This window comes from Chrysemys picta, chromosome 8 (genome assembly GCF_011386835.1).
Source record: "Chrysemys picta bellii isolate R12L10 chromosome 8, ASM1138683v2, whole genome shotgun sequence".
Lineage (NCBI taxonomy): Eukaryota > Metazoa > Chordata > Testudines > Emydidae > Chrysemys > Chrysemys picta.
Window position 1 is genome coordinate 65485804 of NC_088798.1, and position 68483 is coordinate 65554286.

General features: G+C 49.0%; 2 protein-coding genes across 7 annotated transcripts; both read left to right on the forward strand.

Moving 5' to 3' along the window:
• The first annotated feature begins 508 nt into the window (after nt 1–508).
• Nucleotides 509–5598, forward strand: PLPP6 (phospholipid phosphatase 6). The gene is made up of 2 exons (XM_005311523.4): nt 509–937; nt 3587–5598. Exons 1-2 carry the CDS (start codon nt 628–630, stop codon nt 3955–3957), a joined length of 681 nt encoding a protein of 226 aa, XP_005311580.1. The 5' UTR covers nt 509–627; the 3' UTR covers nt 3958–5598.
• A 6080-nt stretch (nt 5599–11678) lies between these two features.
• Nucleotides 11679–48639, forward strand: LOC101940259 (flavin-containing monooxygenase 5-like). Of its 6 annotated transcripts, XM_065554692.1 has the most exons (10): nt 30506–30571; nt 31282–31379; nt 34438–34616; nt 40361–40549; nt 41006–41168; nt 43540–43682; nt 45371–45570; nt 46086–46438; nt 47356–47428; nt 48242–48639. In XM_065554692.1, exons 3-10 carry the CDS (start codon nt 34476–34478, stop codon nt 48585–48587), a joined length of 1608 nt encoding a protein of 535 aa, XP_065410764.1. In that variant the 5' UTR covers nt 30506–30571; nt 31282–31379; nt 34438–34475; the 3' UTR covers nt 48588–48639. The 6 variants fall into 6 exon arrangements, with proteins under 6 accessions (XP_023956897.1, XP_023956896.1, XP_023956898.1 ...); XM_024101129.3 differs by lacking the exons at nt 30506–30571; nt 31282–31379 and adding an exon at nt 11679–11881; XM_024101128.3 differs by lacking the exons at nt 30506–30571; nt 31282–31379 and adding an exon at nt 19357–19501.
• Nucleotides 48640–68483: the final 19844 nt, after the last annotated feature.

Genomic DNA, 68483 nt, shown 5'->3' on the forward strand with positions numbered 1-68483 from the left:
GATAGCTCAGTGGTTTGAGCATTGGCCTGCTAAACCCAATTGTGAGTTCAATTCTTAAAGGGGCTATTTAGGGATCTGTGGGGAAAAATCCATCTGGGGATTGGTCTTGTTTTGAGCAGGGGGTTGGACTAGATGACCTCCTGAGGTCCTGTCCAACCCTGATATTCTCTGATGCGATTGGCTTAAAATCATGAGATTACAAAAACAATATATTTGAGGTTCTTTTTGTCTTCTGGTTTCTGATTCTTTAGAGGGCTTGACCTTTTCTAGCTTTCCTCTACAACCCCCTGCCCCACCCCAGAGGGTAGGACCCCCATCAATCCTGCCCTGCAGCATGAGAGTCCCCCGGGCCCATCCAATCTCACCCCACCCTGCTCTGCCTCAGTTGGTAGGATGGAGCCGTCCTCCAATCCCAGCCCATCCTGCCCCACCCCATGGGGAAGGACTGGGCGGAGTCCCCGTGGCCCGCCCATTCCGCACCGCAGGTCCGGGCCCCTCCTGGTTTCCATGGTGACCGGAGGGGGACGCGTGGAGTCACGTGAGGCAGGCGGAAGCGGAAGCAGGCGGCCGGGCGAGGGCCACCGGGCGGGCGCTGAGGAGAACAGAGCGGGTCGGTGCCCGGTCGCCATGCCCAGTCCCCGGAGCAGCCCGTCCCGCCGCGCCGCGCCCGTCCCCAGCCCGTCCCGCCGCGCCGCGCCTGTCCCCAGCCCGTCCTGCGCGGCCGTGGCGCTGCGCTCCCTGCTGGCCGCCGACCTGCGGTTCTCCCGGCAGCTGGGCGTGTGCGCCGGGGAGCGCTCGGCCTGGGGCAGCGCCAGGCCCCTCCTGCGGCTCCTCGAGGTGTCCGGCCATGGCGTGCCCTGGCTGGCGGGCACCCTGTATGGGCTGGGCCGCAGCGAAAGCCCGGCGGGCCGCGAGGTGCTGCTCAACCTGCTCTTCGGTGAGGGGCCGGGGGTGGGGGCGCCTCTCCCCTCTCATCACGGCTGGCTCGGGGCCCAGGCTCATCAGAGCAGCGGGCAGGGGAGAGGTTGAGTCACACACCCCTGTCACCCGCCCTGAGAGCTGCTTCCCAAGAGCCCAGGCCGGGCCAGCGCTGCCAAGCTGGTGCAAGTCACCCAGCGGGGCAAATCCCAGCCAGCGCTGATCTGTGCTGGGATCCTAGCCATGCCACTCTTCTGCCAGCTTCCCAGGGCCCTGCCTCTCTGTGCCCCAGTGCAGGGGCTGTGCTCAGCACGGCGCAACCAGTGTGCCATGCAACCGCAGCCCCACGGGGATCTGCCAAAGCTGCTGCCACAGTGACCACTTCAGCAAGCTGGCTGCCAGCTCTTCCTGCATCTACACAGTTCCCTCGCCATGGCAGAGTCCTATCAGAGGGGCCAGTCTAGGGATTCTGACTCATGATCAGTTCAGGCAAATGTCCCTTCAGTCATCCTAGGGACACAGCACTTTTGGGGCGATCCTGGACATGCTTGGGATGAGATGTCAGTTTTCTGCAGAGGTGGCACATGCTTTCTTCTGTTTCTATGAAACACTTCTGCCATATCGTGGCAGGTTCTGATCATTTAGATTTATATGGCCATAGTGCTGTGAGCTAAGGTACACCTGAATCCCCCAGCTGGAAATCCTAACCTTCAATCGGGAGTCCAGCTTGCAGGGTTTCTGGAAGAGGCTTAAGTGGATGAATTTAGTATTTATGAAAGTAATTGAAGCACTAATAGTGCAGCTGCCTACAGCTCAGCATGTAATCATAGACTTGGTTGAGTCACTCAGTTGTGCCAATGCACCTGAATCCTAGCCTTCAGCATGCCCTGGTATTACCGCTTCCAGACCCTCCCAGTTGGAGACTGTCTTTCATCCCAAACTATGTGGTGTTTTTACAATGCCTGCAAACCACTTTCATCATCACTTTATTGCCAATTTCGTTTTTAGTAGCAGCAGCCCAGGAGCTGATGCCAGCTGCCTATAGCTCAGCATGTAATCACAGTTAAGGGAAGGCTATGTTTTCGTCACGGATATTTTTAGTGAAAGTCATGGAGAGGTCACGGGCAGTAAACAGAAATTCACGGCCCATGACCTGTCCATGACTTGTACTGTATACCCCTAACTAAAACTTGGGCTGATGGAGTTCGGGGGAGGGGGGGCAGGCCGGGGATGCTGTGGGTGCTGGGACGGTTGTCTGGGACCCCCACTATTGCTGGGCAGGAGGCGGGTGGCAGCACGTAGCATGGGACCCGTGCTGGTGCTGGAGAGTTGGCGGGGCTGGCAGGCTCCCTACCCACCTCCACGCAGCTCCCTGGAAGTGGCTGGCATGTCCCTGCAGCTCCTAGAGGGAGGGAAGGCCAGGGGGGGCTCAGCGCATTGCTCCCACCACTAGTGCTGGCTCCACCACTCCCATTGGCCAGGAACCTCCATCAATGGGAGTTGTGGGGATGATACCTGCAGGCAGGGGCAGTGCACAGAACTGGCCTCTCTGTCTAGGAGCTGCAGGGAAATGGGGGGAGGGATAGCTCAGTGGTTACCATATCTTGTGTTACCGTATCCTCTGATTCAGAGTTGGGGGGAGGGATAGCTCAGTGGTTTGAGCATTGGCCTGTTAAACCCAGCATTGTGAGTTTAATCCTTGAGGGGGCCACTTAGGGATCTGGGGCAAAATCAGTACTTGGTCCTGCTAGTGAAGGCAGAGGGCTGGACTTAATGGCCTTTTGGGGTCCCTTCCAGTTCTATGAGAGAGGTATATTTCCATATATTATTATTAGAGTTCCAGAATACAGGTCACAAGGTCATTCTCTTGCTTTCACGCTAGCAGGGACACAGAGGCTCATGCTGGCTGAAGAAGCCAGAAGGTCAAGCTCTCCATGGAATAGCCCAGGTTCTCTGATGGTATCTGTGGTGGGACTTCTGAAGGAGGGAAGGAAGAGCAGGAATGAAAAGGATTTCAGGGTGGGAGAAGAGGTGTTCTCTACATATAAACCATCCTATCCTGGCAACTCCTGGCCTGCCAAAGATTGATATTGAAAATGAGCTGTTTTCTGTTGGTCTTAAATGTGCATTGTAATGTGTAAGTATGAATCTAGAGCTAGGAAAGGAGGTAACAGTTTAGAACGGGAATCCTTTCATCCCTTCTGAAAAAGGGATTTGTGGAAGCCCAGAGTAGAATGGTGAGCGGAAATGTTCCACAGAGGAGAAAAGCACTGGGGCACAATGAGCCAGATCTTCAGCTGGTGTAAATTGATGACACTCCCTTGACTTTGAAGGAGCTAGGCTGACTTACACCTGCTGACAACCTGGCCCAGTGAGTTTGGAGGCTACCTGTGGAAAAGCAAAGGGCATGGTACTGCAGCAAGCCCTAGGTGGCACTAGGATAGCCATAGGTACACACAGATATACGCATAGCCAGGAAACCTACGCTATATTCTGCCCACATATGTGTTTTCGTCATGAGATGGAGTTGGTGCTCATCCTAAATATTTTGTTTGCTTATTACTTTGACTCTCGGTTTCAGTAGCAGCATTATTTATCCCTGGGTTATTTTTGGTTAACTTCTATGACACATGACATGGAAAATGACCCCTTTGTATTTGTCTCCTAGCTTTGTTGCTGGATTTAGTCCTGGTGGCGGTGGTGAAAGGGCTCGTGAGGAGAAGACGTCCCACTCACAACAAGATGGACATGTTTGTCACTATCTCAGTGGACAAATATTCCTTCCCATCAGGCCATGCTACCAGAGCTGCCATGGTGTGCAGATTTGTCCTGCACCACCTGGTGCTCGCCATTCCTCTGCGGGTCCTGGTGGTTCTATGGGCCATCATTGTGGGCATCTCCAGAGTCATGCTGGGCAGACACAACGTGACAGATGTGGCCTTTGGTTTCATCATGGGCTACATGCAGTACAATGTGGTGAAATACTTCTGGCTGTCACCCCTTAGTGCACCTGCTCTCTTTGCAGTGTGGAATCAGTGATGGCCATCATGAAAGGAAGAGGCACACATTGCAGTGTCTTATGCTGCGTAGAGAGCGTGAACCGGGACTGGATGAAAGAATCATCATAAGCCTCATCTGACAAGCAAGACTGACGATATCAGCAACATCATGCTTCATTCTGTGGGATATGTGGACTCAGGTGGGACAAAACGAGATCTGTTGGAAAGCTATTCTTAGTGCCATCTTGCTCTCAATGTGCTGCTGGGCCAAAGCATGTACCAGCCCATACGGTTGCACTGACCATCCCAGGATACGATCACTCCACATCTCCTGGTGCTGTAGACGTTGGACGGAGATCTGCACACTAGCCAAGCAGCTAATTCTTATTTCCTTCGTATTTAAGAACATGCATCAGTAAGATTTGTGGTTAGTAGAAATACTGTAAATCAGCACACAGCAGAGGATGCCTGTAGTATAACCTGCTTACTATCTCATATAGCATAAATAGTAGATGTAACTTCTTACAAATATTGTTAGATAGGGACAGTTTTCAGCAAGTAACTATGTGCTGTAAATATACTAATTGGTGCTGTTGTGGCTGATTAATAGTGGGTGTGCCCCCTAGTGGCTTTAGTACATTATTCTGACTCGTGGAGTGGATGCACTTCCTCTGCTGCCTCTTCTATAATGTTGAGCTTACCAAGGTTTTGTAAATCGATTCTTTCTCCTTCTGAAGCAGCCTGCCCCGCGCTTGCCAGCCACATTCCAGTTACAGAGCCTCACTTTGTCAAATGGGTGGCTTGTTGGAAAGGTGAAGGCATCTGGTTTTGAATACCCTGGGAATTGGCAATTTTGGGAGTGGAAATGCACAAATAGGGTTTTATTAAAGTGTGGAATGAATACCCTGGGCTCTGGGGTGTCTGTTCCAGCTCTCCTTTAGGCAGGATGCAGTTTGTCACTGCTCTCCTAGCAGTTGGGTAAGCAGAGTTCCCTTTCATGTATTCTTCTGTCATCAGAGCAGGGCGTTCAAGCAGTTACTCCCCCTTACCTCTCAGTTAAAAGGCAGACAACATGCAAACAGTTAATGCCATATGAGAACATGTATTGTAGAGTTTTTAGGTCTTTAAAAATAAATAAGCTCCATGGAGATCCTGATCTGGGGTATGTAGGCCCCAATTCAGCAAGAGGCTTCAACACGTGAGCCTGTGACTAGTCCCACTGATTTTCATGGGATTATTCATGTTCTAAAACTTCGGCACATTGGTTATAGCACTGCTGTCCACTATAGAAAAAAAAATCAAAATTACAGTAGAAATGACATACGCCAAACTATATTTTGTTATTTTTCTCCATTGTATGAAGCTGATTGTAGCTGAGCAAAATCAGTTCTATAATAAATGGAGCTCTACACTTGGTGAGACAAATAGGAAAGAACATAAATGTTGTCATGTAGAATGGCGATGAAAAAGCAATCAACAAAGTAGCCAAAGAGGCAGAAAATAAATTCTTTAGCTAGAGCACTAGCACTGGGTGGAAGTCCCTCTGGGTCTGCTGGCCTCCAACAAGGAAAAGCTATTCAAATAGTTTCTTTGCATAGCCAATGAGGAGGAAATACCCACTAGATAGTTATTCTTTTGGGGTTGTGGAGGGAAGGCACTGTGTCTGAATTGAAAAAAGAAATTGCAGAACTACTTGAGAAATTAAATTCCTATGGGCATATTGTATTCACGCAGGAGGTCTGGTGGAAAGAAAAAACTAAGGTCACTTTAAAAAAAAAAAAAGTGCCATGCAGTGTCATGTATGCTTAAAACCAATTACTACACCAGGAGTACTAATGATCTATTCCAGTATGGCAATTCCTGTTTTCCTAAGCAGCTGAGAGATGTACAGATGAAGGGTGTGTGTGGGTGGGGGGGGCGGGGGGGGGGATATTAAAGTAAAAATAACAAATCTGTGATCTAGCTCTTCATTCTTCCAGTACATCAGTCATATGGCCTTGAAGATGTACATGTGTAGGAATGTGTGGAGAAGTGTCTTGTCATTATAAATCTAATATAAAGGATGTGTGACCACAAGGGTGTATTATCCCACAGAGTTACCTCAAGAGAGGAGCCAGTAAAGCATTCTAATATCTCAGAATGCATCAAACGTTAAACATATTTTGCAATATAAACAAGACTTCTGAGCTTTGGGAGTTAGTCTCTAGCCTGATGACTTTGTGGTGTTAGGTTGTGTAAAAAGTCTGCAGGTTGAAGGTGAGCAACAGTGCTCTTGCCTAAAAGGTAAAGATTGTGACAGGGGAGAGGATATGGGTGCTATTGCCCTTGTTCAAGAAGGATGAATTCAGACTGGAGTAGGTGCACAGAAGGGCTACTAGGATAATCAGGGGAATGGAGAGCCTGTCTTAGATGAGGAGACTAATAGCACATCTTCACTACGGACCTAAATCAGCGCTGCTGCAATCGACGCAGCGGCATCAATTTAGCGGGTCTGGTGAAGACGTGTTAAATCGATGGGAGAGTGCTCTTCCATTGATTTCTGTGCTTCACCTCACCAAGAAGCGTAAGGTAAGTTGGCGGGAGACCATCTCCCGTCGACACAGCGTGGTATAGATACCGCAGTATGTGGATCTAGCTACGTCGACTTCAGTTACATTATTCACATAACTGAAGTATCAGAGCTTAGATTGATTTACCACGGTACTGCAGACCAAGCCTAAAAGAGCCTGGTTTGTTTAGCCTAGCAAAAGGCATGCTGAGAGGAGATCTAATTGCTCTCTATAAACACTTTAGGGGTAAACACCAGGGAGAGAGAAAAGCTGTTTAAGCTAAAGGACAGTGTTGACACAAGAAAAAATGGGGATGAACTGGCCATGAATTAGTTTAGGCTGGAAATTAGAAGAAAGTTTCCTACCATTAGAGGAGGGAGGTTCTGGAGCAACCTCACAATAGCAGCAGTGGGGCAAACAACCTAACTACTTTTAAGATGGACCTTGATAAGGTTATAAACAAGATGATCTCATGGGGTTGCCTGTGATAGCATGGGACTGGACTCAGTGACCCAGGAGGTCTCTTCCAGTCCCATGTTACAGATGTAATTAGCTCTCCAATTTTAAGGCATTTGGGCAATAACTGACCTCGCTGAGAAAATACAGAGATATTAGAGCAGCTGATTTCCTGTCAATGGTCACATCCCAACCTCCATCCAAAGAGGTTGAAAGTAATTCATTCCGAACTCTGGTTTTGATGCTCTCATAACTGAGGCATTAAATTGCTGTGTTTCAGCTCAGCTGAAAGTGAAGTCACTCAGAAAGCTTCAACAAGATGATTTTAAGTGAGCCTTGGAGTGTGCACATGTCCCTTTTAGACAAATACTAGATGCTGTTTTCATTCTTATGGCTGTGCAGGCCCATTTTTCTTAAAATGTTTTTTGCTCCCCCAGTTGTCATGTGAAAGGATCCTGCAGGGGTCCAAAACAAGTCAACAGAACCTTGTGGTCCAGGTTACACAATGCTACTTATGATGTAAAAATCAGTGTGGACATCTTACCCTTGTCCATCACTAGTGCGAACACAGATATGAACACAACCTCCATCCCCTGCCCAAATTGAAAAGCAGAGAAGTGGGGTCAAAAAATCAATAGAATTCAGATCTAGTTGGACTTGTCCTCATTTCCATCTTTTAAAAAGAAAGGAAGTTCTAGCAGTGATAGCAATTGCCATAGTTGGTAGCTAATATCTAGAGATGGTTTACTGAGCAGGTTTATACTCTCAGCTTGTTCAGAGCTGCCCATCAACCCCTCTAAAAGGAAGACAGCTATAAAGAGATTGTCAGGGTGAAAAAATGAATTAAAGGTAGTTTTGGGTGCCATTCCTGCCAATCTTTATGACTTTATGACTTTCAAATCAGTTTTCTATATCTTAAAATGCTGTGCTTTGCTCCCTCCCCTCCCCCGTTGTGTGAAAGAGCCACACAAATTGAAGGGAAATGGACTCTACCCAAAGTGCTGGTATGTGCTCAGAATGCAGGTAGAGTACACAAACAGAGAAATGTTTGTCTCTGATGCTTCAATGGCAGTAATCTTAGATATTACTGGCTGTTTCCAGAGAGGGGTGAATTTTTGTTTTAAATTGAAGTTGTCCCTTTAGCAATCCCCGTCAATAGCTTGTCTGATGTTCATTCCAGGTTTGTCCTTCAGTCATTCTGTAAAAAGTTTGGTATGAACTTTACAAGTTCTCCCCTGTGCCTTCACCAGCTGGGTGACTCTTAGGGGTGCAGCGTCAGTAGCGAGAGAGTAACTATCTTGCCAGAAGATATGGGACAGAATAGGAACTGATTCTCCATCCTGCTGAGGTCCCTTTACAACACTCTAGTGGCATAAAAGGGGCAGAATCAGACACTGGGAAGTAGTTCCCTCCATAAGGGGGTGTCCCCACTATTGCAGCCCTACACCTCTCCACTCCAACAGGCTGTAGACATATGGGACGGTGTCAACTCCAGAATATGGGGAGTGCAAAGCTGGCTAAAGCTACTTTCTCCCCCTCCCTCCCTCCCTGTTCCTGCACTCAGCTGTGGGGAATGAGGGACTTAGTGCATTCGCATTTCTAGATATGCTGGAGTAGAATGTGGCCTAAATGGTTGAAGAATTCTAAGATGTTTACATTAAATTCCTTTGAGTGGTTTTTTTAAGTATGTATTAACTCTGGAAGCCTAAAGGCCAATATCACACACTATCTTACATTTTTATACTTATCATCATTTGTAATATTGTCAGAGCTTAAAAATAAAATGTCACAGCCAAGGCTAACACTACTAGCTTAGCAAATTAAGCGCTTGTCTTTTATTGGAGCTTGAAATGCACCTAGTGTTCTTATTTACTTCATGGACTGTGTGTTGTACAATGTGTGACGGCTACAGCTCTGGGAGTTGGGTTTGTAAACCTCAAGCCCACTCTGCTAGATACATTTCTGTTTACTTCCTATATAAGCAATGTCCATTTCTCCAGCTGTATGTTAATGTTTTTAGTGTGTTGTATGTTAGCATGCTCCACCTTGTGGCCACCAGTTTTCAATGTGGTCAGACTTCAGGGCTGATTAGGCTGAGAGTGGTCAAAACCACTTTGAACCATACTGAAATCTTTGAGAAATGTAACTTTTCACAAAGGCCTTGGCCTGGAAACGGCATGACCCTTCATATCTTAGTTCCTCTCTGCTTATCCACTGGCTCATCCCCCTGTCGCCCACCCCCTTCACTCTGGCAACAATGGCAGCTTCTTTCACCCACTTCTCCCACAAGGCCATTCACACCTCTTCCATGCTGCCCCTGGTGTGTAGAATGCTCAACTCAAATCAATTCACAACCACTACCAGCTCCTGCACATCCCTGCATAAGCGCTCCCTGTTCTGTCGCACCCAGGGTAACCTGCTTACAGATAATGGCTGGACACTTGGAAACCTCCAGATGGTGCACTTAGTTAGAACTACAGGCAGCTCTTTGTGTTCCTGTTACTGTAATCCTTGCCTTCCTCTCCTTCCCCTGATGTGTTCTACACCCCTTGCTGTATCTCGTCCCTCTCTAGACTGTAAGTTCCTTGGAACAGAGACTGTTTATAATTGTACATCTGTACAGTGCCTAGCACAATGGGACCCTGCCTGGATTGAGGTCTGGGTCTTACTGAACTACATAAATAATGATGCATGCAGCCCTTTTGCCAGCTGATGTCCCAAATTGCATAATTTAGCAAAACTGTCGTCTTCATCCAATATGCCACTAGATTTCTGTGCTAGAACAGAATTTGAAATGTTCTCATTTGAAACGTATTGTCGCAGCTCACTTAACTGCAAGAGTTCTTGTCTGTCAGACCATCCATGCAAGGAATTAGTTACCCAAGTGTTTAAATAAAGTGGATTATTTACTGTGGTGTATAGCTCTTGTGTATATTATTGTGCACTTATTTTGAGAGTGGAGAGCTCTCATCCCCTCTCCAGGCCTGCAGAGAAATGTAGGCAGCACTTAGCCCTCAGCACAGTGATTTATAGCAATATAGTCAATCTGAATGTAGTGACCTCAGGTTGTATTTTTCAGCTTTTCTCTGGTTTTCAGTCTTCCAGTGAGTTCTAATAAGGTGGGAATGTGTATTCATGCATAGCTGTGACATATATTTTTCTGTGTATTGTGACAACTACAGTGGAATCAAAGATGCCTTGTTTAGATTAAAGGATTTATCATTCCAACTCACCGTGGCTCATGTGAGCTGATGTTTCACGTTCCTCTTTCCTGGTTTGCACAGCTGCCACTTATAAAACAAGGTAAATGGGTTGTCAGTCCCCTCATGCACGCCATACTTTAAAGCAGTCACTCCCCATGTTTCCTCTTCCCAGTGATCCCTGTCCCCATGCGCCTTCACTGCCTCCTCACATTCCCTCGCTCCTTCCCCGTCTCATGCAGGAGGGAAGAGTTGGCACCAGACCTGGAACCTGTTGTCAAGGTAGCCGTCTCCTCTTCGATGCCTGGGGTCCTCTCACCCAGGCCAGAGAGGGGACTGCCAGAATGGGTGGCTCAGGCTGCCTGGGTCCAGCTCCTCTGTGGGTGGCCAGAGGGCAGAAGGAGCAGCAGATTTTTTGTGCTGGTGTGGAGGACCTTTTTAGACATGGAGCAAGCAAGCAGTGGCAGCATTTATTACACATCTGCTCTTGTCCCCAGATGCCCCTGCAAGAGGGGCGCTGCTCTACCCTGTGCTGGTGTGCGGAAAATGTCTCCCTCCCCAGAGCATCAAACATTCCCAAACCTAACCCTCTCCTGAGATTCAAAATATTCCCAGCGGGAGCCAGGAGAGGCCAGCCATTCTTCCACACACCTTCCTTGCTTTTGACCCCATGTCCTTGTCCACCATGGGCTTCTCTCCACTCCCCTCTTCTCAGGGCAGCGCAGCCGGGCCAGCCCTCCATTCATACCTCACTGTGGGCTGGGTTCCCTCAGGAACTGGATCCAGAAGCTGTTTGGCTGTGTCCAGCTGTGTGGCCTTTTAAAGGATGTGTGGGAACTATGAGACTAGCCCACAGGGAATCTGGGGGAATGGGACCACCAGGCTATGCCCTGGAGATATTGGGGGGGATTAACAAGCTGCTGCTTCTCCCAAGGGATGTTACCACAGTACAGTAGGTAAAGGGTATGAGGGAGGAGGGTCCATAGGGATGGCTAGATGGCTGTAGGGACAAATAAAGATCAAGGGTGGGAGAGTCATACGTTTGGCTAATTCAGCAAAGCTTTCTAACCACACCTGCCCCTTTGGATGCTTAGATGGATGCTGAGCCTGTGCAGCATGGCTAGCTGTGCTCATTAGCTGTCCTTCTCCCCCAGGAGAGCCGGCTGAGTCATCCGTAAGCAACAGAGTGGTGAGTTTGGCCTCTGTTTGCATATTGCCTTCAAACTTGCCAGCATTTCTCAGATCCATTGCTTCAAAACTATTTGCTGAATAACATCTGCAAATCATTCTTTGCCTGCCTTTAATGAGTGAAACATTAACTGCTTGTGGCCCTGGCTGGATTCGTCAGGAGAGCTGGGTTCTGTTCCCAGCTGAGCCCCAACCTGCTGGGTCACTGGCACAAGGTCACATCCCCTCTCTGTGCCTCAGTTTCCTCTCACACACTTTGTCTGTTTCGAGTGTAGACTTTCCCTGTTGTGATTGTGCAGCACCCAGCGCAATGGAGCCGTGAGCTGTACTCTGCTAATACAGGTAATACTAACGATCAACCCCCATCTGACAGAGGAGAGATGGATGAGCCAGAGAGGCACTTTCTACCCCAGCTAGAGAGACTTCCTCAAACAATCAGAAATCAGAAAAGGCATCTGATCAAAAAGGACAAGGAAAAACTGTGCCCAGGAGAAAGGAGAGAGAGGGCGTCCTGCTACGTAGCAACCTTCCACTTGGTCAGACACGGACACAGGATCAAACAGCAGGCACGGTGAGTTGCTAATGGTGAACAGATCTTACTTGAGGGATCGGTCTCTTTCTTATGGTTTGACAACACATAGTGTAGCTTGTCTCACCAATAAAGTCCCAATTAAGGGAGCTGACGGAGTGCGACATGTTAGAAAATATCATCGAAGAAAGAAGACTCAGGTGGCTGGGACGTGTACATTGTATGGAAGACGGGTGGGCTGTTCTGTGGGGGGTGTTGGCCATAGGTGCAGCAGGTGCCGTAGCTCCCTGGGCTCTGCCCAGCTTCCCCCAAGGCTCCACGCATACCACTCCAGAGGCTAGTCTAACCCTCTGCTCAAAGCAGGACCAATCCCCAGACAGATTTTTGCCCCAGATCCCTAAATGGCCCCCTCAAGGATTGAACTCACAACCCTGGGTTTAGCAGGCCAATACTCAAACCATTGAGCTATCCCTCCCCCCGTGGGGTAATAGGCCTGGCTGGTCTCCCTTGCACTGATCAGAACATCGGCGAAGACTCGTCATATAGGCCCGCCTTGCAGGCCACAAGCCTGAACTAGGCTAAGTGACACAGCCTCCTGCCAAACTTGGTCAAGGGTCATGACCAGAGGAGGGAGGGGGGGCCAAAGAGGGAAAGAATAAAAAGCCACAGCAGCAGCACTAATGAAATATGTTCATGGCTGATAAAATATAATAACCGCTTGTGTGAAACAATAGGTAACTTTAGCTAAATGCAAACTGACTAAATGCAGCTTCTTCTTTGGGTGATCTATGACACCCCCCCCCCCCCCCCCGTGATTCCAGCTAACTGCCAAACTAGCCAATCATATATCTTCTTTGGGCGTCCTGTTATAAACCCCTACGCCATTAACCATAAAACCCCGGAAAAACAATATGTACCCTGACGAGAAAAACACTCCAACTAGGTGCCAAGTACCACCCATGGCGGAAACCACCAAGAAATCCCTCACCCAATAGGCACCCAATTCTCATAAAATAATGAGGAAGGTACCAGGGAAAAAGGGACAGACCCCAACTCTTATTTCACGCAAATGACGTATTATTTATACTATGCTTGCGGTTTGAAGGAATAAAAGCCGCCTGTGTGCTGTGCTGGGTATGGTAGTTTTCGGACTGCTACCCCAACGCATTGGTATGTTTTGCAATAAATTGGCCTCAGGCTTGAGTCTGTGAACTAAAATCAATGCGTGGGTGACTTTTTCCACGACACCCCCATGGGATATTGTCTTTTAAAACCACATGAAAAACCCATTGGACACAAAAGCCAGACTCCGCCATTTGATGCTTTGGTGTCAAATCATCTGTAGGATTGATGGGGAGGCTCAGACACTTCCCTAGGGTGGTTACTCTTAGAGTTAGTCTCCTGCAGAGCATGCAGCTCTTCAGGTCCCATCCAGATGCATCCACTGGCAGCTGGGGAGAGAGGTAGTGGTATGGTTGATCCCTCCCTGTTGGCAGCTCCTGAGGTCTGGCCCTTTAAGGCATATGCGCAGGACAGTCCGATTTTGTCAGAGGAAATTGATTTGTATCATGTCCCCTTTGCCAATGGCCACAGATATGGGGGCTTAGCAGGTCAGCTTCCTGTTTGAAGCAGGGATCAGTGACACAGCCTACTGTTTTCTTAGTGTGATTTGTGTATTTACAGAGCATGTTGCAAGGGTGGCTGCAGCTGCACCTCTGTCCCTCCCTGATCTCTCTGCGTGCACCCCTAAGGTACCAGGCCTTGTGCCTTTACCTCTCCTGGGGTGGGATTTTGCAGTTCTCCCATGCTTAGACCGGGACCTGGGCTACAGCCTCCTGTGTACCAACTGTGCTCACCCCATAGGTCCAAGTGGGTGTGGCACCCACAGCTCTTCTCATAGGGAGTGTGTGTCCAAAGGGGAACAGAGCGACCAAACAACCTGCCTGAAACCCAAAGTTGTGGTCATGTAACAGTAAAGCAAAGCATTCAGAGAGAGGAATTTAAACCAAATCTGCCCACATCTCTCTCACCTCACAGCTTGCCGTCCCATGAGGGCAGCCTACGCTGGCCTCTCTTCTTCAGCACCCCAGAAGATGTCTGGGTTCCCCCAAAGAATGCCTGAACAGCTCTTCCACCCCCCACCCCCCCGCCAGACAGGGAGTCCCTTTGTAAACAGCTGGAGCTCCCAGACCTATTTCTGGCCTGCCATTATCTCTGAACAGCTCACAAGTGTTTGCACCAATGTAGATTATCGTGAGCCATTCTGAGTCCTTCCTGCATGTTTTCCTTACAGCCCCCCTGTTAAACTAAATTAATATAGCCATACACTAAACATCAGCTAACTAGTGCTTCTCAAAGCTGGTCTGCTGCTTGTTCAGGGGAAGCCCCTGGCGGTCCGGGCCGGTTTGTTTACTTGCCGCGTCCGCAGGTTCGGCCGATCGCGGCTCCCACTGGCCGCAGTGCACCTCTCCAGGCCAATGGGGGCTGCGGGAAGTGGCGCAGGCCGAGGGATGTGCTGGCCGCCCTTCCCGCAGTCCCCATTGACTAGAGCAGCGAACCGTGGCCAGTGGGAGCCATGATCGACTGAACCTGCGGATGCAGCAGGTAAACAAACTGTCCAGGACCGCCAGGGGCTTTCCCTGAACAAGCGGCAGACCGGCTTTGAGAAGCACTGAGCTAGACCACATCAGGGGACAGGCCCACAGATCCCAGCTCACATGGGGGTCTCCACCCTCACTGCTATGCCACTCCCTTCTTTGTAGGAGGCACATCCCCCTCTGGCCCACAGCCAGTGCCCTGAGAGATGGGGATGTGAATGGGAAGCTCCTCTGCCTATTGCCCTGCCCAGTCAGGACAAGAGGGCATAGGAGTGGGTGGTGGCTTCAACCAGGAGGGGAAAATGTGGGGCTGACAGAGTAGTTTGCTCTCATGGTCAAAGATGAGAGGAAGGCAGAAAGGAAAATAATAATCATCCCTAGCTCTTATCTAACACTTTCCATCATCAGATCTCAATGGAGTCAATGTCATTATCCCCATTTAACAGTGCAGGAAACTGAGGCGCAGAGGAATGAAGTGACTTGCCCAAGGTCACCCAGCAGGACAGTGGCAGATCCAGCATTGATTGTAACGGGTACCTCAGTGACCAGGGGACCAGCCCAGAATCCTCTCCACTGGGGACTCTGTTAATAGACAGGACGCGATCAGTCTGCAGGTTCTTGAGAAGTCCTCTGGAAATGGAGACTTGAGGGATGAAAAGCTGGCTCCAAACCTCCCACTGACTTCAGTGGAGCCAGGATGTTACCTGCGGCCCCAATCCCACCCTGAGAACTGGACAGCAGAGCCCTGCACCCACAGATCTCTGAATCTGTACCAGTTCCATGCATTTTCCTCCAGCTCATCACTGCCAGAGAATTGGGTCTTGTTTTCAAACAAATGCAATTTGTCATTCCTGTCCCTGGAAACTCCTTCTCTCTCAAAATATGCTTATGTCTCAAACACTGGGGTGAAATGTGGTTTGTTAGGGCGTACTCCGGGTCAGAGAGGAATAATACAAACTTTGCAAACCTTTTTAGAAGAGCACTAGGCACACCATTTCCCAATGGGAAACACAAATATTTGCTGGACAGGTGTAGCACTCAACATGAAGAGAAACATCTGGAGTATAGAGCAGAACCTGAAGACCTTCAGATTTCAGGCAACAGGGGTTCACAAAAAGGTGAGAGAATCCCATTAAAATTGATATTTTTGGAATTCTTATTATTGTGTCTTTGTATCTGCCCAATTTTCATCAAACCACCATGAAAAATTCAACTACTAGTCAAAGTTTAGATTCGACATTTTGTCTCTTGTCCTTTTAATGAGATTTTTACCAACTAAAGGTTTAAAACTCCTGTTAAACCAAGAGCTTCTGGCTTAACTTTAATAAACTAGATTATATTACATGCAAAAAAAGCCCCCTACATTAAAAGAACATTATTATGGTTGCAAAACCAAGCACTCAGAAGTTGGCAAATGTCTGTTGAACATTAATTTCCCCCAGCCCCTGTGCATGTACATTATGATAGTCTTTAATTACATGTTTTTTTCCCCTGCCTCATGCAGCGGACAGGATGGATGGTTCTCAGGGGATGAATCTTGTTTGTGTAGTAACACCCTCATTTGTTGCAGGGGCTGGAAGGTTTGTGGTGAATGAGACGGGATTGCAGGCAGAGAAAGGAGGGGAAAGGAGTCCAGGAGAGCTGGCTGTATTTTAAAGAATCCTTATTGAGGTTGCAGGAACAAACCATCCTGATGTGTAGAAAGAATAGTAAATATGGCAGGCAACCAGCTTGGCTTAACAGTGAAATCCTTGCTGATTTTAAACACAAAAAAGAAGCCTTCAAGAAGTGGAAGATTGGACAAATGACTAGGGAGTATAAAAATATTGCTTAGGCATGCAGGAGTGAAATCAGGAGGGCCATATCACACTTGGAGTTGCAACTAGCAAGGGATGTGAAGGGTAACCAGAAGGGTTTCTACAGGTATGTTAGCAACAAGAAGAAGGTCAGGGAAAGTGTGGGCCCCTTACTGTATGGGGGAGGCAAACTAGTGACAGAGGATGTGGAAAACGCTAATGTACTCAATGCTTTTTTTGCCTCTGTCTTCACGAACAAGGTCAGCTCCCAGATTACTGCACTGGGCAGCACAGCATGGGGAGAAGGTGACCAGCCCTCTGTGGAGAAAGAAGTGGTTCAGGACTATTTAGAAAAGCTGGACAAGCACAAGTCCATGGGGCTGGATGCACTGCATCTGAGGGTGCTAAAGGACTTGGCAGATGTGATTGAAGATCCATTGGCCATTATCTTTGAAAACTCATGGCGATCATAGGAGGTCCCGGATGACTGGAAAAAGGCTAATGTAGTGCCCATCTTTAAAAAAGGGAAGAAGGAGGATCCAGGAAACTATAGGCTAGTCAGCCTCACCTCAGTCCCTGGAAAAATCATGGAGCAGGTCCTCAAGGAATCAATTTTGAAGCACTTAGAGGAGAGGAAAGAGATCAGGAACAGTCAGCATGGATTCACCAAGAGCAAGTCATGCCTGACTAACCTAATTGCCTTCTATGATGAGATAACTGGCTCTGTGGATGAGGGGAAAGCAGTGGACATGTTATTCCTTGACTTTAGCAAAGCTTTTGATACCATCTCCCACATTATTCTTTCCAGCAAGTTAAAGAAGAATGGGCTGGATGAATGCACTATAAGGTGGATAGATCATCAGGCTCAACAGGTAGTGATCAATGGCTCCATGTCTAGTTGGCAGCCGGTATCAAGCAGAGTGCCCCAAGGGTCGGTCCTGGGGCCGATTTTGTTCAATATCTTCATTAATGATCTGAGGATGGCATGCACTGCACCCTCAGCAAGTTTGCAAATGACACTAAATTGGGAGGAGTGGTAGATACCCTGGAGGGTAGGGATAGGATACAGAGGGACCTAGACAAATTGGAGGATTGGGCCAAAAGAAATCTGATGAGGTTCAACAAGGACAAGTGCAGAGTCCTGCACTTAGGATGGAAGAATCCCATGCACTGCTACAGGCTGGGGACCGACTGGCTAAGCAGCAGTTCTGCAGAAAAGGACCTAGGGGTTACAGTGGATGAGAAACTGGATATGAGTCAACAGTGTGCCCTTGTTGCCAAGAAGGCTAACGGCATTTTGGGCTGTATAAGTAGGAGCATTGCCAGCAGATCGAGGGATGTGATCATTCCCCTCTGTTCGGGATTGGTGAGGCCTCATCTGGAGTACTGTGTCCAGTTTTGGGTCCCACACTACAAGAAGGATGTGGAAAAATTGGAAAGAATCCAGCGGAGGGCCACAAAAATGATTGTGGGTTGGAGCACGTGACTTATGAGGAGAGGCTGAGGGAAGTGGGTTTATTTAGTCTGCAGAAGAGAAGAATGAGGGGGGATTTGATAGCTGCGTTCAACTACCTAAAAGGGGGTTCCAAAGAGGATGGATCTAGACTGTTCTCCGTGGTAGCAGATGACAGAACAAGGAGTAATGGTCTCAAGTTGCAGTTGGGGAGGTTTAGGTTGGATGTTAGGAAAAACTTTTTCACTAGGAGGGTGGTGCAGCACTGGAATGGGTTACCTAGGGAGGTGGTAAAATCTCCTTCCTTAGAGGTTTTTAAGGTCAGGCTTGACTAAGCCCTGGCTGGGATGATTTAGTTGGGGATTGGTCCTGCTTTGAGCAGGCGGTTGGACAAGATGACCTCCTGAGGTCCTTTCCAACCCTGATGTTCTATGATTCTATGAAAGGATAGTCTCCTGGTTAAGGAGGTCGAATGAAGCCATGGAGAATTGGATTCTCTGGTTTTGCCACAGAGTTGCTGTGTGATGCCGGGCAAGTCACTTAAACCAGACTATTCACAGGTGGTCATTAGTTGTGTGCTCCTCAATTTCTGGTTGTCCAATATGAGATAACGTGGACCAGATTTGCAGAAGTGCTGAGCATTCACAACCACATTGTGCTCTTACACTAGACAACCCATTGACTACAGTTGCGGTTGTGATTGAAAACACCCACAAGCAGCCTTTCAGGTACAACAGTAAAAAGGCCAAACAATGTTAATGGCTTATTGAGGAAATACACACAAGCACAAGGATTAACCCCAGAACTGCGTACAATAGAAACCTCTCAGAGATAGCACTACACAATGGGAACTGCTTGACCCCGGTCACAGCAAATGTGGGAAGAAGATATAAAAGGGGGAAATGACATCATGACCTCACTCTCCCTACAACAACACACCCGGAAACACCTGAGGAACAAAGACTGAACAGGGGGAAGTGATGGTCCCAGGCTAAAGGGATTTCTAGCCTGTGTATGAAAACTTGGGAAACCCAAGCTGAAAAGCAAAGGCAGTTTGTGCTTTAAGAATCTGCCAGATCATTTATCACTCAGGGTGAGAATCTGCTAATTCATATCCTGCCTATTTAGTGTGTTAAGATCAGTTTTCAGTTTTGTGTGTATTTCCTCAATACGCACTATGCTGAGATATACTCTGCATATACTGATATATGCAGTACTGTGGGATCAAAGATTGTAGCAGAGCATTCAAAATGACATGATACCTCCTGTGGGTTTCTCCACGTATCTTGTTTTGTCATGTCTATTTCATAGACTGCACATTCTCCGGGCCAAGACCTATATCTCCGCGCTTTACACAGCTGCACATCATAAAAATAACATAACTAATGAGGGTGATTTCATCTACGGTCCCTGACAAGCCAGGTCTTAACACTAGCACTGTGCAGACTAATGAGCTAGTGAATACATGGAGTCAGAAGTGAGTTACTGATTGACCTTTCTGCCAAGGTTTTTTTTTTTAATTATTATTCTGCATTCGCTGGCCAGAGAAACAAAGAAACAGGCTGTTTAGTTAAGGACACTAAACCTTGTTCTGCATCCTGTTCCTGGTGTGTCTTAGCCAATGAGAGAGGAGTGAACCATGGGGCAGTGTCACGACGTATGAGAAAACTTAGATTAAAAAAACATGCAAAACCGTAGTTAGCAGATTCAGTGTGTGAGAGGCAAAGAGCCAGATGCAGCCCTTCCAGAGGGTTTAAAAGAGCATGCACCATTGAGCTGTTGCCTGGACATTTAGTCGTTATCATTGCAGTTGCAGGTTTGTTGCATGTTTCAGTGATTTTAAACATAGTTTGGTGTTGAATAGCCTTGTGCATGATAAAGTTTCTAGCTGTACCTGGTGAATGGAGGGTCACCTTTCCATGGGCATAGCCAGGGCTTTGAGAACAGGGTTGCTTGCTGAAAATCTACAGGTGGAGGATCTTGACAATGGATGCAGCTGGTCAGGAGGAGCATAGAAAGAGAAAGGACTCGGGCGGATATGGGCTAAATTAGAAGACACATCCCTCCACCAGCAGCCATGGAGTGGCCGCAGCAGCACGGGTAGCTTGGAGAGCTAGAAGGGCCAGCTGATGCTGGTATTTAAAAAGCAACAGAGGGTCCTGTGGCACCTTTAAGACTAACAGAAGTATTGGGAGCATAAGCTTTTGTGGGTAAGAACCTCACTTCTTCAGATGCACATCTGGTATTTAAAGCATTCAAACATTAATTACTATGTAAAAACAAAACCTGATTGCTTTTGAAAGGAGTGGGACTGATTCTCAGCTGATGTAAATCAGCGGAGCCCCATTGACTTCACTGGAGCTATGCCCATTCACACCAGATGTGGATCTGGCCCAGCATACATAAGTGACTTTAAAACCAATTTCCCCCCTTCAAATTAACGTTATGTTTTTTACATAAATCAAAATAATTATTTTATGCCCAAGCAAAAGTGCCCAGCTGGGTGTTTGTCCATCAGTCAATGGAAGCACCTCGCTGGGGATGGGTGCACCACACAGCCAGTTGTGGGCTTTGTCACCATTTACTTAAGTCAGGTGCTGAAAGCGTGCTCTGTGCTGTGTACAACATTACAACATTACTGACAATTTTTTTGCCTAACATTTCAAGTTCTGAAATCAGTGAAGGTATCAAACGTCTGTGTCAGAAGTATCCAGATGATCTCCCAGTAGATTTTACTAAAGAATTTCTTCAATTTGTTGAATTCACACCACTCTCAGATATATAGAGAAAAGATGACAAAAGCAAATCTATTTGGATGTACCGAGTTATCACTGAATCCAATGTGATAGAATGTTTCCCAAATGTTGAAACTGCATTAAGGACTCCTTAGGTGTTCCAAAAATACACATCATAAGCCCTCTGGCTTCTCTCCACCGATGAAGTCAGTGCAGTTAAACCAGAGATGAATTTGTCCTTCCAAAACACAAAAGTCGTTTCACGATACAAACATAGAATCATAGAATCATAGAATATCAGAGTTGGAAGGGACCTCAAGAGGTCATCTAGTCCAACCCCCTGCTCAAAGCAGGACCAATTCCCAGCTAAATCATCCCAGCCAGGGCTTTGTCAAGCCGGGCCTTAAAAACCTCCAAGGAAGGAGACTCCACCACCTCCCTAGGTAACGCATTCCAGTGTTTCACCACCCTCCTAGTGAAATAGTTTTTCCTGATATCCAACCTGGACCTCCCCCACTGCAACTTGAGACCATTGCTCCTTGTTCTGTCATTGTATCTGCACAGTATTGCATTCCCCAGCTGCAGCCTATGTCACCACAGCTGTGATTAAAGCTGCTCCAATCATTTGTTGCAGACAGTTGTTTCATTGCATTTGGCCCATTTCCTCCAAATCCAGGATCATCTAGAAAGAGCCCTCCAATGTGCTAACGCTATCACTGATTGAGAAACACTCTTTATGAACTCATTCCGTCTGGGAGGGGTGGGAGGGCTATTTGTCCATAGCGAGGCCTCCTGCAAAGTTTGGCTATTCAGATTGTGCAAGTAGTTGCCTCAGTCATGTGATATGCTCCTCTTCCCTGATTAGATAAGATAACATTTATAAGCAGAAGCAGGGCAGGTTACAGGGGGAGCGATGAAGGAACATTCCTGGGTCTAGATGATGGATGCTCCTTTCTGATTCTCCCAGTGCATGGAGCACACCCAGCACACACATGCTTTGGGAGAGATCGGTGGAAGGGCACATCCCAGCCCACATCTCCACAAACAGGCTCTGCCATGGCTGCTTTCCAGTTTGTCATTTTAACTCCTTCTTGCCACCTTTTCCTCTTTTTTTTTTTTTTGTATTTTTCCCCTTTTTCTTTCTTGCTCATTCTTTTTGCTCTGCTCCATGTTTGATTTTTGCTGACTGTTCTCCCCCTGTGAAACTCTTGCCTCTTGCCCTCCTCACCAGGAAGCTACATGCCTCCAAGAGTGGACTGCACCCATTGGTGCTACCTACAGCTGAGCTGGGTACCACAGGAGCTCAGAAGAGATGCTTGGGCTACAAGGTTGTTGCCTTGTATGTGTACACTGTGCTGTTCCCATGGCCAGTGACAGAAGGCGCTGAAGTGGGAGCAAGGCGAGAAGTGGCTTTACCTGCAGCAGCATGTTTGCAGTATGTCTGTTGGCTAGATTTTGGGGCTGCTCCTGATCTCTGCCCCAAACCAGACCAATCACCCCAGACACTCACACAGCCCGGTGCCAGCTCTTTGGGGCATGAACTTACACAGAGCAAAAAGAAAGTCCTGCTTTTGGCCCATTGTCTCCAGTGTGCACTCCTAGGAACTGGACATCAATATGAGCGCTCGTTATTTGAGAATGGAGAAGCACCCTCTTCCTCTGTTTTCTTACAAGACACTGAACGATACTGTGCTTAGTATGGGCTACATGCTTTCCATGCACTTACGGACAGCCCCTGTTCTGAGGAGTTCACAATCTAAAGGCAGAGGTCAGGGAAAGGGGAACAACAGCAGACAACTTATATATAAACCAATGAGAGTCACCATGGACAACATGGCAGTGGTGGGTTGTGGTGTGTAGTAATAGGGTAGTTTCCCTTTAAATAGTTTGTGAATCTGCTAGTGGTGGTCACTGCCAGGGGCGCCAGTGTGGATATTTCTTGTGTGTGTTAAATTCCAGTTCTCTCCCCTCCAGGAGGGACTCTGTTCCAGTCCTTGCTCATCATGCCACCTGCAGGAACCCCGGCTTTCCCCCAGCCAGGGAGTCTCCCCCCCTCTCGCTCACACAGCGCATGAGCCAGGGCCGCCAGGAGTCGGGTTGTCAGCAGACTGCCCTGCCTGCCACTGTACAGGAACAAATTTCCCATGCACCAGTCACAACTACCATTTGCCCTTCCCCCTAGTGTGTTTGTGTGGATTTAGTAAACCTGGTTCTCTGGGACCCAGCTGTGCCTGGGCCAGGGGGAGGGGGGTGGCGTGTATTTCTCCCTATTGCTTCTGTTGTGCAAGGAGCACAAGATGCAATGTGGCTCTGTAAGAGGGACTGAGCTGTGGACATGGGAGGGGCCTGTGGATGAGCTCAGGGAGGTCAGACCATGTCTGAGGGTTACGGGGTAGAAGGTGCGAAGGGGATTGTGAAGGATCCACAGATGTGTGGACAGGGGCATTGGTGGGGACAAGGCAATGTGAAGCTTGACAAGGGATGATAAGTCAGGAGCAACAGTTTTACTGAGCTTTGGAGGTAGTAACAGGAAGCGTAAATGTGATACGATACTGGATGGGAAACCAGTGGGGAGATTCCCGAAGGGGAGTTATGTGATCACACAGATGGGCAGGGCCAGTGCGCTTTGCAGCAGTGGCCTGTGCGGACAACAGGGCTTGGTTCCATGAGCAGGTGTGGGGAGCTGCAGGAATGGAAGCGGGGAGCAGGTCTGCAAGGGGCCGAGCATTCTGCATCGCTATGTGGGCATAGTGCATGCCACTGGCAAGGGCAAAGGGGATTTTAATGTGTCTCTCTTGGAGGGGCTCAGCAGCCGAGTCACCACAAAGGCAGGAAAAGCATGGTGCCTCCCTTTGTGGGCTGGCATAGTCCATAAAGACTTTTCCTCAATCAGTGACAGCGTTAGCATGTTGGAGGATGTGCTGGAGCACAGAAAAAATGGGCCAACTGCAATGAAACACCTGTCTGCAACAAATGATTGGAGCAGCTCTAATCGCAGCTCTGCTGACATGGGCTGCAGCCAGGGGAATAGAATGCGGCATGTTTGTATCATGACACATCTTGTGTGTATTGGAAGAGCTGGGCCAAAAGTGAGCCACTTTGTGTGACCCTAGGGTAAGTAGGCAGACGTCACCCAGTGTTCCTGTCCCCCAGTTCAGTTCTCCCTCTAGTTGTGGTTCGTCTGTGACCTAACCCTGCCCTGGGGTAATCACTGGGGTGTTGGATGCCTGTAAGTGTTGCTAGAGCCCTCACACTGAGTGGCCCTACTGGTGTTGGATCAGGAATCGTTTCAGTCCCTGTGATGCACACACCATGGGAATGCAGGCTGTACCCCTAGGTGCCAGGGGATGGGAAATCCACAGCCAAGGCAGAGGCACAGGCTGCTGGATCATACTTAAGCACAGCCAGGCAAGCCATTGTCCCACTGTGCCCACAACCTTGTCTGCTCTTCCCCCTGGGCACGCTTGCACATGGGACCAACAGAGCCATTCTCTTGGTTAGCACACAGTGGGATGCTCCCCACACTGTGGAAGTGCTGCACAGGGGACCCACCACGCTCTTCTGGCACATAGCTACCGTGGGAACGCTAGGTCGAAGCAGAGTCCTTCCAGATGTTCTGGGGCAGACAGGCTTCTGGCCAGTTTAGTCTCTGTTCCAGAACACTTCAACCTCCCTGGACACACAATAGCAGATTTAAAGGATAGCCATCCTGCAGCAAAAAAACTTCAGGACCAGACTTCAAAGAGAAACTGCTGAGTTTCAGTTCATCTGCAAATTTGACACCATCAGCTCAGGATTAAACAAAGACTGTGAATGGCTAGCCAACTACAAAAGCAGTTTCTCCTCCCTTGGTGTTCACACCTCAACTGCTAGAAGAGGGCCTCATCCTCCCTGATTGAACTAACCTCGTTATCTCTAGCCTTACTCACTCTTGCTTGCATATTTATACCTGCCCCTGGAAATTTCCACTACATGCATCCAAAGAAGTGGTTATTCACCCACGAAAGCTCATGCTCCTATACGTCTGTTAGTCTATAAGGTGCCACAGGACTCTTTGCTGCTTTTACAGATCCAGACTAACACGGCTACCCCTTTGATACTTGTTCCAGACTCATGGAGCAGCTGCCATGAGAGCTCCATCTCCAACCAGTGCCGTAACGAGGGCAAGGCGAGTAAGGTACTTGCCTCGGCATGCAAAGCCAAGGGGCACAAGTGTCCCTGTCTGACCGAAAGCTGCCGCTCTCCCAGCTGCTGCTGCCTCTATGGCAACCAGAGACGCTGGCTGGCAGAGGGCTGAGGGTGAGCAGCTGGCTGCTGCAAGTCAGGAGGAGGAGAGGGGAGGACGGAGGCACACACGTGCTTCTCAGACGCAGCCCTCCTCTCCCCCGGCACCCACCTGGAGGAGATGCTGAGGGGGGCTTCCGGTGGGAGACAGGATCATCAGCAGTGGACTCACTCACCTGAGCAGCTGCTGGGGCTTTGGTGAGTGTTTGACACGGTGATCGGCGTCCCCCCCCAGCCACCACTCCTGCAAACTGGGCAAGGGGCAGCCCCATCCCCCACTCCCAGTGAGGGGCAACAGAGGAGGAAGGAAGCCACATGTGATGGCAGTCCCCTCTCCCCCAGCACCCACGACCCCCTCCCAGAGCCCACTCCCCCTCTCCGGCCCCCAAACTCTGTCCCAGAGCCTGCACCCAGCCCTCTGCATCCCTCCCAGAGCCTGCACCCCTCCACCCATCCTGCACCCCCACCCCGTGCCCCAGCCCGGAGCCTGCACCCAGCCCTCGACACTCCCTTCCAGAGCCTGCACCCCAGACTCCATCCCAGAGCCCAACTTCTTAACTGTCCTACACCCCAATCCCCTGCCCCAACCCAAGGCCTGCACCCCAGACCTCCTCCCCCCACCCAAACTCCCTCGCAGAGCCTTAGGCAGGTAGGGGGGCAGAGTTTGGGGAGGGCGGGCTCTAAGTGTTCTGGGCACCACCAAAATTTCTACAAACCTGCTGCCCCTGATACTTGGATGGGGGGTGAGGAGGCAAGTCGGTGGATGGAGGTGGGCATCCATTTTCAGTATTTTAATTTTTGGTACTGCATTGATTGACTGGTGTGTGCATTAATATAATGACCCCCTGGGTCTTTGAATGAGGCTTTATATTTGGGGGGGGAGGCGAGCGGCGAGTTGGGGGCGAGCGGGTGGGCAAGCGGTGGATGGGCAAAGAGGCGAGCAGTGAGCCAGCAGGGGTTCTATGGGCTGGCATGGGGGTTTCTGCCCGCACATAGAACCCCTGGGGAGGGAGGGAGAAGGTGAAAGGATGAGAATGGTGGGTGAGGGACTGTCTTGGAAGGACGCAGCAAGCCAGCAGGAGGCTAGGGGATGAAGAGGGGTGTGATGGTGGGGCCGAGCGGGGAGGGGCGGGTCCTATTTTACTACTGGTCACCCTATGCGTGCTGTTTCTTCCCCCCCCCTCCCCCAAACCTTCCTTTTCGGCTGTGACGTTATTGACATAATCTGAGACCGTATAGAACATGGGTGCAACCAAAGTCCTGTAGTGGTACCAAATCTTGTATAAAGGGGGTCCAATGAGGTGTCTAAGACAAGATTATGGTTTGCTGGTTATGATTATGCTCTCTTTATGTGTGTATCATTTTTGTAGCGAAGTTATGAAGGTTGGCTTTATACTGTCTGTATTTCAAACTTATGCTATGCTTCTTGGGTGACATCCCAGACAAGTTGGTGTTAGCTCTGCCTAGCCTGCTTGATGGCCTATTAAGGACCATCAGATATACAATTGACCCATTGAGAGAAGGCAGATATGCCTTGTAACTCAGCAAAGTATGCAGGGACTTGTCCATGTGACTCCAGACTCCATTTTGCTGTAATATTTCACAGTGAGAACAAAGAGGTGTTCTTACACCTGGGAAAGACTATAAAAGGCTGATGCCTCATCTCCATCTTGTTTTCAATCCTGCTTCTTACCTCTGGAGGGACTTGGCTACAAACTGAAGCTCTGAATAAAGGACTGAATGACCCATCCAAGCTGTGGATGTACTCCAGAGATTTGATTTAAACCTGCAGTTTATTCTATCACTGCTACAAGCCTGAACCAAGAACTTTGCCATTACTGTATGTAATTGATTCCATTTAACCAATTCTAGCTCTCATCTATATTTTTTTCCTTTTATGAATAAACCTTTAGATTTTAGATTCTAAAGGATTGGCAATGGCGTGATTTGTGGGTAAGATCTGGTTTGTATATTGGCCTTGGTCTGGGGCTTGGTCCTTTGGGATGGGGAGAACCCTTTTTCTTTTACTGGGGTATTGGTTTTCATAACCATTTGTCCCCATAATGAGTGGCACTGGTGGTGATACTGTGAAACTGGAGTGTCTAAGGGAATTGCTTGTGTGACTTGTGGTTAGCCAGTGGGGTGAGACCAAAGTTCTCTTTGTCTGGCTGGTTTGGTTTGCCTTAGAGGTGGAAAACCCCCCACCTTGTGCTGTAACTGCCCTGTTTTAAGCAATTTGTCCTGAATTGATACTCTCAGTTGGGTCCCACCAGAACCAGCATTGTTACAGTGGCATAGTCATGCTAGGATCCACAGAACTGGGTCAATTAAGCTTTGGGTCAGAACCCCACACTATCCAAAATTTGAATTTTAGGATTGAGAGTTTGGTTGGTTAAAGAGCAGTTGCAATGGATGAGCAAAGAGCATATGAGGCCTTGACAAAAAAGCCTGAAAGATTTGCGTTCAGAAAAGGGGATAAGGTTTAGAAAGAAAGCTACAAATCAAGAACTGAGAAATCTGTTAATGGCCAGTAATCAGAAGGCAGGAGGCAAAAGTGGAAAGACTTCAGCTCCAAGTCAAAAAAACAAGGGAAGAACAGCAGAAACTGTATCCTCTTGAAAGTCCAGTTTATAACAATGTTGGTATGTTGTATAACTCTGAGCAGTTGTCTGGGTGTAACCAAATGTACCCCAACACTGCCACCTTTTATGTAAATGCTCTTACTGTGTGTTCAGTAGAGGGTAGCTCCATAACTTGTGCCAGTGCTATGTATGGGAGTGATAATGAAAAATTCATAGAGAGTGTAAAAGTCAATGGTAAAAGCTGTTTAGGGCAAATTATGGCTTCTAACATCACTCTTGTTAAAGCAGATCTTGTCAAAAAGGCAGATTACTTACCAAATCAGAGTGTGAATGTTGTAGTCCTCTATGAGTTTACTGTAAGTGTGCCTTTGGCCAGAATTCACCTTGAATGGAATGGTACTCAGCATGAAGTTATAGTTATAAGGAAGTTATTGCCTAAGGATCTTTTGATTGGGGAAAATGTTAAAGCTTTGTTCAGTCCAGGTAGCCAGTCACAGGACAGGAATGATCTTAAACCTGTGTCTATCGTGGGCAATGATTTGCCTGGGGAGGGTTTCTCCAAAGGTTTGTCTGAGGAGAAGAGCTATTTGTAAATGAAGTTTCTGAATGTCTGTCTAATGTCTCAGAAGTAAATCTGGAGAAAGATCAAGAGCAGAAAGATCTCATTGGTCAGGAAAATGTTTCTCAGGAGCAGATTGAAGTGGATGGTCCGGTGAAAGCCCTAACTGAGGAAGGAAGGAGTAGATTTTGGATGGGTGATGGATTGTTGGCTAGTACAGCTTGTAAAAGTGAACCTGCAAAGGGTAACTGTGATTTGCTGGAAGTAGCTCAGTGTAGTGAGAAGAGCAGCAGTTTATCTGTTGGGAGTGGCAATGTGCCTGGTAAGGAAAGTCTGGATGAGCCTAGGCAGCCTTGTGAGCTGATGGCTTTATCTAGTCAGCAGTTTGGGAAGGCAAGGATAGTGGAAGATGAGTTTGTTTCCACGGGGCAGGCGGCGCTGGGTGTGTGTGTGTGTGTATGTGTGTTTCGGGGTGGGGGGCTGGGCAGCGCTGGGGGGGTGCAATTTTATATTCTTGCCTCAGGCGCAAAAATCGCTAGTTACGGCTCTGTCTCCAACACTCCTTGGTCTCACCCATGTGGGTGGCAATGGACAGTGAAATGTAGCAGTCATGGAGACTGAGCTAGGCCCTTATGTAGCTTGGGCCACTTTCATGGAGGGCGTTGAACATCAGGGCAGCAGTCTCAAACTGGATTCAGTATTCAACCGGAACCCTGCATTGGGGTCATGCAATCTCAGCAGCCTGGGCTGCTAACTAAGTGGGCTGCTGCATTTGGAGCAGTTTCATTCCTTGGGATGCTGCATTGCAATAATTAAACAAGGAGCTCAAAACTCTGTAAATCCCCAGGGCCAAGTCCCAGAGGAAGAGATGATATCGCCTGGCCAGGCCAGCCTTTCCCATGATGTAGCTGTTTGTGTGACTGGCAGCAGAGTCCAGGGGGACCCCAACGTTGCAGACCAATTTGATAAGCTGAAGGCAGACACCCTTCACAGAGAGCATTGTCCTGGGAATTGGAAGTTCTAGAAGTTCACTGTCCCCTCCAACTTCACCTCAATCTTGACTGGGATTAGCTTCAGTCAGCTGCTGTTCATACAGGTGCTGATGCCTCCCATGCATTTGGTTGTCTGGGAGCGAGTGGTATATACAGGAGGCAACATTTTCCAAAGCACTCAAGTGCCTTAGGAGCCTAAGTCTTGTTCTCAAATGATGAGGCACATGGGATGTGCAGCGAGATTGACTTGCAGTGAGATTTGGGCCTAGATGGCTAGATAACTCTTGGTAAATGGGACTTGGGCTCCTAAAGTCACTAAGGCACTCTTGAAAATGTTACTGAGGGGAGGCAAGTCTTTAGAGGAACTTGTTATCCAAGAAAATGCATTTGAATGAAAGAGAAATGAACCTCTATGATGAACCAAAAACACAAAAACAACAAAGAGTCTGGTGGCACCTTAAAGACTAACAGATTAAATCTGTTAGTCTTTAAGGTGCCACCAGACTCTTTGTTGTTTTTGTAGATACAGACTAACACGGCTACCCCCTGATACTCAAAAACACAAAGGCTCTGGCAACCCGACAGGAAGAGTCCTGCTCCCAAAAACTCCATTCTGTTCGCTATAGGTTCCTATACCACCATAGTGTCTGAGCACTGTCTCAGCATGCATTAAGTGACGTGACTAACATGTGGGTTCGTTCTCTCTCCCACCGGAGGTAACTGTCTGTGCACTGATGTATTTGGGTTTGATAGGGATTTTTTCACTGTTGTGTGGAGCCAGCAGGTCTCTGCAGCCGCTGCTGTATCCCTACTAGCGGGAGAAGGGAGGTATTTCCTTCTAGGTCATACCACGTGCATGAGAAGGGCAGGGATTTCCTTCATTCCCTCCCACCAGAGGAAGCAGCACCATTTCTGACCTCATCACTAGAGCTGGGTGGAAGCTTTATCTGAAGACCCAAAGCACTTGCACACTGAGATGGACAAGGATCTCACCAGGAGGAAGCCCCTGCAGCATCTGTCTGTAAAGGAAGGGGGATACAAGAGGGTTGAGCACTGGAGCTGGGTGAACAGGGGAAGTTATCTGTAAACACCGTGGGGAACTCTGACTCCTGGTTTGATTCCTGTTTGCATGGTTTGTTGTTCATTTTTCCATGAATATTTGTGCAACCAGGTTTGATTAGCACAAATGCTTGGGGAGAAACTTTGACTCATATGCCAGTGCATATTGGTACAAGGACACCTGTTCTTTAACCAGGTCTGTGATTGATGGTAGTCATTGCACCTTCCAGTATAACAGTACACGCACGGGAATGAAAAATGAATCCATGTGTCACTACATACCTTCTGCTCCTCCATGCAGAGGCACACCCTTGCCACTGCCACACTGTCCGTACACCACAAGCAGCACCCCACAGCTGATTCACTAAATGTCTAGCATCTCCTTCCCCAAATGCTCCCATAGTTTGCTCTGAGTAAAATCATCCGACACCTATGTTCATTTACCATGAGTTAGTGAAACACGTGATTTAGTCTGACAAGTGTCTGGTGTTTGCAAGATAGGAAATTATTTTTTAACTCATGGAGGTAAATCTGGATTAGCAATTAACAGATGCCAAGTTAATGGGTTACTTATACAGTACCAAGAGTACAGCTCCGGAACAAAGGATAGAAGGCAGAAATTGACTGTGTGGACTCTGGCAGCACTGCTGACCCAGCAGCTACTAGGGAGAGCAGGTACGTGGTAGTGTCTGTGCTGGACTGATTTACCTAGTTGCTGTTTCTGTAGTAGGTGCAGTGTCGTGTGGAATAGCACAGAAGTGTCGGATTATGGGTTTGGCCAGGAGTTTTGAAGAACTGCGCAGAGGGATTGTAGAATCCTAGCATCTGTGGGTCTTCAATGTCTGTTGGGATAGTGGGGGCTTTACAGTATGGCCAAGAGTTTTAGAAGTGACTATTCATTTGGGGAGCCTGACTAGAGACACCTTAAAGGGGCTGGATTTCAGAGGGTGGGTGCACAACACTCTCTCAACATCATGTCCTTTTAGATTCATAGATTCATAGATTCTAGGACTGGAAGGGACCTCGAGAAGTCATCAAGTCCAGTCCCCTGCTCTCATGGCAGGACCAAATACTGTCTAGACCATCCCTGATAGACATTTATCTAACCTACTCTTAAATATCTCCAGAAATGGAGATTCCACAACCTCCCGAGGCAATTTATTCCAGTGTTTAACCACCCTGACAGTTAGGAACTTTTTCCTAATGTCTAACCTAAACCTCCCTTGCTGCAGTTTAAGCCCATTGCTTCTTGTTCTATCCTTAGAGGCTAAGGTGAACAAGTTTTCTACCTCCTCCTTATGACACCCTTTTAGATACCTGAAAACTGCTATCATGTCCCCTCTCAGTCTTCTCTTTTCCAAACTAAACAAACCCAATTCTTTCAGCCTTCCTTCATAGGTCATGTTCTCAAGACCTATAATCATTCTTGGTCCTGTGGCACCTTTAAGACTAACAGAAGTATTGGGAGCATAAGCTTTCGTGGGTAAGAACCTCACTTCTTCAGATGCAAGTAATGGAAATCTCCAGAGGCAGGTATAAATCAGTATGGAGATAATGAGGTTAGTTCAATCAGGGAGGGTGAGATGCTCTGCTAGCAGTTGAGGTGTGAACACCAAGGGAGGAGAAACTGCTTCTGTAGTTAGATAGCCATTCACAGTCTTTGTTTAATCCTGATCTGATGGTGTCAAATTTGCAAATGAACTGGAGCTCAGCAGTTTCTCTTTGCAGTCTGGTCCTGAAGTTTTTTTGCTGTAAGATGGCAACCTTTACATCTGCTATTGTGTGGCCAGGGAGGTTGAAGTGTTCTCCTACAGGTTTTTGTATATTGCCATTCCTGATATCTGACTTGTGTCCATTTATCCTCTTGTGTAGTGACTGTCCAGTTTGACCAATGTATATAGTGGACGGGCATTGCTGGCATATGATGGCATATATAACATTGGTGGACATTGTATATCAGGAATGGCAATATACAAAAACCTGTAGGAGAACACTTCAACCTCCCTGGCCACACAATAGCAGATGTAAAGGTAGCCATCTTACAGCAAAAAAACTTCAGGACCAGACTTGCTGCACGTCTGTTGCTTTTTACAGATTCAGACTAACACGGCTACCCCTCTGATAATCATTCTTGTTGTTCTTCTCTGGACCCTCTCCAATTTCTCCACATCTTTCTTGAAATGCAGTGCCCAGAACTGGACACAATACTCCAGCTGAGGCCTAACCAGAGCAGAGTAGAGCGGAAGAATGACTTCTCGTGTCTTGCTCACAACACACCTGTTAATACATCCCAGAATCATGTTTGCTTTTTTTGCAACAGCATCACACTTTTGACTCATACTTAGCTTGTGGTCCACTATAACCCATAGATCCCTTTCTGCCGTACTCCTTCCTAGACCGTCTCTTCCCATTCTGTATGTGTGAAATTGATTTTTCCTTCCTAAGTGGAGCACTTTGCATTTGTCTTTGTTAAACTTCATCCTGTTTACCTCAGACCATTTCTCCAATTTGTCCAGATCATTTTGAATTATGACCCTGTCCTCCAAAGCAGTTGCAATCCCTCCCAGTTTGGTATCATCTGCAAACTTAATAAGCGTACTTCCTATGTCAATATCTAAGTCGTTAATGAAGATATTGAACCGAGCCGGTCCCAAAACAGACTCCTGCGGAACCCCACTTGTTATACCTTTCCAGCAGGATTGGGAACCATTAATAACAACTCTCTGAGTACGGTTACCCAGCCAGTTTTAAGGTGACTCCAGCTCATCCTCCCAAATCACTGGTCTCTGAAAATCTAGGCCCAGGCCTCTTGCCTGTCAGAGGTGACATTAGCCCTTGTTTGCACACCAGGAGACAGCTTTGGGACCAGACCCTGCCATCCGTCTTACTCGGGCAAAATGAGCTTTCTAAACAAATCCTGCCTTGGATGGGAGGAGAAAGGCCAATTAAACAAGGTGCCGCGATCATTGCATCCTGCACAGTTATGGACTCCACTGCCTGTCCCCAGCCCACACCCAACATTGCCTGTGGAATCCTGCCTTAGGCAAGGAGAAGATGCACCTACCAGGGTTTCTGCTGTCCTTTTTGGTGCTAGGTTGAAGCCAGTGGGAGATTTATGGCAAGGTGTATCCTGCCAAATGTGTCTATGTTGTCTCTGTCACTGGCACTCGTTCTGTTCAGAGTGAGCACTGATCAGCAGCCTTTTCCTGCACAAAAATCTTCCTTTAGAATGACAGAAATAAGACCTAGGAGGTCAGCTTGCCCAGACTCCCATGCTCTCCTCTCAGTCCTGACCAGAGTCAGATTTTTTCACTATGGTGCTTTTTTAAATTGCATTCTCCAGCCCAGTTTTAAATGGGACTTCCATTGTTTCCCCTGCTCTGTGGTTTTGTAGTCCTTACTGCCAGAAAGCTTATATTTGACCTTATTTGTCTTTTCCTCAGTTTCTGCCCATTTCACCCACTTGGATTCCGCTAAATAAATCTTCTCCATCACAGCGTATGTGTCTACTGCAATCAGGGGTGTGACTGCAGCATGTGCAGACATATTAGAGCTAGCTTTAATCTAGCTAGCTCAGGTACCGGAGCAGTGAAACCGTGGCAAAGCCTGCCTGGAAGCCTGGGTAAAACCCTATCTGCAATCACACCCCATGACTGCAATATAGATGTCCCCTTTGTGCTTAATCTTGTATTATCATATTCCTCACCCCGGCTTTACTTAATCCACATTTAGCTGTTTTAATCTTTCTGTAGCAAGATTCCGAAGAGGACTGGACATTTTTCATGGAGACTTGCATTAGTTAGGATTTAAAAAAGCTGCATACAGAGATACTCTATTTTCTGTTACATGGCTCTGTGTTAGCTTTCATTTGTTGCCATCTTGCATTGAAAACCATAGACACCAACCTGTGACATATTTTGCCAAGGACAGTTCTCCTAATAAATTGAGTGTCCATTTGCACAAGGGGATGAAGTTTAGGTTACTTTGTTCTTAGACCTGTGCAATAGCACCCCTAGACACAATCAGGACATTCCCCCCCCCCCCCCCGCCCTTCACCCCACTGTGCTATGTTTGTGCTGTACAAATATAAAAGAAGAGACAGTCCCTGTTAGGAACAGTTTACAATCTGCCATGAGCATTCCAGATCAAAGAGCCTTAGGATTGTTTGCACAGGAAAACTGACCAGAATAGGTGTCCCGGAATAACTATCCCACTATAACCCTTCCGGAATGACTCCCCATGGGGACACACTTATTCCGAGATACAATTGTCCACACAGAGAGTTACTGCGGAATAGCTATAGCCCTTTATATTCACCCCAACCTTATTCCAGAATAACTTCCCCATGGAGACAAGCACTTATTGCGGTTTAGTATCTTTGGCTGATCCAGTGCCTAGGGGTTAGAGAATACAAAGAACAAAGCCGTTTCTGGGAGGGATTCCTTTGCTGGACTGCTTGGCTCATGCAGAAGTTGTAGGGATTCTTCCTGAGGTAAATCTGTAAGTGATGTGAAAAGAAGAGGTACATTTTCCCTTCCCAGAATCCCTCTACAACTCTCGGCACCTCCTCCTGAGACAGATGGCCATGGCCAAGAAGAGGATTGCAGTCATCGGTGGTGGATCCAGTGGATTGTGCGCCATTAAATGCTGTTTGGATGATGGGCTGGAGCCCACTTGCTTCGAGAGAAGTGAAGATATTGGGGGGCTCTGGAGGTTCAAGGTAGGTTTGAGTCCATCGTGAGTTTGGATGCTTTTCTTAATTCTGGCTATTATTTATTATTTGTATTGCAACAGCACCAAGCAGTCACTGTCAAGCATCAGGACCCTCTTGTGCCAGGTGCTGTACAAATTCAGAACAAAAATACAGTCCCTGCTCCAAAGAGACTTCAATCTAAGTATCAAATCGTATTATTATTTCTACCAGATGAAAGCCCATACTGTCACAAAGGTGTAATTCCTAAAGTCCCCCTGTGTGTAAAAAAGCCAAAAATGGCTGAGAAATTTAAAAGCAGGACGGTAACAGACTGTCAGTCGCAGTGATGTCTGAACCTGGTGATAGTGTGAGCACGAATAGCTCGCCGCCATGCTTGTAGCTGTTCCCATCACTTCACACTGACCCAGCAGACATTCTAGGGTTCACAGTGACAATCCTGGAATGATATTCTATACAGAGTACCCTGGGTGTGTGCAGGTATTAACAAGGTGCCTGCCCAGAGGAGGCTGCAGGGTGACATAGTTGCTGGCGAGGGTCTTTTCCACCCATCTGGAGGATGCAGTCACCTCACCCAGCGTGCTATTATGGCTCGGGTTTAGGGCCTGATCCAAAGCACATTGAAGTCAGTGGAAAGACTCCCATTGATTTCAGTGGGCTCTGGATCAGGCCCTTTCTTCTGATGATCGGGTTGCTAGGAGGCTGGAGGGGAAGGGCCAGCGCAGAGGGGCTTCAGCTCATAGCAAATCCTTTAGGTTGGAGAAGAACACACCAGATTAATCTGGAAATGGCACAACGTTCCTTTCACAGGCGAGTGAAGGCTTCTCTCACAGCACTGCTGCCAGAATCCGCAGGCTCCCTTCAGACAGAGGGCCCGTCCTGCTCCCACTGAATTCAGTGGCAAAACATTGATTGATGTCCAATGGGGCACAAGCAGGTGGGAGTCCACAGCAGTGACAGGCTTCCTCTCCAGCTTCTTCTGCCCCGGTGAACTTCTGCTGCGTGGCTCACCCTCACCAGGCCATCGTAGGGCTGCCTGCCTGCATGCGTCGATTGCAAATCTCTCTCCCTGCCACATCCTCGGTATGGATCATTCACACCATCACGGGGAGACAGGGACATCCTGGCAAATGCCAACAGAAGAAGCGGGCCAGAGGGTGTGGTGTCAACATAGGGCATGGAGGGTGTTTGTGTGTGGCCAAGAGGTGAGAATGGGGTGATGGGGGCTGAGGCTGTGCATGCGATGGGGATGAATCATAGAATCATAGAATCATAGAATATCAGAGTTGGAAGGGACCTCAAGAGGTCATCTAGTCCAACCCCCTGCTCAAAGCAGGACCAATTCCCAGCTAAATCATCCCAGCCAGGGCTTTGTCAAGCCGGGCCTTAAAAACCTCCAAGGAAGGAGACTCCACCACCTCCCTAGGTAACGCATTCCAGTGTTTCACCACCCTCCTAGTGAAATAGTTTTTCCTGATATCCAACCTGGACTTCCCCCACCGCAACTTGAGACCATTGCTCCTTGTTCTGTCATCTGCCACCACTGAGAACAGCCGAGCTCCATCCTCTTTGGAACCCCCCTTCAGGTAGTTGAAGGCTGCTATCAAATCCCCCCTCATTCTTCTCTTCTGGAGACTAAACAATCCCAGTTCCCTCAGCCTCTCCTCATAAGTCATGTGCTCCAGACCCCTAATCATTTTTGTTGCCCTCCGTTGGACTCTTTCCAATTTTTCCACATCCTTCTTGTAGTGTGGGGACCAAAACTGGACACAGTATTCCAGATGAGGCCTCACCAATGTCGAATAAAGGGGAACGATCACGTTCCTCGATCTGCTGGCAATGCCCCTACTTATACAGCCCAAAATGCCGTTAGCCTTCTTGGCAACAAGAGCACACTGTTGACTCATATCCAGCTTCTCGTCCACTGTGACCCCTAGGTCCTTTTCTGCAGAACTGCTACCTAGCCATTCGGTCCCTAGTCTGTAGCAGTGCATGGGATTCTTCCGTCCTAAGTGCAGGACTCTGCACTTGTCCTTGTTGAACCTCATCAGGTTTTTTTCGGCCCAATCCTCTAATTTGTCTAGGTCCCTCTGTATCCGATCCCTACCCTCTAGTGTATCTACCACGCCTCCTAGTTTAGTGTCATCTGCAAACTTGCTGAGAGTGCAGTCCACACCATCCTCCAGATCATTAATAAAGATATTAAACAAAACCGGCCCCAGGACCGACCCTTGGGGCACTCCGCTTGAAACCGGCTGCCAACTAGACATGGAGCCATTGATCACTACCTGTTGAGCCCGACGATCTAGCCAGCTTTCTATCCACCTTACAGTCCATTCATCCAGCCCATACTTCTTTAACTTGGCGGCAAGAATACTGTGGGAGACCGTATCAAAAGCTTTGCTAAAGTCAAGGAATAACACATCCACTGCTTTCCCCTCATCCACAGAGCCAGTTATCTCATCATAGAAGGCAATTAGGTTAGTCAGGCATGACTTCCCCTTCGTGAATCCATGCTGAGTGTTCCTGATCACTTTCCTCTCCTCTAAATGTTTCATAATTGATTCCTTGAGGACCTGCTCCATGATTTTTCCAGGGACTGAGGTGAGACTGACTGGCCTGTAGTTCCCCGGATCCTCCTTCTTCCCTTTTTTAAAGATGGGCACTACATTAGCCTTTTTCCAGTCATCTGGGACCTCCCCCGATCGCCATGAATTTTCAAAAATAATGGCTAATGGCTCTGCAATCTCACCCGCCAACTCCTTTAGCACCCTCGGATGCAGCGCATCCGGCCCCATGGACTTGTGCACGTCCAGTTTTTCTAAATAGTCCCGAACCACTTCTTTCTCCACAGAGGGTTGGTCACCTTCTCCCCATGCTGTACTGCCCAGTGCAGCAATCTGGGAGCTGACCTTGTGCGTGAAGACAGAGGCAAAAAAATCATTGAGTACATTAGCTTTTTCCACATCCTCGGTCACTAGGTTGCCTCCCTTATTCAGTAAGGGGCCCACACTTTCCTTGATTTTCTTCTTGTTGCTAACATACCTGAAGAAACCCTTCTTGTTACTCTTAACATCTCTTGCTAACTGCAACTCCAAGTGTGATTTGGCCTTCCTGATTTCACTCCTGCACGCCTGAGCAATATTTTTATACTCCTCCCTGGTCATTTGTCCAATCTTCCACTTCTTGTAAGCTTCTTTTTTGCGTTTAAGATCAGCAAGGATTTCACTGTTTAGCCAAGCTGGTCGCCTGCCATATTTACTATTCTTTCTACACATCGGGATGGTTTGTTCCTGCAACCTCAATAAGGATTCTTTAAAATACAGCCAGCTCTCCTGGACCCCTTTGCCCTTCATGTTATTCTCCCAGGGGATCCTGCCCATCTGTTCCCTGAGGGAGTCAAAGTCTGCTTTTCTGAAGTCCAGGGTCCATATTCTGCTGCTCTCCTTTCCTCCTTGTGTCAGGATCCTGAACTCGACCATCTCATGGTCACTGCCTCCCAGGTTCCCATCCACTTTTGTCTCCCCTACTAGTTCTTCCCTGTTTGTGAGCAGCAGGTCAAGAAAAGCTTTGCCCCTAGTTGGTTCCTCCAGCACTTGCACCAGGAAATTGTCCCCTACACTTTCCAAAAATTTCCTGGATTGCCTGTGCACCGCTGTATTGCTCTCCCAGCAGATATCAGGGTGATTAAAGTCTCCCATGAGAACCAGGGCCTGTGATCTAGCAACTTCTGCTAGTTGCCAGAAGAAAGCCTCATCCACCTCATCCCCCTGGTCTGGTGGTCTATAGCAGACTCCAACCACGACATCACCCTTGTTGCTCCCACTTCTCAACTTTATCCAGAGACTCTCAGATTTTTCTGCAGTTTCATACCAGAGCTCTGAGCAGTCATACTCCTCTCTTATATACAACGCAACTCCCCCACCTTTTCTGCCCTGCCTGTCATAGAATCATAGAATCATAGAATATCAGAGTTGGAAGGGACCTCAAGAGGTCATCTAGTCCAACCCCCTGCTCAAAGCAGGACCAATTCCCAGCTAAATCATCCCAGCCAGGGCTTTGTCAAGCCGGGCCTTAAAAACCTCCAAGGAAGGAGACTCCACCACCTCCCTAGGTAACGCATTCCAGTGTTTCACCACCCTCCTAGTGAAATAGTTTTTCCTGATATCCAACCTGGACTTCCCCCACCGCAACTTGAGACCATTGCTCCTTGTTCTGTCATCTGCCACCACTGAGAACAGCCGAGCTCCATCCTCTTTGGAACCCCCCTTCAGGTAGTTGAAGGCTGCTATCAAATCCCCCCTCATTCTTCTCTTCTGGAGACTAAACAATCCCAGTTCTCTCAGCCTCTCCTCATAAGTCATATGCTCCAGACCCCTAATCATTTTTGTTGCCCTCCGCTGGACTCTTTCCAATTTTTCCACATCCTTCTTGTAGTGTGGGGCCCAAAACTGGACACAGTATTCCAGATGAGGCCTCACCAATGTCGAATAAAGGGGAACGATCACGTTCCTCGATCTGCTGGCAATACCCCTACTTATACAGCCCAAAATGCCGTTAGCCTTCTTGGCAACAAGAGCACACTGTTGACTCATATCCAGCTTCTCGTCCACTGTGACCCCTAGGTCCTTTTCAGCAGAACTGCTACCTAGCCATTCGGTCCCTAGTCTGTAGCAGTGCATGGGATTCTTCCCTCCTAAGTGCAGGACTCTGCACTTGTCCTTGTTGAACCTCATCAGGTTTTTTTCTGCCCAATCCTCTAATTTGTCTAGGTCCCTCTGTATCCGATCCCTACCCTCTAGTGTATCTACCACGCCTCCTAGTTTAGTGTCATCTGCAAACTTGCTGAGAGTGCAGTCCACACCATCCTCCAGATCATTAATAAAGATAGTCCTTCCTGAACAGTTTATATCCATCCATGACAGTACTCCAGTCATGTGAGTTATCCCACCAAGTCTCTGTTATTCCAATCACATCATAGTTCCCTGACTGTGCCAGGACTTCCAGTTCTCCCTGCTTGTTTCCCAGGCTTCTTGCATTTGTGTATAGGCACTTAAGATAACTCCTCGATCGTCCCTCTTTCTCAGCATGAGACAGGAGTCCTCCCCTCTTGCACTCTCCTGCTTGTGCTTCCTCCCAGGATCCCATTTCCCCACTTACCTCAGGGCTTTGGTCTCCTTCCCCCGGTGAACCTAGTTTAAAGCCCTCCTCACCAGGTTAGCCAGCCTGCTGGTGAAGATGCTCTTCCCTCTCTTCGTTAGGTGGAGCCCGTCTCTGCCTCGCACTCCTTCTTCTTGGAACACCATCTCATGGTCGAAGAATCCAAAGCCTTCTCTCCGACACCATCTGCGTAGCCATTCGTTGACTTCCACGATTCGACGGTCTCTACCCCGGCCTTTTCCTTGCACAGGGAGGATGGACGAGAACACCACTTGCGCCTCAAACTCCTTTATCCTTAGTCTCCACGTAGTCTGCAGTGATCCGCTCAAGGTCATTCTTGGCAGTATCATTGGTGCCCACGTGGATGGGGTAAAGGGAAAGGTGTGTCGTGTGTGTTGGCAGGTTGAAGGAAAATGTATAGGATGCTCAAGGTGTATTTATGCAGAGCAGGGAGGCTGCCATGGCAACATCTGTGGAGATCACATATTAGGGGAGATCATACCACCTGTGGCTTCATGCCACCTTCATCGCTACAGCTTTACTTTCCTGAGTCAATATTCAAAAGTAATGTCCATGTTCTGTCGCTCCTGCAGGAGAATCCCGAAGAGGGCAGAGCCAGCATCTACAAATCTGTCATCATCAACACCTCCAAGGAGATGATGTGCTTCAGTGACTTCCCCATCCCGGATGATTTCCCCAACTACATGCACAACTCCAAAATCATGACGTATTTCCGCATGTACGCCAACCACTTCGACCTTCTGAAATACATTCGCTTCAAGGTGAGGAGAGCTGGCCCAGCGAGCAGGGGTAGGACTGTGTGTGTGTGTGTGTGTGTGTGTGTGTGTGTGTGTTAGTGTGTGAGTGTGCACATGAACGCACAGGTGTGCAAGACCTGGATGAAAGAATCCCCCCCGATGAGGAAACATCTCACACTCGTGGAACAGGGAGAGCTGGAGGGGCTGTTCTGGGACCTCCTTTTGTCTGGGGGCTGCCTGGCCGAAGTTACAGCCCAGGTCCCGGGACCTGCTGCAGCCCCATTCCCTGTGGGAGCCAGTGAATCCACAGAGGCCATGAGGCAAAACCCAGCAGAGCCCAACTGGCCTCCTGCTGCTGGTCCCAGCTGTGCACTGGCCTTGTGCTTCCTGGCTGGGTTGCTGACTCAAGCACGGGGAGGAGGTTAGTGTCAAGGATGAAATTTCCTGGTGCCAGCTCTGTGAGTGCCCTTTTCCTACTAGACCACTGTGGTCAGTGTGACAAAGCGCCCAGATTTCTCCTCCACGGGCCAATGGGACGTTGTCACGGAGTCCGAGGGGAAGCAGGAGTCGGCCGTCTTCGATGGGATCATGGTATGCAGTGGCCATCACACCAACGCCCATCTGCCACTGGACTCCTTCCCAGGTACATCGCAGAGCGGAAGGGAAAGGGATAAGCAGAGGGAAAGCAATGAGCACGTGCGCCTGGGCTGGTCCTGGGACATACATTAGTCCTGGGCTGGACTCATGGGCCCCTAGCTGTCCCTTCCAGCTCTAGAACCCTAGGGTTCTATGATTATCCACTCATAACTAGTCCAGTTACTGTAACCACGGAACTGCTGCCAAGCGTGTCAGCCACCGCCTGGCGCTTCTCCCATTTCAGGAGTATGCCAGTGCATGACAGCAGCAAAGGATCTGCACCAGATGGCAGCCCGACAGCCCCCTGAGACACTGAAAGGTGCAGTTCAGAGGACTCAAAGCCCAAATGGTTATGTAGCTTCCAATGCCACAGGCAGCACAGCAGATACAGAGAGCCACTCAGGAACATGCCAGTGGGGGGAGAAGAGCAGATACAGCAGTCACGTAGCTCTATGGCAGTGGTTCTCAAACTTTTGTATTGGTGACCCCATGCTCCTTCCCATCTGCCACTCCAGCTATTCAGAACCTCTGGTGTTACAGCCACAGGCCGTGTGAAATTTAATACTGCAAAGTGCAAGGTCATGCACTTAGGGACTAACAACAAGAATTTTTGCTATTAGTTGTAAGAGACAGGAGGAGGAGAAAGATCTAATATTGGTTGATCACGGGATGACTGAGCTGCCAATGTAATGTGGTTGTGAAAAAGGCTAATGCAGTCTTAGGATGTATGCAAGATATTTCCAGTAGAGACAGGGGAATGTTACTGCCAATATACAAGGCACTGGTGAGACCTCATCTGGAATACTGTGTGCAGTTCTGGTCTCCAATCTTTAAGGAAAATGTATTCAAACTGGAACCGGTGCAGGGAAGGGCTACTAGGATGATCAGAGGAATCTTATGAGAGAAAGCTTGGCTTTTTTGGTTTAACCAAAAGAAGGCTGAGGGGACATACAATTGCTTTCTATAAATACATCAGAGGGATAAATACTAGGGCGGGAGAAGAAGAGTTATTTAAGATAAGTATCAGTGTGGACACAAGAACAAATGCGTATAAACTGGCCATCAGCAAGTTTAGGCTTGAAATTAGACAAAGGTTAGTAACCCTCAGAAGAGTGAACTTCTGGAAGAGCCTACCAAGTGGAGCAGTGGGGGCAAAAAACCTAACTGACCTCAGGACGGTGCTTGATAAGTTTATGGAGGAGATGGTATGATGAGACTGCCTACAATGGAATATAGCTGATACACGACTGCTAGCAGCAAACACCTCCAGTGGCTGGTGATGGCACACTAGATGGGAGGAGTTAGATAGAGTTGTTCTTTCCCAGTTGTCTAGCTGGTAGGTCTTGCCAATATGCTCAGGGTTTAACTGATCACCATATTTGGGGTTGGAAAGTAATTTCCCCACAGATCAGATTGGCAGAGACCCTGGCAGTTTTTCACCTTCCTGTGCAGCACGGGCCATGTGCCATTTGCAGGTTTAAACTAGTGTAAATGGTGGATTCTCTGTAACTTAAGCCTTTAAATCATGATTTGAGGACTTTAGTAACTCAGCCAGAGGTTATGGGTCTATTACAGGAGCGATTCTGTGGCCTTCAGTGTGCAGGAGGTCAGATAATATGACATCATGATCCCTTCTGGCCTTAAAGTCTATGAATCTATGCTGGGGCAGGAGGGAAGACCCCCCGCCCCGAAAGCTTAGCTGCTACAGCAGAGTCTCTTGTATTCGTTTTACCCCTTCCCTTCTTTGCTCCATATCCCCACAGCCTCTCACTCCCTTATTACTCTGAGGCAAGGCTCCAACCCACACACCAGCTCCTTTACACCGGGTACATAGCCAGAGCAGTGTAGAGAGCTCCGAAAGGCCCAGTTCCAGCTGGGGCACAGTTCCCCTGGTGCAGGCGCTGCAGAAGATGGCTATATGGCTGCCTCCAACCAGGAGGCCTGTACAATCCCTGGCTTGTGGGGGGAGGGGTGTGCCAGGGGACAGGCTGACAGTGGGTTTAGCCTCAGGGTAGAGATGTAGCAATCAGCACTGTGGCTAATAGAAGAACTTGGGGAACTGCCATAACTTAGATAGATTGGGGGCATCTCCAGCCTCCCACAGCAGCTCAGGGTCAGGAAGGTGAAAGAGTGGCTTCAACCTATCTTCGCTCGACTCTTCCTCTGGGCTGATAGGTCTATGGTGCACCTCTTAGAGGTGCAGCCCAGAATGTCACTCTGGTCCCCACCCACACTGTCTCCCCTAGTCAGAGGATATCCTCCTCACTGTTTGTGTTGAGCTCCAGAACCACAATGTTCAAGTTGGCAAAGACACAGGCCAAACACGCTAGCTCATCCCTAGCACCCAGAGCCTGAGCTGCTCTGCTCTCTCCTGGCAGGGATTGAAAAGTTCCAAGGCCGCTACTCCCACAGCCGGGATTACAAGAACCCTCAGGAGTTCTCGGGGAAGAGAGTCGTTGTGATCGGCATTGGCAATTCGGGAGGGGACCTGGCCGTGGAGCTCAGCCATGAAGCTGATCAGGTTTGGTTCAGGAGGGACGGCTCTCTCATTCATGGCACAGTGCAGCACCCCCCCACCTCACTGGGCTAAAGGCAGCAGCACCGACCAATACACCACACCACAAACCCCAGAAATGCCCAAACTAAGGGCCTCTGCTGAAGTTAATGGAAAGACTCCCATTTGAAGCATCCCCTAAGTGCAGAGAGGAGATATGAAAGTTTATATGGTTCATCAGAGTTAGTATCAAAGCGTCATCATGGGCAATCTGCACTTACCGAGTGGTTGTAATGGACATAGGAAATTGCCTACAGCTGTTACTTGTATGGCAGCTGCTGTCTTGGCCTAAAGCAGGGATGGAACTAGACCCTTCTAGATCTACACTCCACCAGGAGCTAGAGAGACCAGTGCTATAGCTAGGGACTGTAGCAGAGTCCTAGCCGCTGTAGATTGGGTACAGGGTGGGACACAACATGCACTAACCAGCAGGTTACCCACAATGCTGTGCCCTCAGAGTAGCATGTCCCACTTCCTCATTAGCCCATCTGCCACTGCCTACCTGTACCTTGCATAGAGTCATGGGGAGGCGCCTGCAGCAGCATCCCTAACTGCTGTGCAGGAGCCCAGAGGTGGCAGGAAATCAGATGGAGCCAGGGAAGAGCTCGGTATTGTGTTGAAAGATGTCAGGAGCCTCCAAAATTTGGAGAATGGAGCAGTTGCTTCAATACAAGAGAGTTTGGGCTGCAGGGGAAATAAATGCAGAGGAAGGAAACAGAACTATGGGCAGAGGAAAGAAAAGGTGGCAAGGTTTAAGAAGAAGAACAGGGTCTCCAGTACCCAGAGCCATTTCATAGCCGGCCCAGCCATGTCCCCACCAGCGGCCCAGCGTTCCCCAGGGCATCCCAGAGGATCAGTGTGTTTAGCAGTGACAGGATGCACAGCAGAGGTGGAGGGTCAGGGAAGGTCCCTGTAATGAGACATGTCGCCTCCTATGGGTATGTGCAGTGATGTCTGGGTTAAGGGTACTGACATGGAAGCATCTGCCAGTCATTACCAAAGCTGTCCCAGGCCGAGGCCTGCCCTCTATGTGATCCCACAGTGCCATTCACCGGGATTGCACACAGCCGTGGACTAAGGATGGCCACTCCCTGCTCTGGGTGCATGGCAGATGTCCAGCCAGAGCCTGACAGCAGGGCTCTCAACAATGGTGCAGCATAGGCAGTGACACCACAGAGCCCACAGATAGCAGTGCAGTGTCAGCCCCGAGCACTGGCTGCACCCTGCTATGTGCAGCCCTGCTCTGTTACACAACCAGGGACAAGGTCAGAGTTCAGTGAGGTTCCTCACAGTCCCAGCCAGGCTTCTCTCTGAGATTCCCAAAACCTCCAGTGAGTCTACAGCTGGGAGTCAGAGACAGGGGATGTCAGTGGAGATGTGCATGGAGGGGATGCCAGTGGGAAACAGGGCCAAGTGGGCAGGGATGAAGATTGAAACTGTCAGCTCTTTGGGGCAGGAACGTCCCTCACAATGTGGCTGTACAAGTGTCCAGCACACTGGAGCTTTGATCTCACCTGAAGCCTGTATTACTCACCCTATCGCAGATAATAATTCATGACAGTAACAATCCCTGCCAGTGCCACAAAGTGCCAAGTGGTGTGACGCAGTACAGTATGTGTCAATGTCCAAGAGAGCTGTCTTTCTCCACTATCTAGGTCTTCCTCAGCACCAGGCGTGGGGCGTGGGTGCTGAATCGTGTTGCGGAGCAAGGGTACCCTGTGGACATAGTGCTCTCCACCAGGTTTAAAGCCTTTTTCAAGAGGATGTTGACTACATCCATGGTTAACCAATGGGCGGAGAACAGAGCAAATGCAAGATTCAACCACGCACACTACGGTCTAAGGCCTCAGCACAGGTGCTTTCAAACATACGGGATATTCCCCTCAGCCTGCTGGGGCAGAATGGCAAATCGAAGGAGTTACATAAAACACCTAGGTCCTGACTTTTCCCTTCTACCATCACTGCATTTGTGATAAGGGTGGAAGGGTGATTTTGTGTTTCCTGTGTTCTGGCACCATGCAGGGCCCAACCCAGCTGTCAGTGTAAGTTAGAGCACCCTCAGAGCTCACGCCCTCCTTCCTGTGACCATTGGGAAGAATGGCCATAATGCGGTGCCTCCTGCCTGAGGATAATCTCAGGGGGCTGTTTCTGCCCCTTTTAAGGGCCCGTTACGCTACTGGAGCCATAACTGACACCAAGCACCTTCAAACAGCTTTTTGCACTCATGCTGCTAGTAACATGGCTGTGCTGCCCAGGCCAAATTCTAGTAACAGAGGAGCGGAGACCTGACCATCACACTGATCCTCCCCCACTTTCAGAGTATGCCATTTGTCCAGACAGATCTTGACACACCTTCTCTTTGTCATGCAGGATTATGAGCCAGCACCCAACCATCAACGACGACCTGCCAAACCGCATCATCTCTGGCAAAGTGCTGGTGAAACCGAACATCAGGGAGTTCACTGAAACCGGCGCCATCTTCGAAGATGGCACCAAAGAGGAGGACATTGATGCAGTTTTCTTCGCTACAGGATACAGCTTCTCTTTCCCCTTCCTCCAGGATTGTGTCAAAGTGGTCGAAAACCAGGTCTCCCTGTATAAATTCATCTTCCCTCCTCACCTGGAGAAGCCAACTCTGGCTTTCATTGGCCTCATCCAGCCACTGGGGGCCATCATGCCCCTTGCAGAACTCCAGAGTCGCTTGGCCACACAAGTGTTCAAGGGTATGTGAACCAAAATGCAAGAAATAGCCTGGGGTCTCTGGATTATAGAGCTCTCTGAAACCCTAAGCCTGTGTTAGTAGAGGGCCTTGCTGGATTGACATGGTATTAGCTGAATTCAGCAGAGCTGTGCAGTCCCTGGGCTGGTGTTGGGTGGCAGACAGTACCTGTATGAGTGCCATGATGATGAGCCAGCCCATATCTGTTTCCACCATAGTGCTGTTTCAATCCCAAGTATTCCAGGATGGCTGCTCACCAGGTGGTTGGGCCTTCGCTCCTCCCATTTTTGGAAGCATGGAAGTGTTGTCAGCCCAGGAAATGGGGGAGAGGAGTCACAGGAAGTACTGCAGCTCTGGGGAAGGAATCTCAACTCTAGAGCCAGGCAGTTCCCTGACAAAGATAGACAGGCCTGCCGACACCAATTCCAGGCCCCAGGGCAGAACAGTCAATGGGTCCCCAGGCCCGGCATGGTGTCGCCACATGGGTGAGGAGCTGAACCACGTGCAACAGCTGGTGCACGGATGCACAAGCCATGCCCATACGGACATGGTCCACCTGATATTTCAACTCTGCTGCGCCTGTGTTGGCTGGTGCCCATTGAGCTGCTGCCGGCTGTGCTGCTGGTGCCCCTGGGCAGTTGCCCCCTTTGCCCCCTCCCCTGTCAACAGGCCTGAAGATAGACTGTCTAACCCCCACGTCTCTCACAGAATCAGGCTGCCCACTGGGCTCCAGAAGCTCCAAGCTCTGCAACTTTGGGGACACAAAGTCATCACGGCCTTCCCAGCCCAGCATGCAGTGCTTCCTGTAGGAAACAACAACTTCCTACACCCCCCATACACAGAGCTCTTTCTGGAAATGGCTGGTCCCCTCCTGAAGGAGCCAGACACATCTCTACTCATACTCTGGCTTTTCTCTTCTAGGGCAGATCAGGTTGCCCACAGCGAGCGACATGATGGTCAATATTACACAGAAGAAAGACGAAATGTCAAAACGGTAGGAACTTTTATGTGAAGTAATAATTACTGGGCATGCTTGGAAGGAGTCTTTCCCTGAGGATGTCTTAAGTTTCTATCATTCTCTAAAATACCTCCAATGTGTCATCAATTTGTTGTAAAGAGTCTGGTATTTCCAGCCTTAGCTCTCTTCATTAAAATTTATGTGGAAACATTTATTTGATCTGGAATTGTTCTCCCATCTCTATTTTCCTTCTACACATAAACATGACATAAAAGAAAAAGATTAAGTAATAAAATTATAGCTGTAGAAAACTAAGCAATATGATCCTCATGCCTATCCCCCAGACCGTGGCTGAATCCAGCAGCAAATAGGGGAGAAAATCCCGTTTTAGCAAATAGAAGGAGACAAGGACTCACCCTGTCTACAGATATCCCCTACCTGGAGAAGTTCTTCCTAAGCCTGTTAGATCTTCTGGCATTCTAGCCCCACGTTAGGCACCACTTTTAAAACCAACCTATATGAGACTGATGGTGGAGTTTGAAGACAGGGCTTTCAGTGCTACAAGCACATATCTTACCAATTGAGCAAACTCCATTAGCAGTCTTATAAATCTCTTCTGGAGACCTGCCATTAGAAGGGGACAAAGACACTTAGACCCACCTGGCATGGGTTATGACTTCACATGGAATCGTGACCCAGTTTTTCCTTTAATTCCAGTTATAGTGGGAATTAGTTCCAGAGAAGGAAATTCTCCAAATTTGGTGCCCCTCAGGAATGTCATTTCCTGGTCAGTGCAGTCTCCATTTTATCACACTACAAGGGCACCCGTACTTCTCTCTCTTGTTTCAGGTATGTGAAAAGCCAGCGCCACACTATCCAAGTGGATTATGTCGAATACATGGATGAACTTGCCTGCCTGGTAGGAGTCAAGCCCAACCTGCTGTCTCTCTTCCTCACGGATCCAAAGCTCGCCATGGAGGTTTTCTTTGGCCCCTGCACGCCGTACCAATACCGCCTGAGAGGGCCAGGGAAGTGGGATGGAGCCAGGAAAGCCATCCTGACTCAGAGAGAACGGATCATTAAACCTTTGAAAACCAGGGCAGTTGAAGATTATACTCACCACACCTCAATGCCCTATTTGTTTAAGATAGTTGGTGCCGTTGCTCTCTTTGCTATAATTTTTGCTTACTTTTAAATGCTTGTTCTCTGCATAGGAAAAAGAGATTAAGTAAAATGTGATTATCTGATTTCTATTGGTTTCTAATTTTCTCCCTGCAACTTTACCACACATCCAGTGTAACCGTCCGCTTCCGCTCATGTGTTGAGAATTTCCTCCCTCTCAACTATGGCTGCTGATTATTTTGTCTGCTGTTGTGTTAGAGATCTTTGGTTCCATTAAATATTCCTTAGGCTGCTAGTTGTTATGATTATAAAGGTCACAGACAGGCACAGGTGGCAATAGCTCAGGAAGTTTAAGTGGGGCCATTGTGACATGAGACATAACCAGTCACCACCCTTCCTCTATAGGTAATCTGCATGCAATAATTCCATTGGTTGTAATGTCTCAGCAGCAGGAGGGAGACTGGACACATATGTCAAGAGTTCTCCATGGTAGGCTACTGGGCCAAACTCTCACTGCTCTTTTACTGGTTGCTTGGTCCCTTGCTAGTTAGGGCACCAGTGCCTGAAATGGCACTTCTGCCTTGGATCTAGTGCACATTGAGATGGTGCTGCTGGGGTAATTGAGGCAGGAGCACAGGGGAAGCCCTTAAACTGCAGAGACATTGGGATTCAGGGACTGGGCTCAGCCTTAATGAGTGGGTGTAAATGTAATGGAGTGCGGGGTTCAATCCACAACAATCCACTTGCCCTGTAACCCTGGGTGCCTCACAATGCTTTGTTGTTGTAGCTCACACCCTGGGATGCTCACAGCCACCCGACAAACATGCAGGTCTCATCCTGTGTGTCTTGTGCTAGACAGCCCTGGTTCAGCAGCTCTGACCCCAGAAGCCTGTCTACAGTCCCTCTCTGGCTTCCACCAGCCTTCATTACAACCAGCAAGGTGACTCAAACACACTCCCAGTCCACCCTTCTCCTGGACAGTTCAGAGAAATTATAAGGGCCATTTGTTCCTCCAGAGACCCACAAAACCCACCAGCTTGCTACATTAACTCAGGGGCGGGCAAACTTTTTGATCTGAGGGCCACATCAGGTTTCCAAAATTGTATGGAGGGCCAGTTAGGGGAGGCTGTGCCTCCCCAAACAGACAGGTGTGGCCTGGCTCCCGACCCCTATCCAACCCCCACCCCTGCTTCTTGCCCCCTGACGGCCCCCCCCCCGGGACTCCTGCCCCATCCAACCCCCCCCCCGTTCCCTTTCCCCTGATGGCCCCTCTGGGACCCCTGTCCCATCCACCCCTCCCTATCCCCAGACCACCTCCAGACCCCGCCGCCCCTGACTGCCCCCTGCTGCCCCATCCAACACCTTCTCTCATTCCTGACTGCCCCCCTGGGACCCCTGCCCCATCCAACCACCTCTTCTCTCTGACCGCTCCCGGAACTCCTGCCCCTGACTACCCCCCGCCGCCCCATCCAACCCCCCCTCCTTCCTGACTGCCCCCCCAGACCCCTGCCTCATTCAACCCCCCTGTTCCCCGCCTTCTGACCACCCCGACCCATGTCCACACCCCCGCTCCCTGACCACCACCCCAAACTCCCCTGCCCTCTATCCAACCCTCTCTGCCCCCTTACTGCGTTGCGTGGCACACCAGTGGCTGGCAGCACTACAGCCGCGCTACCCAGACCACCAGAACAGGCAGCTGTGCCACCCAACTGGAGCCAGCCACACCACTGCGCACCACAGAGCACCCTGTCAGGTTCCCTTCATTTGACCCTTTGACCTCACTCCCGTCCCTGTTCTCTCATTAATTGTTGCCTGGATTCATTTGGTTGCCGGGCCCAGTGGTTCCTCCCCTTAGGCTGGGGGGAGGTCCTTTAGCAGTGGGCGGGCTCCGTCCGCCCACTTCCTGGGTCCCAATAGGAATAGCTCGCAGCCCCGCCGCTCAAAGCATTGCATTGGCGGCGCAATGAGCTGAGGCTGCGGGGGAGGGGGAAACAGCAGGGGAGGGGCCAGGGGCTAGCCTCCAAGGCCAGGAGTTCACGAGCCAGGCAGGAGGGTCCCGTGGGCTGGATGTGGCCCGCAGGCCGTAGTTTGCCCACCTCTGCATTAACTGGAGCTGACAATCACTTTAATTCAAACACAGCACTGTAGGTTTCGATTAATAGTAAAACCAGTTCATTAACAAAAGAAGATAGGAACTGAACTGAGTTCAAGTATGAGATAAAGTTAGAAATGGTTACAAGCAAATAAAAGTGAAAACGCATCTAAAAGTCTAAAGCTTAATCTTGCCTAAGAAGGTTTCTCACCTGTACTCAGTTTCAGAGACTGCAGCCCTCCGTTGGATGAAGGCCCCATCTTTCTCTGCTTGTAAGAGCTCTGTTCGGTTGTGTCTGTCAAATGATGGATGTCAAAAATGACTTCTATCTTTGCTTGAATGTTCCCAGATTCAATGACTTTGTTTCAAGAGGCATGATGACCTCATGTTATTCTTCCCTTTCTGTGGGCTTCCCGTTCCCTGTATGGAAATGGGGCTTCCACTGTTTTGCTTCTGTCATATTTAATTGACAGATGGGACAGGTAGATAGCTGCCTTCTATCCTGTCTGGCAGGGAACCTGTTTCTCCCTGGTTGGCCACAGACTTTAAAGCACAATATCATTAAATATCCATATTATCTCCTACAGTATTAACATAGATATCTCACATTGCTGTTAATCATGAATGTGTCATTAGCTTTCAAAAAAGACCTCACTCTATGCATTTTTATCATACAGTAGAATTGTATACAGCCAGTTGATTCACTTGCTTGTCACTAGAGGTACAGCCCCCTTCTTTACAGACCAGTAACCCTTTGCAATGTATTCCCTGAAAAGTAAAACTCAGACCAAGCTTCTCTCTCCTGCGGGGTATAGACTCCATGCCGTCTTCTTCCCCACTTGTTAGCATTAAGTTTGCTTTCAACCCTTGTTAGCTTGATGGATCTATTTACGTGATATGTAAATAAATTCTCATTGTCTTTCAAACTACTTTGGAAGTAACTCACAGGTGGGGAAAGCACATTCCTATGTCTAGTATAGACCCATTTCCCAACTACACACAGTTGAGTCGTAATTCCAGCGTATATTACTGGAGCTATTTATATCCACTGGATACATACATCAAGCAAGAACATTGTAATGCTGACAGGCCAGCGGAATAGGAATGATGTTGTCTTCACTTATCTGTAACCTGTTGAATGCTATCGCATTACATTATGTATGTCCCTGCACTTAATCAACCCTAGATCAAAAGTGTGTGTTAGTATTAGGACGAGTAGATTTTTTATGTGTAAACTGCATAATAACTAATGAAATGTTACTTACATTGTTTTCACTTATCTATCCCTATTATAAAAATAGTGACAGACAATTGCATTATGTATATCACTGTGACTAAATTACTTATGAATGCAAAGGAAGTAGAATGCTTACTTCAAAACAAGGGTCATTGGGAATTCACAAACTCAATCTGTATTCCTCACTCACCATCAACAAAGGAAGGCCCACATGGATTAGAAAGCCTGTAAGCTTGTCTTCTGTGAGAAGACATAAGTACTGATTGAAAGGAATGATCTTTATCTCTGGACTCTTTGGATTCTAACAGGGTGGAATTACTAAGCGAGTGGACAGTGATCTCTAAAGTTCTCTTGGGTTACCCTGAAAGACTTTCGGAAACTGGCAAATTATTACATCTCTGCTAATATTTGGAATTACAAACTTGGACTCACCTGTTAATGTATTTTACCTGCTTTAACTTTTCAATAACTCTCATGTGGGAACTTTGTTACAAAGGCTGAGAGAAGCCAACCTCACTGTCAAGGTCTCCAAATGCAAGATAGGGGTTGCAGAGGTGTCCTACCTAGGACACAGGCTGGGCTGTGGGATTGTTTGCCCCGACTCTTTAAAAGTAGAGGCAGCCTGCCCAGTCCCAAGAAGCAGGTACAGTCCTTTATTGATGTGGCCAACTATTCCCATAGGTTTGTAAAGGGTTTAGGGACATTGTGGCCCCCATAACAGACTTTATGAGCAAAGGAAAACCAGACTGTTGTATGGACAGAGGCTTGTGAGAAAGGCTTCCATAATAGAAAAGAGATTTTGTCTAAATTACTTCTGAATTCAAAGGAAGTGGAATGCTAACTTCAAAGCAAAGGTCACAGACTCAATCTGCATTCCTCACCCACCATCAACCACGGAAGGTCCATGTTGGTTAGAAAAAACTGTCAGCTTGTCTTCTGTGAGAAGAAGATATAAGTACTGATTGAAAGGAATTATCTTTATCGCTGGACTGTTTGGATTCTAACAGGGTGGATTTACTAAGCAAGTGGACAGAGAACAGGGTTGGGTCGTGTAGCAGGGCCTCCTGGCTCCTGCCGCTGTCCCAGTCTACAAACTACTCAGGAACCCTTGTGCAGTTTATTTACAAATGGATTCCCACCACCTTCATAATATATACAGCTCCTATAACAAGCAGGAGAGAGCGAGCAATCAATCAATCAATCAATCAATCAATCAATATCTCTCTCTCTCTCTCTCTCTGTCTCCAGCCTGCTTCCCCCTTTCCACTTCCTTCCTGTACCTATTTGTGGGCTCAGCCTAATGGCTTAATTAGCTTTCTGCCCTGCCCCACCCACACATTAGGCACAGCTCTGCTTAATCAGCTCCATTCTGCCTTGTTTGATTGGAGCTACAGTGAACAGAGTGCTGCCTCAGTCTTTCTTGCCTAGCACTCTGGCACAGGGCTGAACAGGATTGGGGGCAGAGCTGGTCTGGGAGTGGAGTGGGGCTGGAAGCGTAGTGCTCCCTCCTCATCCCCTGGGGGTCTCACCCGGGCCTGGAGGCAGAGCGGGACTGGGGGCTGAACAGGATTGGGGGAGGAGTGAAGCTGGAAGCGTGGCACTCCCTCTCCACCCCCTATTGGAGGCTGACCCTGACCCCACCATGCGCCCCCCCCCCCCCCCGAATGTTCCTGTGCAGTAAACCCCACAGTTTGGAAACCTCTGTCCTAGACAATACATCACAGTCTGTCTCATTAATATACTCCTCTTCTCGGAGAGCTCGTAGCAGCACACTCGGTGCATCCAGTCAGTCCTGGATCGGCTCTGCTGACATGGTCTATATGCAAGGCTCCAGAAATGCACCTTTGAGCAGCACTCCGTGGAGTTCTTGAGTTACATCTTTTCCCCTGAGGACCTCTAAATGAACCCCAGGAAAGTGGACACTGTTCAGACCTGGGTGGTCCCATGGAACACAAAAAGCTGCTAAACTTCCAGGGATTCGCTAATTTTTATAGACATTTCATTCCTGGGTTTTTGGACCAAACAACCCTGATGACCATGCTCTGCGGCCAACGTCTCCTTCACCAGGTCTCCAGAGGCTCAGTGGGTGTTCAGTCAACTCAAGATGGCCTTCACCAGCTCTACAATCCTGATCCATCCCGACCCAACGTGAGCCTTTATCATTGAGACCAGTGCATCTAATGTTGCAATCAGGGCAATACTTTCCCAAAGATGTGGCCCCCAACAGCACCTGCTCCTTTGTGCCTATTATTTTTGGAAACTCAAACTGGCAAAAGAAAATCATGAGATTTTACATAAGGATCTTCTAGCAATCACAGCCACTTTCGAGGAATGGTGCCACTATCTCAAAGTTGCCGAATATCTGAGGGAGGTGTACACAGATCATAAATATTTGGAGTATCTCCATAGGGCAAAGGCACTGAACCAAAGATGGGTTCTATGGCCCTGTTCTTCACAGGCTTTAATTTTACCATCTCCTGTAACCCATAAGCCCAGAACAAGGCAGCCGATGCCATGTACAGAAAAGGGAGAATATCTCCCCGACTGCGATCTCTCCTGCACAGAGCCACCATGCATCCCGAATCCCCATAATTTCCTGGATGCCACCATTCCCCAAGCCCTCCTGTCCCTAATCCATTCAGGTATGAAGGAAGGGCCCATTCCCAGGAACGCTGAGTCAAGAAGTAAGTGATGGCTTGCTCTACATCAAGGGTCACTTCCACATTCCACCAGGCTGCCCCCATGGGAGATGCTGTGAGTCTATCTTGACAGTCCATCAGCCAGCCAATTTGGCCACATCAAGACTTATCGCTTGGTTGCCTGCTCCTTCTGGTGGCCCCAGATGCATGCAACTTCTGTGAGCTATGTGGTTACACCAAGAAGCCGGGAACAAGCCCCTCAGCACCTTAATGCCTTCAGAAAGTCCATCTAAACCCTGGTGCCCATTACCCTGGATTTTATGATTAAGCTCCTATGTCTGCTGAGCACACAGATGTCCTCACAGTGCTAGATCAACTAACTAAAATGTGCCACTCTGCCCCTGTTGCACACCTGCATTCTGCAGAAGAAATAGCCCAGCTCCTGGTAATACACATCTTCCATCTCGGTGGTCTCCCCAAACTGATCACGTCCGACCAAGGGCCACAATTCATGTCATGGTTTTCGTGCAAAACTCTACAGTTGTTTGGGGACCGCACTCATATATCCTCTGCTCACCATCCACAAACTGATGGCCAGTCTGAGAGAGTAAATCAGGTTTTGGAGCAATGCCTGTTGTGATACTTTACAAATTATCACCAGACTGGTCAGCCTGTGACAGGTTCTCCCCAGGGTGCCACCTGGAACTAGGGTACCACTGAGCCCTCTTGAGTTCTTGGGTTACACCCAGCTGCAGTTACACACAGGCTCTAATCACCAGCTTCCCATCCTAGGACCCCAGAGCAGCACCATCCTGCCCTGGTCAAATCTGGCCAGTATATGGGTTTAATACTCGATCCACCACTCCCTCAATGTGAAGAGAACAATGCACACTTGTGGTAACCAAGCAGAGATTTTCCCCAAGCACTCCAGTCAAAGATCACTGGTTAGATTAAAACAAAAACAAGTTTATCAACTATAAAAGATAGATTATAAGTGATAGCAAACAGATCAAAGCAGATTACGTAGCAAATAACACACAAAATGCATTAGCTTTACAGCTTGGGTTTCTCAGGTCTTCATACATAGGGTAGAAATCCCTTTAGCCTGGGTCCAGCACTTCCTCCAGTTCAGTCTTTGTTCCTCAGGTGTTTCCAGGAGTCTTCTAGTGTGGAGAGTGAAGAACCCCAGAAGATGTCACTCACCGCCTTATATAGATTTAGCATATGGTGGGAACCCTTTGTTTCAAAGCTTGGTTCCCAGACCAGTTTGTGGAAAAATACTGACATCCCAAGATGGAGTCAAGCATCATGTGGCCTGGTCACATGCCCTTGTAGAGTCATAGCAGTCATTACTTACAGGCTGTTTGTAGCATTCTCAGGAAGGCTCACCAGGTGGGGGATAAGCTTCTCCTAAGGCCTATTGTTTTTCCTAATGGTCCATTGCCCTGAATAGGCCCTTCCCGACCAATTATCTAGCCTGAAAGCATCTTGTCTAGTGGATGTTACCCAGGTGTAACTACATTTGAAGTACAGATACATAGTCTGTATTAATAACTTCAGATACAAAAATGATACATGCATACAAATAGGATAATCATATTCAGCAAATCATAACTTTTCTAATGACACCTCTCATGACTTACCTTGCATTAAATACATCATAATTATGCTATGATCATATCATAATAGTATCACGATGAAGAATATGGGGTGCAGTGTTACACCTTCCACCTTAGATTACTGCCAGAGGATTAGTCACTGATCAATACGGAGGCAGTATGCCTAGTGCTGTCTTTAGGTTTTGGTTATACAACTTCCAAGTGTTACCAAACATTGTAATGTCACCCACAGGTGTTCTCACAAAGTTCTGTATTTCTTTTCCCAGGTTGCCTGAAAATATTCTTGTGTTTAGCATTGTTAACATAATGTAGCTCTCAATATCTTTGACATTTAGCCATCAATGCCATGAGGTGGTGTGCCTCAGTTTCCCCTTCCACACAGTAGACTAGGTTTGGTATGCTTTTTCTGCTGTGCCAAGCTCTAAGCCTGTTTACAGGTATTAGCTGAGAAGCATTATCCTTATAGGACTTCCTTGATGGCACTCCTGCATGTTCAAAAGTTTTTCCCAATAATCATGCATGTTACACTTTTTCAAATGATTTACCATCAGTACCAAATTCTTTGTCATAACCAACAAATGGTGTATTATGAGACGGAACAGTGCCAGCAAATTCATGACAGAGAGGTGTTTCCAAGTATCTTTATCATACCACGCCTTCTGTTTAGATAGTCTGCTTTGTTTAAATTCATTGTGTTTTTCAACTCCTCCCTGAACCGTAGCATTTGTTCGGATACTGGTCTTTCTTCCCTTTTAGTGTTTTGTCCAGTGTCCCCCTTCAGTAAGGGTTCTCAGTTTCTGTGTGTCTTTGAGGTTTTGGTGAGGTAAGGACGTGAGGGGACCTTGCATGTGGCTGGCTGGCCCTCTGTAGAGCTGCATTTGATCTCCAGGGCTATGCCCATGCAAAAGAATCCACACCTCCCCCTAGGGTTTCCTTGTAATTCCCACTCCCAGCATTGGGACTTTCCCCCCTCCCTTATCCTAGAGAGTTGTGATTTTTTCAGCAATTTTCCTTAGCAGCCCAGGAAATTGCTTCCTCCTCCCCATTTTCAGTTTCCATAAGTACATCAGGAACAGCATTTTGCAAAAGTGGGACCTGGTTTGGAGTATCCTCTGTCACCCCTCTCAATATCCCCAAGAGATTAGTTGTGTGACTGCTTCCCTCCAGGAGATCAGTCACACAGTACCCTCTTAAAACCTGAGCCACAAGTTGGGTGTCTCGCTGCACAGAAGCTGACCCAGCAAATCTGTCCTGAGCACCTCCACATACACCCCTTATGTAATCAGTGAGGAGACATTCCTGTACTCCCACCAATTCTCTCTCAGCTTCCTTCTCTGCCCCCCTTCCAAGACACACACCTCCATGCTCTCTAGAGTGGGATCTATCCCCTGTTCAGCTGTGAATAACTTACAGCTAACAGCCTGAACAGTTCTTTCACTAGTAGGATCTACACCCTCCTCCCTCTCTGAGTTGAGTTTGCCTCCAGTTACAGTCAATGGAATCCTCACCCACCTCAGTGGTCTCTAGGATTCCATCTCCCTTCACTTCTTAGAGGGAACTAAGACACAGCTCTCTATGAACCTTAGAGTGAAATGTGTCTCTCGCTTATCTGCAACCCGCTGTCAGCCAGCAACCTGGACAGTTATAAATATATTAGCATAAAAGCTGGAAACCTTTGGCACCATTAAGAATGGTCCCTGAACTTTGGGGAAACAAAGGGAGGAACTATCCACATCACAACACAGGTTTATCCGGATCCTACAACTGGTTGGTAACCACAGGTACACCACAACTTGAGATCATCAAGAGAGCCTAGGTTGGCAGTTCTGGAGTAAGATAATTCTTAATAATATATTTAGAAAGTAAGTGTCATAATCCACTAACCTATAGGAGAACGGTACCCATAAATTTCTTAGGGTACGGAAACAAGATTTGGGTATAGTAGGTTGGGCCTGAATTACATAGATCAGGATCCTATAAAATACCCTGTAAGGGTTGGTTAGTTAGTTAGTCTTTTAGGATAGTTTTAGGGATAGGCTCTCGCTCCTCTAAATTCTAAGTTCTGGTTCTAAGCTCTATACTCTTCTAACTCCTGAAGCTTCGGTTTTTTGGAGTACTGTATTCTAGAGACTATCTTCTATCATGCTATCAGCTCAGTTTATGCAGTATAGTATAACTACTCAACTCATGGGTGGCAGTCTCCCCCTCTCCTAGGCCTTTAGGAGGCTTGGGCCTACAGTCACTCCTCAGCCCTGCCTGAGGGTCTGAGCTTCTGACTCAGCATTGTTGCCCCACCCTGACCTAGGGCCTGGGCTCCCTACTGTTTGTAGTGTTACTGCTCAGCCCTGCCTGAGGGCCTGAGTTCCTGACTCAGCATTGTTGCCCCGCCCTGACCTAGGGCCTGGGCTTGATACTTCTTATACTGTTGTTGCTCAGCCCCTGCCCGAGGGCCTGAGCACCGGACTCATTGTTGCTCCACCCTGACCCAGGGCTAGGACCTAAGGTGCTTGTTCCAGTCACCGCAAGGGCTGCTGAGGGAAACCCCCACGGCCAGACTAATTCCCCCCAAACCTCAACTGTGTGTAGTGAGCCGGTGTGGCTCCCTGGCAACCTGGAGAGGGTCGAGTCCTGGCAAACCCTTGTACAAGGTTGCTGGTTCGAACCTCGCCGGGCTCAGCTGGGACTGGAAATCTCCGCCTCCTCCAATGGTTTGGAGGCCGACGTGCGGGTGCAGCTCAGCGCCCGGCTGGCAGGGGGCCACGTTACAAAGACAAAATAGCCTCCTGGGCAGCAGGTTCAGCAGAGGCCACAGAGGGCAGGAGGAGGCTGGTTTCACCTTCCACGCGTGAGGCACCAGGAGGCGGCGGGGGGTGCGGAGGGGAGGCCTGGGCCGGGCACCTGGAATTCTGGTCTCCACGGCTGCTGAGCTGCCCAGCACTTTGAGACATGGCAGCTCCTCCAGCATTTCCCAGATCTGAGTTCCAGACGCTCTTAGGGGCAGTGCACAGACCCTGCTCCCTGTGACCCACAGAGACACCTGTCAGGTGTGGGGACAGAAAGGCTGGCCAGCTGCAAAGCTGCCAGGTCCTTCAGGCCACGAGCGCTGGGGAGCTCATGGCATTTCTCAGACCCTGGTGGCATTTGCAGATGTTCTCAGCACTGGCCTCCCTCTGCTCCCGCTGAGATCAACAGAATGGTGCCTACCCTCCCGCCCCCCATGGGAGCAGAGTTAGGCCGACGCTGGGAGCTCTGGATAACCCCACCCAGCATGTCCCCTCCTCGCCAGGCCTTTGGTGGGCAGCGAGCCCCTGTAGCTGGCACCTACAGGAGAGTGGCTATGCATGGGGGTGTGGGGGGCTGCCACAAGCAGCAGGTCCCGGGCTCAAAGGCCCCTTGTGCTGCCCATGAGTGGGAGGGAGGGTCCCAGGGTACCTTGATGTAGTGATCCTTGGAGCCGGTGACGACCAGGTCATGGTTGCTCGCGGTCTGGTTCACCGTGAAACACATCACAGGCCCAATGTGACCAGTCAGCTTCCCGATAGGCTGCAACATACAAGCAGGAGCCGGGGTGTCAGGGTCTGGGGCACACTCAGCAGGAGGTGCTCGTTCCTGCAGGCCCTTCTCTGGCCCAGTCTCTAAGGCTCCCAGCAGGGACCCTTCCAGCCCGTCTCCTCTCCACCATCCCAAGCAGAAGTGGGGACCTCGGGCTCCGGGGCGCAGAGCACGAAGCACTTTCGGGGATACCACATCCCTCAGCACCATGGGCCATGATCGTGGCCTTGGGCTAGGGGCGGGGAGCTGGGCTCAGGTGCAGTGTCAGGGGATGACCAGCTTGTCCACTGAGCCCCTAAGGCAGGGGCGGGGAAAGCTACGGCCCGCAGGCTGTATCCAGCCCGTTGATTAATTTCATCTGGCCCATGGTGCCCTCTCCCACCACCCACTGCAGGGGAAGCCCCAAGCCTCTGAGCCCCCCTGGTAGGTGAGTGGCCCGTGACTGATTTTTTCTGTGGGTCAATGGCCAATGACAGAAAAAAGGTTCCCCACACCTGCCCTAAGAGCTGCAGCTGGGAGAGGAGCACTGAGTCCTGCTTTCAGCCACCTTTGGGCATGATCAGCAGCTGCTGGGGCAGATGTAGTGCAAAGCCCTACAGCAAACAGGCTAAGCTGCTCCACGCTAGGGTTTGTGCCAGTGCAGCTTCCCCCGGTGCCAGTCCAAATCCACTCCTGCCTCAATAACACAGCTTCCAGCCAGGAGGGAGCGGGCCCCCGCCCAGCCCAGAACGGCTGCTTCTTCTACCTACGCAGCACCCATCTCCCTCTCCACAAGAGCTGCCCTCGCCTGGGGGCATGAGCTAGCCCTGCCCGGACCTGTTGAGCTTCCAGATGCGGATGGAGTTCCTGGTGTCGGCGTAGAGCATGGTGCTGGTGGCGTTGAGTGTGAGCGGTTGATCTGATGCTCGCCCTGCACGCTGGCGATGGTGCGGGTCGTGGTCCCGGCACAGGCGTCCCCAGAGATCACCTGACCTGAAGAGCTAAGCCAAAGAGACAGAAACAGGTGAGCCTCAAAGCAGAGACCCTCGGGGGAGGGAGGGGGTAATTTACATTGTGTGGAATGGAAGATCTAGCCCATTGTGGACTGATTAGAAGGCTGGAGAATATCTGTCCCCAGCCATCTAGAGGGTGAAGCAACACCACTTTCTGGCCACATGCAGTGCTAGTGGTGCCAGGATAAGACCCCCTCTCAGTCCAACGTCCCCTCAAGCCAGGAGCAATGACACAGCAAGGGTGACCTAGGCAGCAGATTTCGGGGGCGACCCCAAGGGAGGTGCCTTGTCGAGCAGCCAGCCAGACCCATACCAGCGACACAACCTGCCTCCCCCCGTGGCAGCTCCCGCCCCCGGCCTGGGGAGCCATGCGGCAGCTCCCCACCCCAGCTTACCTCCGCTCTGCCCCCTCCCCGAGCACACTGTTGCTGCTCCACTTCTCCCGCCTCCCAGGCTTGCGGCGCCAATCAGCTATTTGGCGCCGCAAGCCTGGGAGGGAGAGAAGCAGAGCGGGGGCGGCGTGCTCAGGGGAGGAGGCAGAGCAGAAGTGAGCTGGGGCGGAGAGTGGGTCCCCTGTGTGCCGCCCCCCCCCCTTACTTGCTGCAGGCGGCCCTCCCCGCGCCCCCCTCCTCCAGCTCACCTCCACTCCACCGCCGCCCTGGAGCGCGCTTTTGTCCGCCCCCAAACACTTGGCGACCTAGGCAGCCGCCTAGTTTGCCTAGTGGTTGCACCGGCCCTGCCCCTGGCCTGGAGTTAATGTTGACAGGCAGCCCAGGCACGTTCCTGCCAGTCAGATTTTAGGCCTGGGGAGGGACTGCAGGCAAAGAGACATCTCAGTCAGTGACTGGGCACCAGAGAGAGAGGCTGATTCGCTGGGGTCTGGAAACGATGCTGGCAGCTGCAGATGGGCCATTACCCATCCCTGATCAAAGCAATCGTAGGGTGCACGGTGGCCCCTGAAACAGACGAGAGGAGCACCTGCCCTGAGAGCAGAGCACCAAGCCACGGAGCCTCTGCGAACCAGGCCAGGCTAGAGCGACCAGCATTGCAGCATTCCTAGACTCAGCCCTGCAGACCAGACCGGCCTTCTGGCCTTGCAATGCTGCCCTGGGTGCAGGATGCTGGCAGGGCAGCGTGTCGAGCTTGGCCAGGCCCCCAGAGCAGCCTTAGTGCACCAGGTACCTACGTGAGGGTGCGGACGCACTTGGCCGAGTCCCGGATGTCCCACACCTTGATGTAGGAGGTGGAGACAGTGAACACCAGCCCCGAGTGGCTGCAGTACTTGATGGACACCACATTGTTGGGGTGGCCCTTCAGTGAGGCGATTTCCTGGCCCGTCACCAGGTTCCACATTTTGCAGCTCCGGTCTGCGGGAGGAGGCAGGAGCACATGACACTGCGGGATCTTCCTGTCCTCAGCAGAGGACCCCCAGGCCCTCCCCCCACTGCCTTCCCCTGCTCCAAGGAGTCCCAGGGCCGAGAGGGGAGCTCAGTCCTCATGGCCCATCCAGCCCCATGGTCCCTGCCAGAAAATTAGTTCCTGAATCTGTAAGGATGTCGGTGAGCCAACCTACTCTGGCAAAAATGTCTGTTAATGCCTGGCACACACTTTTAGCCCTGGTGTTGCTTAAAGCTACTGCTTCCGGCCATCGGGTGGCAAAATCCATGAAAGTCAGTATGTACTGCTTTCCTCTGGGTGTCTTTTTTGGAAAAGGACCCAGAATATCCACAGCTACTCGCTGAAATGGGACTTCAATTATGGGTAGTGGCTGGAGAGGGGCTTTAACCTGGTCTTGGGGTTTTCCCACTCTTTGGCACACCTCACAAGACCGGACATAAGTAGAAACGTCCTTGCCCATTCCCTCCCAGTGGAATGACTTCCCCAAACAGTCTTTGGTCCTGTTCACCACAGCATGGCCACTAGGATGATCGTGGGCTAAGCTCAAGAGCTTTACCCGCTACTTAGTTGGAACTACCAACTGTCTTTGAGGATGCCAGTCTTCCTGGTGTCCACCAGAAAGAGTCTCTTATATAAAAGTCCTTTTTTTACAACAAACTGGGATCGGTTAGAAGAGCTGAGAGGTGGCGGGTTGCTCCGTGATGCCGCCCAAGCTCCCTGGAGGCTGTCATCTGCTTCCTGCTCGGTCTGGAACTGTTCCCTTGTTGCTGGAGACATCAGATCCTCATTGAATTGTGGAGTTGGGCTTGGTCCCTCTGGAAGCGATGTAGGTGATGGGGCTGTTTCCGTTGATTGTGAACCGCTCACCGCTGGCACACTATGTTGTATTTCAGGCTCCTGCTGAGCCTCTTGTGTAGGTTTATCTGCTGCTGCCAGTGCAGGCTCGCTGGTGCCCTCTGGCGTTGGAGTTGTAGACGGGGTTGCAAGCGCTGGATTCAGTGCTGGCAATGGTTCTGGTGCTGGTTGCTCCGCCAGTTCTGGTTCTGGGACTGGCTCTGTCTGGGTCTCTGCGACTGGATCCACTACTGCTATTGCAGACATTGGCATGGGGTCCGGTTCCACCACCTCAGTCTGGGTCTCTGGTAACACCAACTGGGCCCTTGTAGAAGGCGCCAGGAATGGAGCTAGGTGTGAAGGTTTGCTTAGCCTGGCTGCGGATGACCATTCCCACCCTCTTGGCTAGCTTCACATGGTTGGCCAAGTCTTCCCCCAGCAACATGGGAATGGGATAATCATCATAGACTGCAAAAATCCACATTCCTGACCAGCCCTTGTACTGGACAGGTAACTTGGCTGTAGGCAAGTCAAAAGAGGTTGACTTGAAGGGTTGAATCATCACTTGGTTCTCTGGGTCTATTAATTTGGGGTCCACTAAGGATTGGTGGATAGCTGACACCTGTGCTCCAGTGTCCCTCCACACTGTAACCTTCTTCCCGCCCACATTCACAGTTTCCCTTCGCTCTGAGGGTATCTGGGAAGCATCTGGGCCTGAGGACCTTTGGTGTGACCCTGGTGCAATGAACTGTAATCTGTTGGGGTTCTTGGGGCAGTTGTCCTTTACATGCCCCAGCTCGTTACATTTAAAACTTCGCCCAGCTGACTGGTCACTGGGGCGAGGTGGGTTGCTGGAGAATGGTGTGGTGGGATGATAAGGTGTCTGGGGTTTTCCTTGGGGTGTAGTTGGGGGCCTTGGGCCCCAGTGGTATGGTGTGGTCTCGGGGTGTCCCTTCTGGTATCTGTCCAAACTGCAACCAGGGTTGTTCTCCTCTGCTACCTTCACCCATTTGGTTTCGATTTTCCCTGCCTCTCTGACGGTCTGGGACTGCTCATATTGATCAGCATAAGAAGCAAGACTTTCTGCTGAGTCCATTTTCTTATCTCATAACCACTGTTTTATATCATCATGGGTCATAGTCAGGAACTGCTCCTGTACAACCAAATCACACATTCCTTCAAAGCTAATTACATCCCTTCCTTTTGACCCATTTATCTAACAGATCCTTCATCTGGTTTACATAAGCCACATTACTTAGTCCAGCCCCTCTCTTACGGGCTCTAAATTTTACTCTGTAAGTTTTAGGGGTAATTTGAAATTGTTTTAAAACCAAATCCTTAAATTTACCATAGCCAGAAGCATCATCAATAGGCATCTTATTGAATATGTCCAGAGCTCTTCCAGTCAATTATGCTACCAATGTGGTCATCTTGTGATCGTCAGGAATTGCATGGAGGGTGCACAGTCTTTCAAAGGTGATGACATAGTCAGCAATATCACTGGATTCATTATACTGCGGACATAGTCGCTCCCATTTGTGGATTTTTGGGGCAGTGGAGCCAGCAGGTGGAGGGTTTTGTCTCTTCAACTCTATTACAGCCAGTTCATGCTTCTGGGCCTCCCTCTGGGCCTCCACAGCTCTCTTGTGGGCAGTTTCCTCTGCCTCCACAGCTCTCTTGTGGGCAGCTTCTCCCCTGGACTTTTCTGCCTCCATAGCTCTCTTGTGGGCAGCTTCTTCCTTGGCCATCTGTCTATCATGTTCTTTTATTCTTTCCTCAGCTTCAAATCTGGCTAATTCCAGTTTTTTTAGACGTCCCTTTCTGTCATCCTAGCCTTTCTGTGCTTAACCTAGCTTAACCCGAGAGCTAGGAAAAAAAGAAAAACACTTGTGAATTCCCTTGCAGGACGTTAACTACCATGCCCCCGGGCAGAGGGAAAAAAAACTCCAGCTGCTCACAGCTTAAAAAAAAAAACAACCTCTCTGCTTTCTAAGCAGCCAAAAAGGGGTGGGGGGAACTGTCCTTTTAAAATCCTACTGGGCTTTTGGTTCAAAATAATCCCACCATGCTGCCACCATGTCAGGGTTCCTTCCCCACTCTGAACTCTGGGGTACAGATGTGGGGACAACCGCATCTGCTCCAACCCCTCAGACAGAGACAAACACCTACAAGATCTTCACCAAGCATTCTCAAAACGATGATACCCACACAAGGAAATAAAGAAACAAATCAACAGAGCCAGAGGTGTACCCAGAAGCCTCCTGCTACAAGACAGGCCCAAAAAAGAAACCAACAGAACTCCACTGGCCATCACCTACAGTCCTCAGCTTAAACCTCTCCAACGCATCATCAGTGATCTACAACCCATCCTGGACAATGATCCCTCACTTTCACAGGCCTTGGGAGGCAGGCCAGTCCTCGCCCACAGACAACCCGCCAACCTTAAGCATATTCTCACCAGCAACCACGCACCGCACCATAACAACTCTAACTCACTAACCAACCCATGCAACAAACCTCGATGCCAACTCTGCCCACATATCTACACCAGCAACACCATCACAGGACCTAACCATATCAGCTACAACATCACCGGCTCATTCACCTGCACGTCCATCAATGTTATATATGCCATCATGTGCCAGCAATGCCCCTCTGCTATGTACATTGGCCAAACTGGACAGTCACTACGCAAGAGGATAAATGGACACAAGTCAGATATCAGGAATGGCAATACACAAAAATCTGTAGGAGAACATTTCAACCTCCCTGGCCACACAATAGCAGATGTTAAGGTAGCCATCTTACAGCAAAAAAACTTCAGGACAAGACTCCAAAGAGAAACTGCTGAGCTCCAGTTCATTTGCAAATTTGACACCATCAGATCAGGATTAAACAAAGACTGTGAATGGCTAGCCAACTACAGAAGCAGTTTCTCCTCCTTTGGTGTTCACACCTCAGCTGCTAGCAGAGCACCTCACCTTCCCTGACTGAACTAACCTCGTTATCTCCATACTGATTTAGACCTGCCTCTGGAAATTTCCATTACTTGTGTCTGATGAAGTGGGCATTCACCCATGAAAGCTTATGCTCCAATACTTCTGTTAGTCTTAAAGGTGCCACAGGACCCTCTGTGCATCGGCAGTCAAAAAAGCAAACAAAATGTTGGGAAGTCATCAGGAAAGGGATGGATAGCAAGACAGAACTGTAATATTGCCTCACTATAAATCCATGGTATGCCCACATCTTGAATACTGGAGCTGGTCCCCCCAGCTCAAAAAGATATATTGGAATTGGAAAAGGTTCAGAAAAGGACAACCAAAGTGATTAGGGGTATGGAACAGCTTCCGTCTGAGGTGAGATTAATAAGACTGAGGGGAGTTTTCAGCTTGGAAAAGAGATGACTAAGTGGGAATAGGATAGAGGTCTATAAAATGATGACGGGTATGGAGAAAGTAAATAAGGAAGTGTTATTTACTCCTTCTCATAACACAAGAACTAAGGGTCACCACATGAAATGAACAAGCAGCTGTTTTAAAACAAACAAAAGGAAGTATTTCTTCACACAACACACAGTCAACGTGGGGAAACTCTTTGCCAGAGGATGTTATGAGGGCCAAGACTATAACAGGGTCCAACAAAGAACTAGATAAGTTCATGGAGGACAGGTCCATCATTGGCTAGTAGCCAGGATGGGCAGGGATACAAAACCATGCTCTTGAAGTGTCTCTAGCCTCTGTTTGCCAGAAGCTGGGAATGGGCGACAGGGGATGGATCGCTGGATGATTATCTGTTCTGTCAGTTCCCTCTGGGGCACCTGGCATTGACCACTGTGGGAGGATAGGATCCTGGGCTGACTGAACCATTGGTCTGATCCAGTATGGCTGTTCTTATGACCAATAGAGGGCAGTCCCAACCAGCAATATTTATATTTGGTGCACTGAAAGGGCTAACTTTCCAAAGCTGACCAAAATGATTAGTGAAAGTGTTTTGGAGAAAAACACTAAATAGAACAATGTGAATAAAAATTGGGAGCCATTGTTTAAGGAGCTTGTTAGATGGGCCATAAGCCACATTACATAATTAGCTGAGCTTGCAATGGCCTTCCACTCAACTCGCTGACATTTCTCCTTCTGCAAATGTGGTAACCGTTTTAAAATCTAGATCCAATCAATTAGAACACATCAGGGAAGATTCTAGGCATCAATGCTCTGGTCATTGGGTTGATGGCAGTAAACAAGAGATTCCCATAAGGCTCCCTCCCTCCCTCTTCCCAAGAGCCACCCTCATCCTCTCTCCCCTTTCTGCTCCCGCATCCTCTGCAAACTTTCAAAGACGGATGCCTCGTGATGGCCTTCGCTTGTGGGGATGTTGCCTAGTGGTCAGGGTTTCAGCCATCGGGGGGGGGGAAGGGCGCGGCAGATGGTGGGGGAGCCCAGGGCCTCCCACTGGGTTCTGACCCAGGCCACTCTGAGGGCAACACAAGGGGGTGACACTTCCTACCACCCCACTATTGTCCAAAGTTCGCAGTTTATCACAGGAAGCTCTGAAGGGTGTCAACTCACTGCTTGGCACCTCTTCATGGCCGGGCATGGCATGGCAGCTCTCTCTTTCTTGGGGTGGCAGATGCCTGTGTAACCCTGATAGATCCCGGTCGTCAACTCGTCGGTGGGCGGGATTGAACCGGGGACCTCTGGAGCTTAGTGCATGGGTCTCTACAACATGAACTAAAAGCCACCTGGCTGTTAGCTGAGGCTATAGAGAAGACTGGTTTTATCTCTCCTTCTCAGGTGGTGTGTGGGTTACATACTTTTTTTATTCCTTTCAGATTCCTTTTGAAACTCCAGTGAAGGAGTTTCCACAACCTCCCTAGGCAGTTTGCTCCATTGTCCTACAGTTCCCACAGTTAGGAAGTTTTTCCCTAAGATTTAATCTAAATCTGCTGTGCTGTAGTTTGATCCCATTGCCGCTCATCCTGCCCTTTGTGGCAAAAGAGAACAAATTTTCTCCATCTTTTTTGTGGCAGCCTTTCAAGTATTTGAAGACCACTGTCATGTCCTCCCTTCATCTCCTCTTTTCCAAACTAAACATAGCCAGTTCCTTCAGCCATTGCTCATATGGCTTGCATTCCATCCCTTGGATCATCTTTGTCACTTGCCTCTGGGTCCTTCCAGTTTCTCTACATTCTTTCTATCCACCTTATAGTCCATTCATCCAGCCCATATTTCTTTAACTTGCCGACAAGAAAACTGTGCGAGACCGTATCAAAAGCTTTGCTAAAGTCAAGGAATAACACATCCACTGCTTTCCCCTCATCCACAGACCCAGTTATCTCCTCATAGAAGGCAATTAGGTTAGTTAGGCATGACTTGCCCTTGGTGAATCCATGCTGACTGTTCCTGATCATTTTCCTCTCCTCTAAGTGCTTCAGAATTGATTCCTTGAGGACCTGCTCCATGATTTTTCCAGGGACTGAGGTGAGGCTGATTGGCCTGTAGTTCCCCGGATCCTCCTTCTTCCCTTTTTTAAAGATGGGTACTACATTAGCCTTTTTCCAGTCATCCGGGACCTCCCCCAATCGCCATGGGTTTTCAAAAATAATGGCT

Excerpts from the sequence above, each read along its gene's own strand:
- PLPP6 (XM_005311523.4), top strand. The coding sequence starts at position 628 with ATGCCCAGTCCCCGGAGCAGCCCGTCCCGCCGCGCCGCGCCCGTCCCC. Across the intron at positions 938-3,586 it reads GCTGCTCAACCTGCTCTTCG|CTTTGTTGCTGGATTTAGTC; the intron begins GTGAGGGGCCGG and ends TTTGTCTCCTAG.
- LOC101940259 (XM_024101129.3), top strand. The coding sequence starts at position 34,476 with ATGGCCATGGCCAAGAAGAGGATTGCAGTCATCGGTGGTGGATCCAGT. Across the intron at positions 40,550-41,005 it reads TGAAATACATTCGCTTCAAG|ACCACTGTGGTCAGTGTGAC; the intron begins GTGAGGAGAGCT and ends TTTTCCTACTAG. Across the intron at positions 41,169-43,539 it reads GCCACTGGACTCCTTCCCAG|GGATTGAAAAGTTCCAAGGC; the intron begins GTACATCGCAGA and ends CTCTCCTGGCAG.